General features: G+C 44.0%; 4 protein-coding genes across 4 annotated transcripts in view; 2 read left to right on the top strand and 2 right to left on the bottom strand.

Moving 5' to 3' along the window:
* LOC136521362 (acid phosphatase 1-like) overlaps nucleotides 1-5448 on the top strand; it is an 8307-nt gene extending 2859 nt beyond the window's left edge. The window contains exons 2-3 of the mRNA XM_066515095.1: nucleotides 2540-2749; nucleotides 4800-5448. Of these exons, the coding sequence (XP_066371192.1) occupies nucleotides 2540-2749; nucleotides 4800-4977 (388 nt within the window). The 3' untranslated portion in view covers nucleotides 4978-5448. The remainder of the gene's footprint in view (nucleotides 1-2539; nucleotides 2750-4799) is intronic.
* A 26245-nt stretch (nucleotides 5449-31693) lies between these two features.
* Nucleotides 31694-32219, bottom strand: LOC136519469 (U-box domain-containing protein 28-like). The gene has a single exon (XM_066512870.1). The coding sequence runs from the start codon at nucleotides 32217-32219 to the stop codon at nucleotides 31959-31961; it is 261 nt and encodes an 86-aa protein (XP_066368967.1). The 3' UTR covers nucleotides 31694-31958.
* Nucleotides 32220-33260: 1041 nt separating this feature from the next.
* On the top strand, nucleotides 33261-39653 carry LOC136524869 (nuclear poly(A) polymerase 4-like). The gene is made up of 10 exons (XM_066518115.1): nucleotides 33261-34098; nucleotides 34247-34324; nucleotides 34407-34514; nucleotides 36100-36162; nucleotides 36247-36408; nucleotides 37897-38010; nucleotides 38105-38167; nucleotides 38244-38573; nucleotides 38649-38813; nucleotides 39113-39653. Exons 1-10 carry the CDS (start codon nucleotides 33994-33996, stop codon nucleotides 39413-39415), a joined length of 1491 nt encoding a protein of 496 aa, XP_066374212.1. The 5' UTR covers nucleotides 33261-33993; the 3' UTR covers nucleotides 39416-39653.
* Nucleotides 39654-39778: 125 nt separating this feature from the next.
* On the bottom strand, nucleotides 39779-40771 carry LOC136524870 (uncharacterized). The gene is made up of 2 exons (XM_066518116.1): nucleotides 40197-40771; nucleotides 39779-40098 (listed from the first exon to the last, which is right to left on the bottom strand). Exons 1-2 carry the CDS (start codon nucleotides 40471-40473, stop codon nucleotides 39923-39925), a joined length of 453 nt encoding a protein of 150 aa, XP_066374213.1. The 5' UTR covers nucleotides 40474-40771; the 3' UTR covers nucleotides 39779-39922.
* Nucleotides 40772-71755: the final 30984 nt, after the last annotated feature.

The raw sequence follows: 71755 nt of genomic DNA on the forward strand, positions 1-71755 counted from the left end.
TCCCATGCTTGTACATGAATCTGGTCACCTTCTGTGCCATGTTGATGCAAGTGTGGAATTCCTTGATCTTCCCAATATCCTCCAACAACAAATCCAAGCAATGGGCTGCACATGGTGTCCAAAATAGATGTGGGATCCTCTCCATTAAAAGCCTCCCTGCTGCCTTGAAGTTGGCTCCATTGTCAGTGACAATCTGCACCACGTGTTCCTTCCCAACCTTATCAATTTGCTTCTCCAACAAGTCAGCCAACATATTCGCATTTGCTATCTCACTTGAAGCATCAACAGACCCTAGAAAGAAAGTCCCTGCTGGACTGTTAGCAAGGAAATTGATGAGATGGCGGTGGCTTGTGTCAGTCCACCCATCGGACATTATGGTGCAACCATATTCCTTCCAAGCCTCCTCATGCTTCTTCCTCAACTCCGCTGTTCTGTTCACAGCTCTTTCAAGCAGCGGAGTCCTAACATCATGATATGATGGTGAGCGGTACCCAGGACCATATTGTCCAATTGACTCAAGCAAAACTTCCCAGCTTCTTGAATTAATGACGTTCAATGGAATGCGATTCTCATAAAAGAAATCGGCAACATGATCATCAACAATTACTTTGGCCTCCTTATTTTTCTTTGTGCACTGCTCAAGTGTAGGTTGACTTTGCTTGGATTTGTGCCTCTCTGCAACTACTTCTTCTGGTGACTTGCAAAGCATGGAACTCACTGACCTGGACTGTTTTTGAGTTGCTGGTTTTGCTGCAGCAGATATAGTGAAAGAAGTGATGGCAGCCTGCAGCAATCTTCTTCTTGGCTTGCTTAACTTTTGTTCCAGAACTTGGTACTGGTACAGCTGCAGGTTCTTCTGCACCAGCAGCATCTTGTTCATCTTCATCTTCTGCAGGTACCTCCACAAGAACAGTCCTTGAACTCTTTTTCAGGTAAACAGCTATCTCCTTCCTAACTATTGCTGGAGTATTAGGACATTTTATTGCATCTCCATACCCCCCAGCAAGGTGCTGCTTGAATCTGCATATTCCGGCTGGGACTACCTTCCTGCAAAATATGCACTGCACAAAGTCCTTCTTGGAAGGATCTGGCCACCACCCATACTTCCATCCTGGGTCTTGAGATCTTGCCTTTCTCTTTTTGTCAACAGCTTGGGCAGCAAGATCTAGAGGTAGTTTTGCTATAGCCCTCTCAATTAGGGAAGGAATATCTTCCAGAGTAGATGAGGAAGCCGTGGCAGCAGGATCTGACCCAACTGATGAATCTGGAACACCTCCTTCAAGGTCAGGCGGAGTCATGTACACTTCCACATTTGCACATCGTCGGTCCACATCTGCAGAAGAACAACTTCTTAGAATGGACGATGGAGAGCCAGAGAATAGCAGAGGGACAACAGTACATCACAGCAAGTAACCTAGCAGTTTAGCAGAGAGCCAGAGAGGCTACAGAGTGAGGGATGGGGGAGGAGGGAAGAAGATGGAGAGGGGAAAGGCACATACCGTCGTCGGAGCAGCTCATCACGAAGAACGGCGACTGGAGGCGCACCGGGAAGACTGGAGGCGCGTGGAGCAGCAGCCGTCACGCACAGGAGAGGAGAAGAGAGAAAGAGCAGAGCAGCAGCAGCCGTCACGCACAGGAGAGGAGAAGAGAGAAAGAGCAGAGCAGCAGCAGCCATCACGCACAGGAGAGGAGAAGAGAGAAAGAGCAGAGTAGCAGCCTCCTGTATATATATTACAGACCCTAGTGGGCCAAATTGGCAGCCCAACTACTCACCTGGAAGCCCAGTCAGGCAAGCCCAAAGAAGGCAGTGCCTAGCCTGGTCGTGCAGCCCCCTGGTCGGACGACTAATCATGATTAGTCGTCGACTAGTCGGACGACCAAGTTTCTAGTCGAGCTAATCGAGTCGAAGTCTCTAATCGAGGTCATGGTACCGACCAGACCGACTAATCGCGATTAATCGGACGACTTGTAAACATTGGTTACTTCAATTTATCCGTTCTCTTTATTTTGTGATAACTATTTGAGAAAAAAATAACTGCAATGTGGGTTTCAGAACTTTCAAGTAGATTATGCTTTGGTAGGATTCTGGGACTGTAGATTAACTAAGAAAGGGAGTAGAACCAGCTAACTGTATCATGTATAAAGCTGTTCTGGGGTCCAAATTAATTGGCATCCTCTGTATACCTTACGGGCTTATGGTAAGCTTGTTTCTTGTGTTGGGGTCCAAATTAATTGGCATCCTCTGTATACTTTATGGGCTTATGGTAAGCTTGTGTCTTGTATCGAATTTTTGTTTGTAACTTGGGGGATAACCCTCAATATTTATTCAGCAAAAGAAAAGAAAGGTGCTAGATCTTTTCTCTCCGGGACATCTCTGGTATCGTTGAACTTTTTTTAGTTGAGGTATACCAGATTTTTTTTTTTTTGGGTTGCTCTTAAAAAAGGAATGCATAAACTGGCTCTATTTGACTGCATAATCATGTGTCCAGTTTTGTTGTAAAGTATTGCTATTGTTTTGACATTTCCCCTGATTTTCTAGATCACAGGAATTCAATGAGACCTCATTTGATGAATGGGTAGATGTTGCAAAGGCACCAGCATTACCATCAAGCTTGAATCTGTACAATCAACTTCAGGGGCTTGGTTTCCATGTTATCCTCTTGACTGGCCGGAGTGAATTCCAACGTAATGCCACAGAATCGAATCTTTTGTCTGCTGGCTACAGTTCATGGCAAAAACTCATACTGAGGTATTTCCTACAATTCTGGTTATGAAAATGATATATTGTCGATGTTTATTGAATTATATCAAAAAACAAGGAAGAAGTCCATTTTTTACCCTTAAACTATCACCTGAATTCGATTTTGGCTATCAAACTCCAAAATCAGACAACTTCATTGAACTATCAATATCTTGCGCTTCAGGCCTAAGATCTCATTCTACACCATTTTGCACCACATCACCATGGTTTTTGCCCATATCTAGAGATGAAAGTTTAGTTTTCTATGGGCAATTGGTTCGACCCAAAACACATCAAAATGAACTAGTCTAGATTTCAAAGCCAGAAAAGGGAAAGGAAATACCCATTGGGCACCCACATGTATCCCTATGGCATATCACCAGCCACGTCAAGTCCATGACAGTGTCTTCTTCCCCATCTCTTTTTCCACCCTCTTCGGTGAGCGACACTGCTCTCCTACTCCCAGGCACCCAACAGTGGTATGCTGCTATCATCATCATTGCAGAAGTGTACGCATGAAGGGCCATGGACACTAATGCCATGCCCATGCTGCTGACAGCGGTCTGGCGGAGGACTAGACCGAGACATGAGGATTCTGTCCTGGCATCCAGGCAGCACATATCCACAGCAAGTGCTTACAAAACTGAAAATCAGATGTGAACCAATTCCATCTAAGCACGAAGCAAGCAATAATTCAGGGAGCAAATATTTCTTGACCAGATCTGTCCAGAATCTTGAGCAGTGAGCTCTGCTCCTCCTAAAATCAGTAGTCAAATCATGTTCTTTTTGTATTCACTTTACCATAAGTGCCCTCCACATTTCTGAACTACTGCTTTAGCTGCTGGAATCATCAGTATTTTTTGTCTGCCATGCACTCAGTGTCGCCCTGCTCGATCTCTTCCTCTGACGTGCCTCTGATTTTTCACCACATCAGAAGCTCTGCCTCGCTGCCTTGTACCTCCCTAGCCTGCCCTTGAGCTATTCCAGTCACCAGTGTGTCGTCAAGTCACTCACCACTTTGCACTGCCCTACCGCTGCTGTCCACCTTCTGTGTTACCCAGACCCAGTAACGACTAATGAGGAAGCCCGCAAGCTAGTTCCCCATGACATCGCCTCTATTGGGGTTAGATTCCCATCGATGGCACTATGCCTCGAAGCCAAGGCTTGTGACTCAGTGAGGAAGAGGGGGTGGGGGGGGTGGGGGGGGTGTTGAAAAAAATTGAAAGAGGGGGAAACCAGAATGGAAAAGGGCTGAAAAGTTTGCCATATGACCTTTTTGACTATGTCATGTGCATGGCTGCATGCAGGGGTGCTCCCAAGGCAGTGCATGGCCTGGCACAGCCCGAGGAGGCTGGTGGCTGAAAGGGCCAATGTCATTAAGGCTATTAATAGTAATTAAGGAGCAGCTGAAGGGGCCTCAAGTATGAAAGGGCCAGAGTCTGTGCGCCTAGCAGGGAGCTTAGCTCCTATATATTGTAACCAGCATCAATGGAATGGATTAAGCAATGAAGAAACAAGTGATCTCCTACCTCTCATCTACTTTGTCTTCAGTCTCACCTCTGCTGCGGTAGCCAGGCAAAAACCCTGGCACCATTACCTGGCCTTGGGAAACCCCCAAATACTCTAGTCTCCCTCCACGCCGACTTTGCCCGGCCTTCCTCTTGGCAATGGTTATCCACCCTATCCCTCGTATGAACTAAGGTTCACAACAGACTAGGCTAGAGGTCTAAAGATGTCTAGTTTGAATTGTTTGAGAGCTGAAGCTGTCTGGTATTTGAGTTCTAGGGTCAAAATCAGATTGTCGTGAATCATGATATTTCTATGGGTAAGAGTAGATTTCTTCCTAAAGGATATTGGTATGTTGCTCAGATACAAGGGCAAACCATTAAGAATCTCTGCTTCGCCACCAATTACTATGTTTCCTTTTCACATTTTGTAGTTTTGTTACTGCAGATTTTCCTGAGGACATCTGCACTTAGAAGTTGTTATTACGTAATCACTAGCTCAATGTATATCAATCGCCAGCTGAGTTATTAATCTAAGCATATTCTTGCTGCAGGCAATCATCTGATATTGGCAAGACTGCTGTGCAGTACAAATCAGAGAGAAGAGCAGCAATGGAAGCGGAAGGTTTCAAGATACTTGGGAACTCAGGGGATCAGTGGAGTGATTTGATAGGATCGCCAATGGCAACGAGATCCTTCAAGCTCCCAAACCCAATGTACTTCATCAGCTGATTTTATTGTTAGAGCAGTGGAGGAAGGACCAGGTTTTCATAGGGCGTTCATAGCATCGTTATGGTCTCGCTCTGAAACTGCTTTTGTTAGACATCACTCTGGACATAAATTTGGATTTTCTTCAAGCATGTTGAAATTCAACTGAAGGGCGGGCCTGGTGCAAGCGGTAGAGTCTTACCGCCTGTGACCGGAAGGTCCCGGGTTCGAGTCGCGGTCTCCTCATATTGCACAAGCGAGGGTAAGGCTTGCCAGTGACATCCTTCCCCAGACCCCACATAGAGCGGGAGCTCTCTGCACTGGGTACGCCCTTTTTTCTATGTTGAAATTCAACTGGGGCTTGGGGCCATTGAATCTGCCCTTTGATGATTTGTAATTAAACATCTTTTCCCACACTATTGGAAGCATTTGTGGTAATGCAAATTGTAAAGAATCTTGGTTCAAATCTGAAACAGATGAAATATCAGTTATATTTCAAAATTTGTGTCCATTCAGATATAAATGTTTGTCCTTTTGGCGATTTTTGTATCTTTTTTCTGTAAGATTTACAGGGGAACCAAATGATAGATATTGTATTGTTGTTGAACCAGATTATGCCTTTAGTTCAGCCATATCAGTTCACCTTAGACCAGTCAAGCGGAGACACAGGATTTATCACTATTGACATGAGAAGTAAACAGAATAACTGAAAATTTCAATCGCAGAAAGCTCTACTGACGAAGGAAGATAGGAGGCCACCAATCGATGGTACTATAACTCATGCACAAGTAGAATTAAAAAAAAAAAACTCATGCACAAGTACTTATTACATTTGCGTGAGCGTGACCTAGCATCTGTACAGCTCTCTCTTGCCCTGGAATTCAGATGCAGCTGGTTTCCTCCCCCTCGGCTCTTTCTTTGCTACTGTCTTTGACAACCTGTTCTTCACACCCAGCGCCGCAGCGTGACGTCTGGACGCCTTCGGCCTCCTGATTGTTACCGGACTAGGTAGTAGTGAAGCTAACTAGCACGGGGATAGCTTGAACCTCGAGACTCCGGCGATTGCCGAGCTCGCCGCCGACGCCAACCGGCTCGGTTCCGATACAAGTTCGAGTTCGAGTTCTCCTCTCAGATTGGGGATCGATTACATAGGAGCCAGAGCTACGGTCTCCCTTTGCCCGTTACATGGGCCTGCGGAAACGAAAACGTAAATGCATTACATGGGCTCTCACACCCAGTCTGGCCCAGTGATGCGAGTGTTGGGCTTCCTGCTCCTTCTTCCCGCTCTTGGCGCATCTGAAGCTTCTGTTTCTTCTTGATCACCAGCGTCTTCAGATTGTTCAGGTTCAGGGACAGCATCAGATGTGTTTGCGTTGGTGACATCCCTCCCTCCATGAAGAACGGCTTGACCCAAGCCGGCGCTCTTGGGAATTCTTGACGAAGCGCCATCTCGTCCTCCCAGGTGGACAGCTCCACTGGCAGATGGGACCATTTGACAAGAACTTGCGCCACACTGGTGGTGTTGTGGTGATGAAGACGTCTATCCAGAACAGCTTGAGGTACCTGAAAGTGAATAGTAGGATCGGGTAGTTCTTGACTAACCACCGTGTTAGGAGCAATTGCTTGCTTTAGCTGAGAAACATGAAAGACTGAGTGGATGAGGCAGTCTTCTGGAAGTTGAAGTTGATATGCAACATCACCAATCTTCGCCACAATCTTGTAAGGGCCGAAGAACCTGAAGGAGAGCTTGTTTGAAGAACGATTAGCCAACGATGTCTGAACATAAGGCTGAATCTTGACATACACAGTATCTCCAATCTGGAAACTGCGGAAAGAACGTTTCTTGTGAGCCTGAAGTTTCATTTTGCGCTGAGCCCTCAAGAGGTGTTGCTGGACCAATTGCTGTGCTAGCTCCCTGTCTTGCAGCCAACTGTTCAGATCTGAGTTCTGACTGACACTAGGAGCTTCAATTCCCAGCGGCTGAGGATGATGACCATACAACACAAAGAAAGGTGTATTCCGTAGAGAAGTGTGATATGATGTGTTGTACCAGAATTCAGCCAATGCAAGCAGGACAAGAGTGCACAAAACACCTTAAGTAGGTTTCCAGACATTGGTTCACCCTTTCGGTCTGGCCATCAGACTGGGGGTGATAGGCGCTGCTCATATGTAATGCAGTTCCAAGTAACTTAAATAATTCCTTCCACAGTTTACTGGTGAATATCTTGTCTCTATCTGATAGTATTGCTTGAGGTAAACCATGGAGTTTGAATATGTTGTTCATAAACAGCACAACAACTTGTAATGCAGAAAATGGGTGAGACAGAGGGAGGAAGTGAGCATACTTCGAGTACCTATCAACAACCACCAGTATGCAGTTGTACGAGCCTGACCTCGGTAAACCTTCAATAAAATCCATGCTGTGTGACCTCCAGGCTCCCTCAGGTATGGGTAATGGTGAGAGTAACCCAGGAGATGCCACCCTCTCAGTCTTAGCCTGTTGACATGTAGTGCATTGAGCAACATAATCTTTGACAGTTTGCTTCAGGTGGGGCCAGGCAAACAACCTCTTCACCCTGTGGCAAGTGGCTTCATATCCAGAATGACCTCCCACCGCACTAGAGTGTAGTGCAAACAAGATTTGCTGCTGGATTTCCATAGCATTGCCAACCCAAATTCTGCCGTTGAAATAAATTAATACCTTTACCAGAGAATAATGACCAGAAGGAGATTTTACTGATAGTTCTTGCAGTAGCTTAGCCGTTTCAGGATCCTGAAGATAGCCGTCTTGTAAGGTCTGAACCTAGGGGGAAACCGTCACAGTCACTGCAGCCAACTCATGATCTTCAGCATGACTGGTTCTGGACAATGCATCTGCTACCCGATTTTCCTTGCCTTGCTTGTAGATTATCTTGTAATCGAGACCAAGCAATTTAGTCAGAGCCTTATGTTGCCACGGAGTGGTCAACCTTTGATCATCGAGATGAACCAAACTTCTTTGATCTGTTCTTATGATAAACTCTGAATGAAGCAAGTATGGGCGCCAATGATCCACGGCTAAGAGTATAGCGAAGCGTTCCTTTTCGTAAGTCGACAGACCCTGAGCCTTGTGTAAAGTAATCTGTTGCTCCCTCGCCTATACGTGCGGCAGGAGCAGGCGCCGAAAGGGCTCCCCTGCTGTTGCACTATAGCCGCGGCAGGGGCAGGCGCCGAAAGGCTCCCCTGCCGCGCTGTAGCCACAGCAGGGGCAGGTGCCAAAGTCAGTCCTGCTGTCACATCTAGTCACTGTAGCAGTATGGCAGTCTGGCATGTCTGTGTACTAGGATTAGATGGGTATAGTTGTATATATTGCTTCCCACTGCAACTCAGTAAAGTTGAACGAGTTCAGTTTTGCCATCTCCTCTGCAGAGCTCCGGCCAACGCTGGTGCTTGTGCTGTGTGTGTACGCTCTGTTCTCCCTCCCTTCTTCTACCTCTAGCCGTAGTGTGTGTGGCTCACCGGTGCCGGAGATCTCGTGACCAACAAGTGGTATCAAAGCCGTACAAGCGTCGTCGCCGGACTAACCACTAGCGATGACGGACGGTTTGGAGATGGGCAACAGCAGCGGCGCTACTGTGGCTATCCAGCCACGAAAGGAGGTCATCGTGCGCACGGTGCGGAAGGTCAGCGGCCCCAGTTAGCCGACGCTGACTCGCACCAACTATGGCGAGTGGGCGGTGACCATGAAGGTCAAGCTCAGAGCCCGACGGCTCTGAAATGCTATTGACAAGGACACCGACAACGAAGAAGACGATATGTCAGCGTTGGAGGCTATCCTCGCTGCTGTGCCAGCGAAGTACAGGGAGCCGTTAGGGGCGAAGAACTCTGCTAAGGAGGTGTGGGAGGCCATTGCAGCGATGCGCGTCGGCTCCGACCGCGCAAAGAAGGCAACGGCCCAGCTGCTAAAGCAAGAGTACGCCACCCCCAAGTTCAAGGATGGTGAGTCGGTGGAGGACTTCTCCCTCTGCCTGCAGTTGCTCATCAGTGGTCGGCGGTACTTCCTTCTGCTCGTTTATGATTGCAGTCGCCATATGTGGCTGCAACTCCTGACGAGCAAGGACGAGGCAGCGGAGGTGATCAAGAAGTTCAAGGCGTGCGCGGAGGCGGAGAGCGGCAAGAAGCTACGTGTGCTGTGGACTGATCGCGGCGATGAATTCACTTCGGTGGAGTTCGCTGCATACTGCTTAGATTAGGGTGTGGTGCGACACCACACCGCGCCGTACTCGCCACAGCAGAATGACGTGGTGGAGCGGTGGAACTAGATGGTGGTCGACATGGCTCAATCCATGATGAAGGTCAAGAGCATGCCGGCAAGGTTCTAGGGTGAGGCGGTGACCGTACCACAGCGGTGTTCATCCTCAACCGCGTGCCCACCAAGGCCCTAAAGGGCAAGACGCCATTCGAAGCTTGGTATGGGCGCAAGCCGAGTGTGTCCTTCCTCCGGACATTCGGCTGCATCGGACACGTTAAGAAGACGAAGCCGGTCCTCACCAAGCTAGAGGACAGGAGCACACCGATGGTGCTCCTAAGCTACGAGGAAGGTATCAAGGCGTGCTGGCTCTATGACACATGTGGAGGCAAGGTGGTTGTCTCACGCAACGTCGTGTTCGACAAGAAGGCGGCCTAGGACTAGGACAGTCCAGGCACGGGGGAAGCTAGCGGCTTCACCAGCACCTTCGTCGTCGAGCACTTGGTCATCCACGGTGGTGGAGACGCTGGAGAGGAGGTGTCGACCACTCCAGCAACAGAGCCGAGCACTTGGTCATCCATGGTGCCGAGCACTCTGGGAGGGGTGCCGAGCACTCTAGGACAGGTGCCGAGCACTCCCATAGCAGAGCTAAGAGGTCATGCAGTGGTGCCGACCACTCTAAGACTAGTGCCGAGCACTCCTGCAGTGTGCCAACCACTCCAAGAGTGGTGACGAGCGATCTAGGAGTAGTACCGAGCACTGCAGCCGGGGTGCCGAGCACTCCAGGTGCTGTGCCGACCACTCCGATGGAACAGGGGGCTCCATCGACGCCGATCGAGTTTGCTTCACCTCCAAGCGACATCACTGAGTTCATGGATGCCTTCCACGATGGTGAGGAGGTGCGGTTCCGTAGGCTGGACGACATCATCGGCGGCACAGGGTCCTCGGGCCTGGTGGGTCGGCTGCTCAATGACCCAAAGCTCCTTCTCATCAGTGCAGAGGAACCACCCACATTCGCGCTGGCCGAGCACGATGCAAATTGGTGACGGGTGATGCTGGAGGAGATGAAGGCGATCGAGGAAAATGAGACTTGGGAGCTCGTCGATCCACCTCTAGGATGTCGTTCGATTGGCGTGAAGTGGGTGTACAAGGTCAAGCGGGACGAGCGCAGCGCCATTGTCAAGCACAAGGCGCGCCTCGTCGCTCGAGGCTTTGTCCAGCGTGAGGGCATCAACTTTGAGGAAGTCTTTGCGCCAGTAGCACACATGGAGTCTATCCGACTGCTGCTGGCTTTGGCAGTAGCGAAGGACTAGCGCGTCCATCACCTGGACGTAAAATCGGCCTTCCTCAACGGTGAGCTAGCGGAGATAGTCTTCGTCAGGCAACCTCTGGGTTTCGCCATCAAGGGAGTGGAGCATAGGGTGCTCCGACTACGCAAGGCACTCTACGGGTTGCGGCAGGCCCCGCGAGCGTGGAACGCCAAGCTTGATGCCGCGCTGGGCGAGCTTGGGTTCACGTAGTGAGCAACCAAACATGTGCTCTACACGTGACGATAGGGGAAGGAGGAGCTCGTCATCAGCGTGTATGTGGACGACTTGATCATCACCGGCGTGCGTGCGGAGGACATCGATAGCTTCAAGCACGAGATGGCAGCTTGTTTTTGAATGAGCGATCTCGGTGCACTCTCCTACTACCTCGGCATCGAGGTGAGACAGGGGAAGGAGGTGCTCATGCTCGATCAGAGTGCGTATGCCTCAAAGCTGTTGGAGTGGAGCGGCATGGCTGAGTGCAAGCCATGCGTGACTTCGATGGAGGAGCGGTTGAAGCTGACGAAGGCCAGTACCGCGGTGAAGGTAGATACAACACTCTACCGGAGTATCGGTGGCGGTCTGCGCTACCTAGTCCACACCAGACCAGACATTGTAACACCCTAGGTGTTAGTCACAAGTTAAGCAGTAGATTTGGACTTAAGTAGGATTTGTCAAGCAATGATTATGATCTCTAGTTCATAATTTTGAAGTGATGATGAAGGTGTTGTGGTCCAATCTATGAAATTGAGTCCCAACTTGAACTTAGACAACACACCTTTGCTTACATGTGGACCCTTGTTAAAATTTCACAAGAGTAATGTTAAACATGCTTGTTTCATGTACATTACATCAACATGCATCTATCTTGAACAATGGAAAAGTTTCATGAAGTTTGGAACCAAAAAGTCACATGAAATGATAAGTTACATTTTTGCTTAAATTGCTTCATCAGGTGAATGGGAACATGGTATGTTGACCAAACCTTGCTACCTTGCCCAACTGACTCTAATTGAACTCTACAACAAAAGTCATGAAGGGTTCGTGTTGAGCAAATGTCAAGAAAATGCTTCTAAGTGTGGGAATAGCTAAAATTGTCATTTTCATGATATGGTTTTGACCTATGTTGACCAACTGTCTGGAGTGCTTGCATGGAGTTGGACCTTAAATAAAAGTTGAAGTTTGAGTAGAGTAGAACAAACTTTATTTTTGGACCATGCCCTGATCAACTCCTAAGTGGCTCCAACATGGGCTTCAAGTCTGAATGCAATGCTGTTTTGGCCTCTCAGAAAATTTTGTCCCTGATTGACAACAGCAAGTTGACATGTTGTGACATTTTTATCTTCGAAATTGATATGGTAACTCAACTGGATTCCTTAATATGAGTTGAAGTACACTTTGTGCTGGAAACAATGAAGCAAGTCTCATCAAGTTTGGAGTTCATTTGGATCTTCGAAGTTAGTTTCAAAATCAGCAAAGACTAACTGTTTCCAGGAGTTAACTGAGTCTCGGTTTTAGTTTTGTGTACCCCACTTTAGAGAATTGTATCTTCCTAACCAAGCTGAACCAGTCCATGATCCTTTAAGCAAAGTTGCAGACCAAGAGGTGTACAACAAACTTTGTTTAAGGGTCAAGAGTTAGTTTGGTCCCTAACTTAGTCAAACTGAGACCTCAAAATTGAACCTAGTGTTGTTTTGGATCTTGAAATTTTGGCTAAGTCTGAGATTTACAATGTTGATGATGGTTGGCATTTTGTGTTCTTGGATTTTTGTTAAACAACTCAAGTTGAGCCAAATATAAAAGTTGGAGTTTGGTGAATCCATCTAGAAGATGGAAGGACTAAGCAAGTGCCAAGATGGGAGATGCTTGCCAAGCGAGTGTCATCTAACAAACACTGACCTAGTGTTGGATCCCAGGCAAGCCCCGGAGCATTCTAAGCCTCCTATGTTTTTACAAATATTACTTGTGTCATTTATGTTTGATGCATTAGGTTATAAGAGTTGGTTGGAAACACTTGATGCATAGAACTACCTTGTCCAGAAATATACCTTGAACCCTATGTAGGTCCAGGATCGAATATATGCTTAGCCATGCTTAGATCGGTAGAAGTCAGGTGATTTCCTATCACCTATGAGATATAGGTGGATACCGAAGCACGGTTGGCTATATTTGCTATCGTGGAACAAAACCATGGGGTAATGTAACTTGAGGTCGAATGGAGTCTATGCGTAGGTTGGCTCATGTGATTCCGTCTGTGCCGATTAAGGACCGTACCGTTGTTGGAACTTCTGTTGAGATTGAACGCATGCCTCTCACTTAGCAGGCCGGATAACTCGTTCTGACCGTGAAGCTGAGTAGCTCAATCAAGCCGGGCCCCGTTCTGTTAGAGTGCGCACTCTGGATGGTAGTAAAGTTGTGTGTGGAGCTAGACGTGAGCCCAAGGGCAGGGTAGTCCTGATCGTCCTGGCAGCTGGTTGTCCCTGATTGTGCGGCGCTGATCAAACCCACGAAATGTGGACCTGAGTTGTACCAAAGGTGACCTAAGACTACCTTGGCGCATGTATGTTTGGGTTTATGTTAGGAATAAATTCCTAGCTGGTTGAAATCGATTCGAATCGCCGTCTCTCCCGGATAGTGAGAAACTTGGCTAACTTCAACATCGTAGTAACTGGATTATGGAGTGATAGTTATGGTGAACTTGGAACTTTTACACCAGCTATGGTTACTATTGTTATGCTACTAAATGCTATACCACATGTTTGGCACAGGTTAGTTGCTAATCTAGAGATGAATAGCTATAATTAACTTGATGATAGAATTATAAAATGTATAGCTGAATTAGTGGCTTTTTATGCAAAATATTACCATGCTAACTCCACTTATAAAGCCTTGCATAATTCTTGGTGTCACTTTATTTCTGGTTTATGACGGGTAAGTCTAGCTGAGTATATTCGAGTACTCAGGGTTTATCCCACCATGTTGCAGGTGAAATTCTCAGCCTGAGGAAGATGGTGGCTAACTGCCGGTGGGCTGGGTGACTCTATATTTATTTCTCATCTATATGCTTTTGTCGGAGGATGTCACTTATGCTAGCTATGTATTTGGAACTTATATTAATGTAATCATTTGAAAGCTATGTTGTTTTCCCTTAACCGGTTTTGAAAGCCAAACTTGTACTATTATTTGTGAACCCATTTGTAATATTATTTCCGCTGTAACTCTGCGTATATGATGTGTATTTGCTTAATCATGCGATCTTGGTTATGATGTTGATTTATCGAGGTCCTTTGTGACACACGACGGACTACCGGGTTTATATAAGTGAAAGTATGCGCGCGTCAACGTTTTAAATGGGGACAACCGTACATGATCTTGTATAAATTGGGTGGTTCTGTCATAGACATTGCGTTCGCCATGGGCTATGTTAGCCGCTTTATGGAGGATCCCCGAGAGGATCACTGGGCCATGGTGAAACGGCTGCTGCGCTACATCAAGGGGACGGTGGATCAGGTAATCGTCTTCCCCAAGACGAGCGGAAGTGGGCTGCAGCTCACTGTATTTAGCTATGCAAACATGGCAGGGGACATTGACGGATAGTGGAGCACCTCTGGCGTGCTCGTCTTCCTTGGGTTGGCTCCAATCTCATGGATGTCGCTGAAACAGAAGGTGGTGGCGCTGTCCACGTGCGAGGCAGAGTACGTGGCGGCGGCCACAGCAGCGTGCCAAGCTATGTGGCTGCACCGGCTGCTGGGTGAGCTGACCGCTGTGGAAGCTCACCCACCAGCACTGATGGTGGACAACCAGCCCGCCATTGCCCTCGTGAAAAATCCGATTCTCCATGACCAGAGCAAGCACATCGACATCAAGTTCCACTTCCTTAGGGACTGTATCGATGGAGGGCAGATCATCATCGAGTTCGTTGAAACTGGTCAACAACTCATGAATGTCCTCACCAAGCCACTCGGACATCTTCGGTTCATGGAGCTAAAGAAGATGATCGGCATGGTGGAGGTTCTAGGGTTAGCAGCAAGATTAAGGAAAGAATTGTAAAGTAATCTGCTGCTCCCTCGCCTGTACACGCGGTAGGGGCAGGCACCGAAAGGGCTCCCCTGCTGCTGCACTATAGCCACGGTAGGGGCAAGCACCGAAGGCTCCCCTACCTCACTATAGCCACAGTAGGGGTAGGCACCAAAGTTAGCCCTACTGTCACATCTAGTCACTGTAGCAGCATGGCAGTCTGGCATGCCTATGTACTAGGATTAGATGGGTAGAGTTGTATATATAGCTTCCCACTTTAACTCAGTAAAGTGGAGCGAGTTTAGTTTTGCCATCTCCTCTGCAGAGCTCTGGTCAACGCTCGTGCTTGTGTTGCGTGTGTGTGCGCTCTGTTCTCCCTTTCTTCTTCTACCTCCAGCCATAGTGTGTGTGGTCGGCAAGGACGATGAGCGGTTGGCTCACCCATGCCGGAGATCTCGGGACCAACACCTTGGGCCCCAATGCCTTACTCACATAGGCCAGCGGATGCCCATCTTGTAACAGTACAGCACATATCCCCTTATCAAAAGCGTTCGTTTCTAGGACAAACGTCTTGGAGAAATTCGGCTGGGCAAGCACGGGGGCAGTCATCAATGCCGTTTTTAGAGTTTGAAGAGAGGCTTCTGTCTCCGAAGTCCAAACATAAACTACCCCTTTTTCAGTAAATTGGTCAATGGCTTGGCCAATAGTCCAAAATTTCTAACGTACTTTCGGTAGTATCCAACCATCCCTAGAAAGCTTCTAAACACCTTGAACAACTTAGGGACAGGCCAATCTGCTATTATCTGTATCTTCTTAGGGTCTGTGGACACTCTTGTCAGGCTGATAACATGGCCGAGATAGCTGAGCTCTTGTTTCACGAATGAACATTTTGAAAGCTTCACATAGAGCTGATTTTGTTGTAGAATCTTGAATACCGCTTCCAGGTGCTGCAAATGTTCTTACCAGCTAGAATTGTAGATAAGCACATCATCAATGAACACGACAACAAACTTCCTAAGGACCGGGGCCAATATAGTGTTCATAACTTCTTGAAAGGTGGCTAGGCCACCAGTAACCCCATAAGGCATCACTTGATATTCGTAGTGTCCATTGTGCGTTTGAAAAGCAGTCTTATGTTCATGCCCTTTGGCCATTCTGATCTGATGAAACCCTGAACACAGATCCAAAGAGGAAAACCAGGCTGCCCCACTTAGTTCATCAAGCAACTCAAGCAATGGATATTTATTCTTAACTGTTAATGCGTTCAGACGTCTGTAGTCAACACAAAGACGCCAATCCCTGGTTTTCTTTCTGACCAAAAGAGCTGGAGATGAAAACGGGCTAGAATTATGCTTGATAAGCCCCTTTTCCAACATCTCCTTGATTTGCTTCTCTATTTCGCCCTTCTGAAAAGGGTTATAATGGTATGGTCTGAGCCTAAATGGTGCTACACCGGGTTGTAGCAGTATAGTATGATCACCTTCCCTCTTAGGTGGCAATCTAGGTACCGGTTGAAACAGCTCTAAGTATTTCTAGATTAAGACTTGAATCTCGGTTGGGATAACAGTTTTAGCAGAATGGGCTTCAACCACTGGATTGAGTTGCACACAACATAGCACAGAGTTCTGCCGCACCATAGAATCCAGTTGACTTGGTGAAATCAGAGGACCCAATTGCGCTAAAGAAGAGATACCTTGGATTGTGATAGGATTGCCCTTATACTCAAACTGCAACCATTTCTCGGCCCAGTGAACTTGCATGGGACTATTTCCTTCTAGCCAATCCATTCCTAGAACAGCATCATAAGTACTAAGAGGTATGATCTTGAAGGTGCTCTTGAAAGGAACACCCTGCAACATCCAGACTTGATCTGGTAATTCATGAGTGCAATTCAGAATGTTTCCATTTGCAACCTTAACGTGTATAGGAACTGTCAAAGCTCTCTTGTTAGGAATCTCGGCAGCTGCAACTTCACTGATAAAACAATGAGTACTCCATGAATCAACTAGCATGAATGCCTCCTGATCAGAGATAAAACCTCTCAGCCAAATTGAAGTGTTACTTTCAGTTCCCTTCAGTGCTTGCACAGATATTGACATCAAGTCATCCCCTGAGTCTAATTCCTCCTCTATAGAAGATTGAGGTTCAATATGGTCATCAGACAAGAAATCCCACACTTCTTCCATAGCGTGCAGAGAGACATTTTGACATTTATGTCTAGGATTCCATTTTTCACCACATTTGAAACATAGCCCTTTTGCCTTCCAGTACTGTTTGAGAGTTGAAAGTCTGTCATCACCAGTTCTTCCCTTGCTTGATTCAACCCCCTTCTTCTCCTCTCCTGGGCTAGGAGAGTACCTTGGAGAATAACCAGCTGGATATGTATTTCCTTTTACATTATCTGGCGAAAACTTCTTGAAACTTGAATTTGCTTCATTCCTCATGCTACTTTTGGTAGGGCCCAACAGAGCTCCTTCCTGCAATAAAGCCAAGGAACTCGCAAAGTCTAGATCTTGAGGTCTATGCATCAAAACAACAGACTTGATTTCTTTCTTAAACCCATCTACAAATCTATTTGTTATGGTAGCTGTGGCAAATGTAGGATCATGGGCAAGAAGCTGGTGAACAAGATCACAAAACTGTTCTATATATTCATGCACAAAATGGTTTTGGCGAATGTGGAAGAAATGCCTGAGTAGGTGGATATGCTCATCCCTGTCAAATTTGGCACAAACTGTAGCACAAAAATCATCCCAATTCATGGCTAGGAGAGCGAATTAGACTGTTTGGTACCACAGGGCAGCAGAGCCAGTAAGATGCATAGTGGAATAATGGATCCATAGGCGTGGGTGATTATATAATCTGAGAAGAAGAAAGGATCTGGATTTTATCAAAGAAGTTCAAGTCCACCTTTGGTTAGTTAAGTTTTAGGGTTCACGATGATCGATTTCTCACCCTCGTGTTTTTGGATCTGTTGGACATACGCCATATTTTGGTTGATCATTATCTTGTTGTTTCTCCATTGTTCTCGTCTAGCTCGACTTCTGGAGTAAACTTTTGGTTGTACTAGGTTTGTTCTTAATTGTGTATCTCTAAATTCCTGAGCAGTTTAGTATTCGAAGTCGTGTGATCTGCTGTGTAATTTCAGATCTATGAAGTGTAATCGCATTTTCCCTTTCTGACTACTGCTTCGAATCTCAGGACGAGATTCTTTTAAGGGGGAAGGTTGTAACACCTATGGTGTTACGAGCTTGCTTAGCACCTAGGTTAAGGCATAAGAGAAATTAGTAAAACAAGTTCTCGAGTTTTAAAAATTTAAAACACACATGAAATGATAAACAAACCATGTGCGACTCACTTTTATGGTTGAGAGAAATCAAACAAATATCTAAGTTAATTTACTCAGTGCTTAAATGTGCTAATGAAAATCCTAACAAGAAGAATAAAATAAGTAGTTTTAATTGTTTGGTACGAAAAATAATTTCTATAAACAAAAATAAAATGTAACTTGTGTATAGTGCTTATGTAAAGATGATGAGCAAGTGGTGTAGGTGAAAATGCAACTTTAATTTTTGGAAAATAAACATGTTAACTAATGTTCTTGGGAGCTCCAAAAGTCAAATTGGGAATTAAAATCAACCTTCTCGTTAAGTCGGCAAAGATCTGAACTTATGTTAAAGTACTATTTTTGACGAGTTATATTGAGCAAAGTAATTAAATAATGCTTAAATATTTTGTTCCTATGGGTTAGTATAAAGTATGGACTATTGCATGGAGTACTTGTTGGTTGAAGTTAATCAAGATTAGGCCTTTTAAAAATTGTGGCAAAAGTGTTCATGGTTGTTAAGTTCAAACTGAACTCTTGTCTTTTCTAAGTTTGAAAGAGTAGTAGACAATGCCATTTTGGTGTTTAAATTCTAACTAAAATGTTTAAACACTAGTTTCATATTCTTGTATTATTGGTTGCATCTAAGTAAGCTCTTGGGCATGGGGTAGGTCGTAGTTGCGTTGGGTGTCGCGTTGCTCCCTTAAAAATTCCCCAAACTTCGTTGGAACGTGTTGTAACCATGTTGTTGACGCTCTGTTCGTGAACTGGCGTTCAGCACGACGAGCTCATGTTGGCATCCTTCTATCCCCCTCTCTGGTTGCTCTCTGGCCATGGTGATGGCTTTGCTAGGACGCTGGTAATGTTTACTTTAGGATAGGAGATTAGTTGGGCCTCAATTGTGATCCTTAGTAGCTTTCGCTTCGCTTTAAAATATGTGCACATCACCAATAGCGGTCGCTCGGTCTGAGTTCACGGTCACCGTGGGCACAACGCTATTGTCGCCGGGCTCACATCATGACCGAGCTGATATAGATGGCTAGCTCGTGCGCCAGGCCGATGCCGCGCTGTGCCCTGGCCTTGTGTTGGCCAACCCGGCTGGCTGCATCTGGTCCCACTACCGCGGTGTGCGCGCGCCAACTTCCAGCCACCGAGCTACGCATGTGGTCGAGACAGAGCTGCTGCTGTCAATGCCTTTCCATCGTGGCGCTCGCCTCGCCCTTCATTTTACCTACCGCGTCAAGTCTCTGAGCATGTGCCGCTGCCCGCTGCGTCTAGGTCGATGACCCCGGTCACAACGGCGATGGGATACCGCCCTGCCTCACTTGCCCTCGCTAGCCGACGCTGGGGAGCTGAAAGCTCTAGTTTGGTTTTGGTTAATTGATGAAACCCTAAGTGCTAACCTAGTTTATCAAGATGAGCATGAAATAGGTAGCACTACTTCAAGTGATGAAGCAATGACGAAGATCATGACAATGGTGATGATATAATGCTTGAACTTGGAAAAGAAGAAAGAGAAAAACAAAAGGCTCAAGGCAAAGGTATAAAATGTAGGAGCCATTTTGTTTTAGTGATCAAGACACTTAGTGAGTGTGATCACATTTAGGATCGATAGTCGTACTATTAAGAGGAGTGAAACTCGTATCGAAATGCGGTTGTCAAAGTGCCACTAGATGTTCTATCTTATTGCATATGCATTTAGGATCTAGTGGATCACTAACACCCTTGAAAATGTCTGTGAAAATATGCTAACACACGTGCATAAGGTGATACACTTGGTGGTTAGCACATTTAAGCAAGGGTGAAGAAGACAGAGGTGATGCCACCATCGATCAAGTGACCGGACGCTGGATCCGAATGCACCGGACGCTGTCTGCCTGCGTCCGGTCGCGCTGACCTGGCAGTACAGTAGCTAGGGTACACCACCGGATGCTGGGCTGTGTCCGGTTGAGGTAGACCGGACGCGTCCGGTCGAGAAAAAATGGATTTGGACCCTTACTGTACTCAACCAGACGCTGAGGCTCCAGCGTCCGGTCAGTAATACCGGAGCGTCCGGTCGGCACTTAGCCGTTGAGATCTGGCGGTTCAGTTTTAACTCGAAGTGACACATGACAAAGATCAGTGGACCGGACGCTGAGTCTAGGGTCCGGTCAGTATGACCGGAGCGTCCGGTCAGAGCGCGTTATGCCCAGTGAAGGGGTATAATGGCTCTATTTCGTGGGGGCTTCTATTTAAGCCCCATGGCCAGCCAAAGCTCATTCTCTTGCACATTTTCATTGACATAGCAACCTTGTGAGCTTAGCCAAACACCTCCCACTCATCTCCATCATTGATTCATCATCATTGTGAGATTGGGAGAGAATCCAAGTGCATTACTTGAGTGATTGCATCTAGAGGCACTTGGTATTCGTGTTGCGCTGTGGATTTCGCTTGTTACTCTTGGTGGTTGCCACCACCTAGACGGTTGGAGCAACGGTGGAGAATTGGCACGAGTCGGTGATTGTTCGTGGCCATCTCTGGTGATTGTAAGGGGAGTTTTACCTTTCCCGGCGGAGTGCCAAAAGGTAACTCTAGTAAATTACTCGTGTTATTGAGTTACCTCACTTGTGGGTCGGTTCTTGCGGTGTCCTATCGTGTGGACGAGGTTTGTGAAACACCTCTTAGCCGTCGAACCACCAAGTGTTGGTCAACACAACGGGGACGTAGCGTGTTGGCAAGCACGTGAACCTCGGGAGAAAATTAATTGTCTCTTGTCTTTGGCATTCTCCCGGTGATTGGCTATATATTCATCTTGTGATTGGTTCATCCCCTACATGGCGGTATAATCACCCTACTTACTTATTTACATTCTTGTAAACTAGTTAATACAAGCTCTTTAGTGTAATTAGATTTGAGAGCTTGCTTTATTATTTACATTCATCTAGTTGAGCTCTTTAGAGTAGCAAGATTGAGAGCTCTTAGTGAGTAGTTACATAGCAAGCTTGTGTGACTAAGTAATCATTGCAACTAGAATTGTTGGATAGGTGGCTTGCAACCCTTGTAGAGCTAGAGCAAGTTTGCATTACGCTATTTGTCATACTAATCAAATTGCTCTAGTTGATTTGTAGATTTTTAAATAGGCTATTCACCCCCCCCCCTCTAGCCATATTAGGACCTTTCAAGTGATATCAGAGCCGTGGTCACCGTTTGTGTAAAGGCTTAACAACCTCGGTGTCAAATTATGGCTCAAGTTGTGTTCAACCATGTGGGGGACAAACCACCGTTCTTTGATGGCACAAGCTATGACTATTGGAAAAGAAAGATGAAAATGTATCTTGGTTCAATCAATGATCAAGTATGGGAAGTGACCGAAAATGATTATGCCATCATTGATCCCGACAATCCCACCAACCAAGATAGAACCAACAAGTAATGCAATACAATGGCTCTCAACACAATATACAATGCCATTGATTCTAAGGTGTTTGAGCAAATCAAGGATTGTGAGAGAGCTAATGAGGTGTGGACCAGATTGGAGGAAACATATGAGGGCACACCGGAGGTGAAGAGTGCCAAGTTGTATATTCTCAAGGACAAGTTGACAAGCTTCAAGATGAAGGAAGATGAGAGCATTCCAGAGATGTTCCATCGATTACAAGTGATTGTCAATGACTTAAAGGCTTTGGGAGAGAAGATCAAGGATGATGATGTCTCTCATCAATTCTTGATGTGCCTACCTCCAAGATTTGAGATGTTGAGATTGCTTATCATAAGAGGAGGATTAAAGGATATCACCCCTAACCAATAACTAGGTGATGTCATGACACAAGAGACATACCGTGTGGAAAGGGTAGGGGATGACAAGGATGATAAGAAGGAAGAAGAAGACAAGAAGAAGAAAAGCATAGCATTCAAGGCTAGTTCATCATCATACAAAAACAAGGGCAAGTCCAAGAAAGAATCAAGTGATGATGATGATCTAAGTGATATTGATGATGAGGCTATGACTCTCTTTGTGCGCAAGATGGGAAAATTCATGAAGAAGAAGGGCTATGGTGCAAGAAAGAGAAGAGATCACACCAAGAAGAAAGAGTATGTAAGAAGATGCTACAATTGCAAGAGCCCCGATCATGTAGTAGCAAATTGTCCATATAATAGTGACAATGATGAGGATGAAAAGAAGAAGCACAAGGAGGATAAGAAAGAAAAGAAGGAGAAGAAGGAGAAGAGAATGACCTTCCAAAAGAAGAAGAAGGGTGGAGGCTATGTTGTCACTTGGGATAGTGATGGCTCTTCGGATAGTGATAGCTCTAGTGATGATGACAAGAAATCTATCAAGAGAGCACTAGCAAGCATCGCCATCAACAACAAGCCCTCCATCTTCGACACTCCATCGACATGCCTCATGGTAAAACCTACCAAGGTAAAATATGATGTGAGTGATGATGATGAATGTGAAAGTGATGCTTGTAGGAGTGATGATGATGCTGATGAGGAATACTCCAAGGAGGAGCTCATGGACATGTGTGAGCAAGTATATACTTGCTTTGAGATGAAAAGAAAGAAGTGCAAGGAATTGAACAAAAAAAGTCAAATTTCTTGAGCAATCCCTTGATGAGCTCAATGCCACTCATGAGAGGCTAATGGAAGCCCATGAGAAGCTTGGCAAAGCTCACTCTAAGCTTGAAAAGGCTCACTCCTTTCTCATTGAGCAAGTCAAAGTGGAGGAAGCCAACAAGGAGCAAGTGATCATAACATGTGATGTGGGACTTTGTCACTCCCAAAGCTAGCTTTGTGAAGGGCAATGGTCGGTTTTGCAATAGATGCAAGCAAGTTGGGCATATAGAGCAAAATTGCAAGACTAACAAGAACAAGCTACCTAATGTATCCTCAATCAAATTTAATTCTTGTTACATGCTTTATAAGGGTACCAATTGTGTGAAAGCTAAGTTCATTGGTACACCAATTGTGGGCCCAAAGAAGAAGGCCATTTGGGTACCAAAGTCCTTGGTGACTAACCTACAAGGACCCAAGCAAGTTTGGGTACCTAAAAAGAATTGATCTTCTTTTGTAGGTGAATTATAAAGCCGGAGGAAGGCATTGTGTGCTTGATAGTGGGTGCACACAACACATGACCGGTGATTCAAGAATGTTCAATTCAATCAATGAAAGCAAGAGCAATGGGATTGATAGTATCATATTTGGTGACAATGACAAAGGCAAGGTCAAAGGGCTTGGTAAGATTGCAATATCCAATGATTTGAGCATCTCCAATGTGCTACTAGTAGAGAGCTTGAACTTCAACCTATTGTCGGTAGCTCAATTGTGTGATCTTGGTTTCAAGTGCATATTTGGTGTAGATGATGTAGAGATCATAAGTGTAGATGACTCTAATTTGATATTCAAGGGATTTAGATATGAGAATCTATACTTAGTTGATTTCAATGCTACAGAAGCTCAATTGTCAACATGTTTGATCACTAAGTCTAGCATGGGTTGGTTATGGCATAGAAGGCTTGGTCATGTTAGAATGAAACAATTGAACAAGTTGATTAAGCATGACTTAGTTAGAGGCTTGAAAGATGTCATATTTGAGAAGTATAAGCTATGTAGTGCATGTAGCCAGAAAGCAAGTTGGTAACACACACCCTAAGAAGAGCATGATGAGCACATCTAAGGCATTTGAGTTGATACACATGGACTTGTTTGGACCAACCACATACACTAGCATTGGTGGAAACAAATATGGATTTGTGATTGTGGATGATTTCACTAGATACACATGGGTATTCTTTATTGTTGACAAGAGTGATGTGTTTGCAACATTCAAATCATTTGTCAAAGGCATTCACAATGAGTTTGAAACAACAATCAAGAAAGTTAGAAGTGACAATGGAAGTGCTTTCAAGAACACTAGAATTAATGAGTTATGTGATGAATTTGGAATTAGACATTAATTCTCGGCCAAGTATACTCCTCAATCAAATGGGCTAGTTGAAAGAAAGAATAGAACCTTGATTGATATGGCAAGATCAATGTTGAGTGAGTACAATGTGAGTCATTCATTTTGGGCCGAAGCAATCAACACGGCTTGCTACTATAGCAACCGACTCTATTGTTACCCCATGATGGAGAAAACACCTTATGACCTATTGAATGGAAGAAAGCCCAACATAGCATACTTTTGGGTTTTTGGTTGTAAATGCTATATATTGAAGAAAGGCACTAGATTAAGCAAATTTGAAAAGAAATGTGATGAAGGTTTCTTGCTTGGTTACTCCACTACTAGCAAGGCTTATAGAGTTTGGAATTTGGCTAGTGGTACTCTTGAGGAGGTTCATGATATAGAATTTGATGAAACCAATGGTTTCTAAGAGGAAGATGAGAATCTAGATGGTGTAAGAGGCACTCAATTGGTCAATGTAATGAAGAACATGAACATTAGTGAGTTAAGGCCTAGAGTGGTGATTGATGTTGAAGATGACAAGAATCAAGTACTCTCTAACTCAAATATGCAAGCTAGAGGTTCTCATGATCAAATCCAAGCAAGCACTAGTGATGGCAATGTGCAAGATCAACAAATGGCTAGTTCATCATCTCAACCAAGTGATCAATCAAATGATAGCAATCAAGTGCAAGTGCTTCAACCAACCAATGTTGCAAGAGATCATCCATTGGATACTATCATTGGTGATATTTCAAGAGGTGTGCAAACAAGATCAAGATTGGCTTCATTTTGTGAGCATTTCTCATTTGTGTCATCCATTGAACCTAAGAAGATAGATGAAGCTTTGAGGGATGTTGATGGGATCAATGCTATGCATGAAGAGCTAAACAACTTCACAAGAAACCAAGTATGGGATTTAGTTGAGAGGCCTAGGGATCATAATGTGATTGGAACTAAGTGGGTCTTTCGGAACAAGCAAGATCAAGATGGGATAGTAATAAGGAACAAAGCAAGATTATTGTCTCAAGGTTACACTCAAGTTGAAGGTCTTGACTTTGGAGAAACATATGCCCCGGTTGCAAGATTGGAAGCAATTAGGATCTTGTTAGCCTATGCTTGTGCCCACAACATCAAGTTGTACCAAATGGATGTGAAAAGTGTATTTCTCAATGGGTACATCAATGAGCTTGTGTATGTTGAGCAACCTCCTGGTTTTAAAGATGAGAAGAAACCCAACCATGTCTACAAGTTGAGAAAGGCTTTGTATGGATTGAAGCAAGCACCTAGAGCATGGTATGAGAGATTGGGGGATTTCCTACTCTCTAAAGGATTCAAGATAGGAAAGGTTGACACCACTCTTTTTACCAAGAAGCTTGGAAATGACTTGTTTGTCATGCAAATCTATGTTGATGATATCATCTTTGGATCAACAAATCAAGAATTTTGTGAGGAGTTTGGCAAGATGATGGCAAGTGAGTTTGAGATGTCTATGATTGGAGAACTTAGTTACTTCCTTGGTCTTCAAATCAAGCAAATGAAGAATGGCACATTTATGAGTCAAGGCAAGTATATCAAGGACATGCTCAAGAAGTTTGAAATGAATGAGAGTAAAGCTATTAGTACACTAATGGGGACAAGTGGAAGCTTAGATAGTGATGCTAGTGGCAACATGGTGGATCAAAAGATGTATCGGTCTATGATTGGAAGCTTACTCTATGTGACCGCATCAAGACCGGATGTGATGTTTAGTGTATGCATGTGTGCTAGATTTCAAGCCTCACCAAGAGAAAGTCATTTGAAGGCAACTAAGAGAATATTGAGGTACTTGAAGCATACATAACATGTTGGATTATGGTATCCTAAAGGAGCAAGATTTGAGTTGATTGGATATTCAGATTCCAATTATGCGGGATGCAAAGTTGAGAGAAAGAGCACATCGGGCACATGTCAACTATTGGGAAGATCACTTGTATCTTAGTCATTAAAGAAGCAAAATAGTGTAGCACTTTCAACCGCCGAAGCAGAGTACATTTCGGCCGGTAGTTGTTGTGCTCAATTACTTTGGATGAAGGCTACTTTGAGTGACTTTGGAATCAAGTTCAAGCAAGTGCCATTGCTATGTGACAATGAAAGTGCCGTAAAGCTCACCAACAACCCGGTTCAACACTCAAGAACAAAGCATATTGATGTCCGCCATCATTTCATAAGAGATCACCAACAAAAAGGGGATATTTGCATAGAGAGTGTGGGCACCGAAGATCAACTTGCCGACATATTCACCAAGCCACTTGATGAGAAGAGGTTTTGCAAGCTACGGAATGAATTGAACATACTTGACTTCTCCAATATGTGTTGATGCACCCCCATTATATAACATGCCTCTCCTTCGAGCAAAGCATGGTAAAGTTGATTGACATGTCATCCATCCATTGCTAAGGACTTGTTTAGTGCATCTAGTCATTCCTATCATGTCCTAGGCTCATTCATGAAAATCAAATGAATTTGATACTTGCATGGTACCACTATTGCTTGTATGTTTGAAATGATCTAGTGGTAGCACATGACATATTTGTGGGCTTGTAAACCTAGTGTTTGATTTAGAAAATGAGCTATAAGTGTTTAACTCAACATGGTACAAGATAACCCTTATTTGGAGGTGTGAAGAAGCTTGTTCTTAGATCAAACCGAGTTAAATATCTTTTGCAAGTAATCTAGATTGAACCAAATTGGGAGAATAATCCTCATTTCACATGGTTTCACCCCAACCTATCTATAATTTGAGCTCACCTTTTGTGCTAATTATTGACAAAGGGGGAGAGAAACAAAGATATGAGTGATAGGGGAGTATTTGACATAAGAGGAGAGATATGATAAAGGAAAGGGATCAATTAAAATTTTGATCACACAAGTAGGGGGAGCAAGCTCATAAACTTGTATGATGCATTTGAATGAACATTTCATATATTTGCTTGCATGTTACAAGTTCTTAATTTCAATATCCATGCTTGTGTGGTGTATGCTAGTTATAGGTTTGAATGATGAAATGAAAAACTAGCATACATAGGCTAAAGTAACTAGACTTATATTCATTCTATGGAAACTAGACCCTTGCATGTAAGGTTGATCTCACGGGGTACTCTAGTTTTTTGTTTATGTCTAGTTACTAATGGTGCTAAGGATGGTATATTGGTGCACTCCGGTTGGTATCACGCTTCAAAAGTCCATCTCTTATACCTTAGCATCATTTGGTAGAAATTGACTCCTATATTTCCTATCTAAGCATATGTGTAAGCTACAATCCAAACTCTTAGCACATATGTAGGGGGAGCAATTACTACCATTTGGAGTTCATGAAACTTGTCCATATTCTTTTACACATGGTAAATATGCTTAGGCAAGCAACATGGATTCAAATGAACTTTAATTCATATCTTTGTATAAGGGTTGTCATCAATTACCAAAAAGGGGGAGATTGAAAGCTCTAGTTTAGTTTTGGTTAATTGATGAAACCCTAAGTGCTAACCTAGTTTATCAAGATGAGCATGAAATAGGTAGCACTACTTCAAGTGATGAAGCAATGACGAAGATCATGACAATGGTGATGATATAATGCTTGAACTTGGAAAAGAAGAAAGAGAAAAACAAAAGGCTCAAGGCAAAGGTATAAAATGTAGGAGCCATTTTGTTTTAGTAATCAAGACACTTAGTGAGTGTGATCACATTTAGGATCGATAGTCGTACTATTAAGAGGAGTGAAACTCATATTGAAATGCGGTTGTCAAAGTGCCACTAGATGTTCTATCTCATTGCATATGCATTTAGGATCTAGTGGATCACTAACACCCTTGAAAATGTCTGTGAAAATATGCTAACACACGTGCACAAGGTGATACACTTGGTGGTTAGCACATTTGAGCAAGGGTGAAGAAGACAGAGGTAATGCCAGCGTCGATCAAGTGACCGGACGCTGGATCCGAATGCACCGGACGCTGTCTGCCTGCGTCCGGTCGCGCTGACCTGGCGGTACAGTAGCTAGGGTACACCACCGGACGCTGGGCTGGGTCCGGTCGAGAAAAAATAGATTTGGACCCATACTGTACTCGACCGGACGCTAAGGCTCCAGCGTCCGGTCAGTAATACCGGAGCGTCCGGTCGGCACTTAGCCGTTGAGATCTGGCAGTTTAGTTTTAACTCGAAGTGACACGTGGCAAAGATCAGTGGACCGGACGCTGAGTCCAGGGTCCGGTCAGTATGACCGGAGCATCCGGTCAGAGCGCGTTATGCCCAGTGAAGGGGTATAACGGCTCTATTTCGTGGGGGCTTCTATTTAAGCCCCATGGCCGGCCAAAGCTCATTCTTTTGCACATTTTCATTGACATAGCAACCTTGTGAGCTTAGCCAAACACCTCCCACTCATTTCCATCATTGATTCATCATCATTGTGAGATTGGGAGAGAATCCAAGTGCATTACTTAAGTGATTGCATCTAGAGGCACTTGGTATTCGTGTTGTGCTGTGGATTTTGCTTATTACTCTTGGTGGTTGCCACCACCTAGACGGTTGGAGTAGCGGTGGAGGATTGGCACGAGTCGGTGATTGTTCATGGCCATCTTCGGTGATTGTAAGAGGAGTTTTACCTTCCCCAGCGGAGTGCCGAAAGGTAACTCTAGTAAATTGCTCGTGTCATTGAGTTACCTCACTTGTGGGTCAGTTCTTGCGGTGTCCTATCGTGTGGACGAGGTTTGTGAAACACCTCTTAGCCGCCGAACCACCAAGTGTTGGTCGACACAACGGGAACGTAGCGTGTTGGCAAGCACGTGAACCTCGGAAGAAAATCAATTGTCTCTTGTCTTTGGTATTCTCCCGGTGATTGGCTATATATTCATCTTGTGATTGGTTCATCCCATACACGGCGGTATAATCACCCTACTTACTTATTTACATTCTTGCAAACTAGTTGATACAAGCTTTTTAGTGTAATTAGATTTGAGAGCTTGCTTTATTATTTACATTCATCTAGTTGAGCTCTTTAGAGTAGCAAGATTGAGAGCTCTTAGTGAGTAGTTACATAGCAAGCTTGTGTGACTAAGTAATCATTGCAACTAGAATTGTTGGATAGGTGGCCGCCCAGTGCCGCCGCTCGCCACGCCGCCGTGCACGGGGTGGCCGAAGGTGCGTGCGGGGGAATTTGGAAAAATCTAGGGGGTTAAGTGAATTCGTCAGAGAAAGGAAGAAATGGTATTAGGACTTAGTCGTGGTTCGGGAAAAGTCCGAGGGCTCATTTGCTAAAGTGCCAGCACGCGGGCTCCCCACGTGGGCTGCGGGGTTGCCGGGTCGAATTGGTTGCCACCAGCCCTTTTTCTTTTCTAAGCATTTTCCAATTTAGTTTCTAAGGTAAACTCATAAATTCAATATAAATTTGTGTAGTTGACCAAAAAATTATGAAACTAATTTTGTTAGGTTCCTAAAATCATGATTTATCTGCTAGTATATCTTGTTCACATAGTTTCATAGTATTTTCAGGAGTTATCTAATTAAATTGAGATGCTTAATATTGTTAAGATATAAACTTGTAGGAATTTTTGTAATAAAATGGTGATAGTGTTGGCTCTAAAAATTTCACAGTACATTCCTAATATTATTAGGTGCTCACTGTAATTTTTGTAGCTCCATAATAATTAGTTTGCTAAGATAGCTAATAAGCCCTAGTTCGAATATATATATTAAATCAATGAAATGCTGAAACACCTCGGGATGGTGGAACGGAAACATTTATTGGGAAATAACGTCTTATTCGGCAACATGGATATGTAGCCTAGTGTGTTAGCCGTTAAAGCTAGCTCGTTAGCATGAGAGGTGTAATCGTATTCTTAGAGTTGTGGTTGTCGTTGGTTAATTACGTTTTCTGCGTTGCATCTACGTATATCATAATAGGGACAACGATGGATCGTGGAGTCGACCGAAAAAGCAGAAAAATGGAGCCTTGGTGATCGTGTCGCCCTGATGGAATGCTAATCCTTGGTTATATCTTGCCCAGGCAAGTCCCGGTGCATAACCCATATTGTTCTGCACTTTATTTTATGCTTGTGCATTAAGTTTTAATGAGTTGAATAAAAACCACTTGCATATAAATATCCTTATCCTATGAGTTCTACTAGTATGTCAGGATCGTGTAGATTACTATGCTAAAGAATTCCGATAGAAGTCGAGTGATTACCTATCACTCGCGAGAGATAGGAAAGATATTATTATTTTTATTATCATATAACTATCACATGGAATGTATATGGATGATAATTGGAGACCGGGTAGGACTGTGCTTTGGATTTGGATTTGGATTTTGATATGGTTAGGCAACCGAGCGAGGCTCTGGTTGTATTTGTTCCGCCTGTGTCAATTGAGGACCGTCCGTTGCTGTGGATGGTAGCCAGGTCACAGACTTATTATCCTGAGCACATACTTGCTTATGGCAGCGGGAAGGCTCGTTACGCTCTTGACATGGGTTCTGGCTCTTTCCGGACTGACTTTTAGGGGTGGATATTGAGTGTTTTATATCTATATACCAGGAAAGTTTTTTTTATACATGTTTAATATTCTGGCGAATTTACGGGTATGTCTATGGATATTTTTAGAGCATCTACGGGTGATGGGTGTTGATATAGTTTTCGAGCACAGGCGGATTGTGGCTCTGTGTTTGAGATTTTATAGCTAGCGTCTGACGGATGTGCTTTTTACATAGAGTCTTTTACCTGTGTGCCATTTTAAAAGTTCGTAATTACTCATTGATCGTCATCCATGTATCATTCTCCGATGCATTTAATTTATCCCTTTTAGGTTTCCAAATTATGCGGCTTATCATCACTTGTTTGACTGTTTAGCTGTCAGAATGCTTAGACATACATGTATGTGTGTCTTTTTTCCCTTTCCTACTGGCTACTACGGTGTAACTGATCCAAAATAAATTATGGCATAAATAGAGGAAGTAATTAATAAATTAAAGACCCTTCTCAAGTTAATTTGTTGGAAAAAATCAATTATATAACGCTATAGTATAATTGCTTCATTTAAAAGTATATATGTGGACCCTATAAGTAGCTGATTTTTTCTTTTAAATTAAACCATTATACCGTCACTACATCACTACTGAGATGATGATGCTCGATCTAATGAAGTCTCGTGGATTTATGCTATGTAATCATGTTTGATTTTCCATCACAATTGTCATATTACTATACATCCTCCAATCTCAATTTTTTTCTTACATTAATAAGTTATCAATTATTTTCACAATTATAGATACGTGTGTGTCACACGTGCATGTCAACTAATTGAGTTCTATAGGATCTCATTTATATTCTATCATATCACATCACAATGTGTGATTTGTGATGTAGATAATATCATATGTAATATTGAGTTTGAGTGTTTTATATCTATATACCAGGAAACTTTTTTTTTATACATGTTTAATATTCTGGCGAATTTGCGGGTATGTCTATGGATATTTTTGGAGCATCTACGGGTGATGGGTGTTGATATAGTTTTCGAGCACAGGCGGATTGTGGCTGTGTGTTTGAGATTTTATAGCTGGCGCCTGGCGGATGTGCTTTTTACATAGAGTCTTTTACCTGTGTGCCATTTTAAAAGTTCGTAATTACTCATGAGTCGTTAAAAGGTTTGAATAGTCATAGGTGCCACTGGTCGAAACTTTTTTGCCCTCCACGCCGTTCCATCCACATTCGCGGCTAACGGTGGCTAACGGAGCTGCGAAAAGACATAACAGCCCCCAGGCCAGAGAAACGAGTTGAAGTTTCGTTTTACTCCTGTGCCACTCTCTGGCTGACTGGCTCAGGCACTAGGATATTAACACTGGGATCGCAGCACTATTTGCTTGAATATTGAAAACATTCAGCAAGACAGATTCCACGTGCTAGGCGTATTCAGAGGTTCAGTACTCACTAATAACTCATAGAACATGTGTACTTGAATCAACATAAGAAACAAACAGCTTTTGCAGGCATTCTAGAACAAGTTGTGGGCGTCAGGAGCGATTCCCTCACTGCTAGAGCTATGGGCTGCCATGGGCGCCGGCGCTGTAGACTGTTCCATGCAATTTAATTGATGCATCGAATCCATTTGATCAGCTATTCAGCAGCCCAGGATCGCAGCAGCCGGCAAGCCATTCTCGTCCGCTTCGCTTCCTCAGAACGGCATGATGTGGGTGGTCTTGGAGTCGTAGCCGGCGAGGCAGCACTTGGCGTTCACCCTGTATATCTTGAGCAGCTCCAGCGCCATCTGCCTCGCCGCCGCCGAGCACCCGCTCTGCATCAGCAGGAGCAGCCTCGTGAGCCCGCCCTCGGCCGCCGCAGCCGCGTCCGCCGCCCGGCGGTCCCAGTACCGGTGGCAGACCGCCCAGAGCACGGCCACGGCGGCCTCGGTGCTGTCGCGCCCGGCCTTCATCATCTTGCCCACCACCGCGGGAATGGCGTCCTCCGCGTCGCCGCACAGCGCGGCGCGGCCCTCGGCTCAGCCCACGGCGGACTCGAGGACGCGGAGCACCTTCGCGGACGCACCGGGAGCAGCCGTCCTGGGACGCTGTGGCGCGCATGGACCAGGAGCGCACGACGTTCCTCTCCTCGCACGCACGACGCGGCGCGCCGTTCCTGCTCGTGTCCTACACCGGCAGCGACCTCTCCTGGATCAAGTGCCGCCACCACGACGCCGCGGCAGTGTCGACCTCGGCGTCGACGAGGCACGCGTGAAGGAGGCGGCCTCGTCCCTAGCGGCGGCGGCGCGGGCGAGGAGGCGGCGCTCGGCCTCCAGCCAAGTGGCGCGGTGGCCCGCGAAAGATCTCGGCGGCGTGGGAGTTGCCGCAAGTGGTCCTCGGGAGACCGGCCACCACAGGCGAGCTCGGCCCCGGATTGCGCGGTGCAGAACACATATGATAGATCAGGGGGTGAAGGGCATTTTGGATATTTTGATCCCACATGTCAAGGCTTCGAATTTGTTAAAACCAAACAGAATGTAAATGAAAAGAAGTTACGAGTAGCGGCACCTATAAGCGCTTGAACTTTTAAAATGACTCATATCTCTATGGATATTTTTGGGGCATGTACGGGCGATGGGTGTGGATATAGTTTTCGAGCACAGGCGAACTGTGACGGTTTGAGATTTTATAGCCGGCGCGGATGTGCTTTTTTTACATACCCTGCCACGGTGCCACACCAGTCTCGCCAGCCCCGCCGATTCCTGTGCGTTTCTCAGTTTCTCTCCACCGCCGCGTGGCCTACGCCGCGGCGCCAACGAATACAACACGGGCCGGCCCCCCCCCCCCCCCCCCCCCCCCCCGATGCCATTAGCTATTATCTTAATTAATTAATTAATAAAATAATTATATACACCAACCACCCGTCCAGTCGGCCACCCCGTTGAATTCAACGCGACCAAATATCCGATTAACCCCTCTCCTCCCGGTGAAAGGAAAAAATCTGCGTCCACCGCCCCCCGGAAGGAATTAGGCGGACGGATAGCCCACAGAACGCACGCGCTCCCCTTTCTCTCTCTATACTCCCTTCACCCTCCCCCTACCTATTCGCCGCCCCTCTCTCTCCTGCCCCTCCCCCCGCCGCCGCCGCCTCACGGCCCACCCCGCCGACGCGCCACCTCCGTCTCTCTCTCTCTTCCCCGCCGACGCGGGGCGGCGGATCGCCGGATCCGCGCGGGGAAGGGAGATCTGGATTGGATGGTCCTCTCCGGCCGCGCCTAGGCCGGCCTGATCTGATCCGACCCGACCCGTCCCGTCCCGTCCCGGCGGTGCAGTCCGGGAAGGTCCTGTGGGGGGATTTCGGACTCGGGCGCTCGAGTCTCTCCGCGGCGAGGGGGGTTTCGGGCCCGGGCAGTGTCCGGATCCGTGTGGCAGGCGGTTGGTTACCTTTGCGTAATCCTTGTCGGAGTCACCGTGCTCAGCAGCAGATATAAGGGATCGGTCGGGCGCTCCAGATTGAGCCCGGGGAGTGGTCGTGTCGGGCCCGTTCTCAGCGTGAAAGTCCGTGATTTTGTGGCGGCGCGGCTGCGAGTTGCCGTGATTTCTCGGGCTTTCCGGCGGCCGATCCGCTCTAGTTACCCTATCCTGTTCATTCAGGGCGGCGGCCTCGTGTTGGGGGCTCGTTGTTTGTTTGCCGTGCCGCGTCTTCCGAGGAGGATTTGGTTTAGTGTGTGTTCTCGTGCCGTTGGTTCCATGGCCAGCGGCTCTGATCCCCCGAAACAGTACGGAATAACCAAGCCCGTGTCGTTGCTCGGGCCGGTGGAGGCCGACCTCCAGAGGACGGCGGATCTAGAGAAGGTTTTTAATTGACTTATAGTTTCATGTTACCAGTATTGTCTCAATTCTTTGCCTGACTGATATTGTACTATCTAATTGCAGCTTTTCTGTTCCTTGCCGGACTGATATTGTACTGTGTAATTACAGTTTTTCTGTTGTTGATTTGCAGTTTTTGGTCGAGGCGGGTCTCTATGAGAGCCCTGACGAATCTGCTAGGCGGGAGGAGGTGCTGGGCAAGCTTGACCAGGTAGCTACTCTTGTTGCCACACGTGTTCTTATGCTCAACACAGCATTATCCTTCCCTAAGCATGCTCTTTTGGCATTTGCAGATTGTAAAAGACTGGGTTAAGCAATTGACTAGTCAGAGAGGATATACTGATCAAATGGTTGAAGAGGCAAATGCTGTACTCTTCACCTTTGGCTCATACCGTCTTGGGGTAATTTCTACGGCTTCCCTTTTACTAGTTGCGCCTGTTTTGCTCTGCCACCCGTCTTTTATTCATTCATTAGTGGACTCGTGATGTACTGATGTGTACAGTTTAGATAGTCTTTGTACTTGTGTGTGTGTGTGTGTGTATATATATATATATATATATATATATATATATATATATATATATATATAGTTTTGATGCTCATTTAACTGTGTTCGTGTCCTATTAAAATACAACAATGGAATTTCTTGTGCTTGAGGACTAGTTGCAAAGTTACAACTGATATGGAAACAGTCTAAAATATTGGGAAGGTGGATCTATGTGGCGCAGGAGTGGTTGCATTTATCCAGACCTGCTTTTTTGAGAACACAATTTAACGAGATAAGAGTCACAGTTTTTTTAAAGTAAATTTGCTGACCAGTATACAACTTAACATGAAGTTCTGCAACTTGCCATGCTACCTTGTGATCTTAAGCATGTGCTGGTTGAGAATAATTTTGAGTTTCTGTCTTTCTGAAGACCTTCACATTGTCCTTGTTAAGCCAACATATAAATTTCAAATAGGCCATAGTGAATGGCTACTATGCATCTGCAGTCTCATGCAAGTATATCTTATATGGCTGCTTGAATTTATTGCCCTTGTATCATCTTTACCAAACACCTGCCTTGCCTTTTTGACCTGTTCTATTAGACTATTACTCTAGGGACCCACTTAACAACATAAGTTTTGAATAATAACATGAGTCTAGAAATAAATGAATGTTTAATTGAGTTGTACAAGCAACATTTTCAATCCATGAATTGATGATCAACAGCATCATACAAGATGCACTTTGTTTTTGTGAAACTTGGAACATTACTGGATTACTGGAATATAAGTAGCAACAACAATGGTTTTGGAATATGCATTCCATAGGGAAATGTGGGTGAGATGAGGCATTTTTGGTTCTTGCACAACAATGTTCCACATTCATCGTTGGCCATAGTTCGAGTTTAATGGTCATGCTCACACATGGTGGCCGCTAGGCTGGTTTGTATAGATACCTTGATGACCATATGTCATATCACTTTGTTGTGTAACGTTGCTGTCAGTTAGAATCTGGATCCAAGCTGAATCTTTTGGAGGTAGTCATGCTGCTGTCAGAGACATAATAATAAGTGGTAACAGGCCATTAATTGCTGGTGTCTGCTTCTAGTGGCTGGTAGGTACCATACCAGCCAGTAATAGGTGATTTAAAGTTCTGGTGTAACCTTGTGATTCTAACAAGTATTAGGCCACACAAACACAATCTTGTGGGATTTTATAGGTGTGTAATGTAAAGAACAAACCACCAAACGAAATGAACCAGAAACACAGGATTATCAAGCTGATAACTACATGATTAGGCCATCGGCCTAGTTCTGGTTAAAATCAGGCTTGTAGTTTGATGTTTGTCTCGTCATGATGCTTCTGATCACAAGGCTGTCTGTAGAAAATATATAAATTACGTGGAGCTGAATGTCTTTCTGTAATCCTTCTCTGTAAAAATTTCTTATACTTTATTTTTCACATAGTAATTTGTTTTTGCTTTTTATTTCACCTTTGTAGGTTCATGGACCTGGAGCTGATATTGATACACTCTGTGTTGGACCTTCATATGTGAACCGTGAGGTGATTTTTTTTTGTTCTGTTACACATTTGGTGTGGTTTATATATTAGAGACAGGATTTTATTAACATATGATTCTGTTGTCAGGAAGATTTTTTTATTGTACTGCATGGGATATTAGCACAAACAGAGGATGTGACCGAGCTGCAGCCTGTACCTGATGCACATGTCCCTGTTATGAAATTTAAGTTCCATGGAATATCTATTGACCTTCTTTATGCCAGTGTCTCCCTCTTAGTTGTACCAGCTGTAAGTTTCTTACTAGATGTTGCCCCTAGTTAATCAATTGTTTATCTGTTCAACTTAGACATAGCTTATTTCATGAGGTGTTTGAACTTGTATACAACAACAACAACAACATAGCCTTTCAGTGTCCCAAGCAAGTTGGGGTAGGCTAGAGTTGAAACCCATCAAGAGCCCCAAGTCACGGATCAGGCACTTAAATAGCTGCTTTCCAAGTACTACTATTCAAACATAGATCTCTAGGTATATCCCAAGCTTTCAAATCTCTTTTTATTGCCTCCCCCCATGTCAATTTCGGTTTTCCTCTACCTCTCCTCATATTATTAGCTTGGCTTAGGACTCCACAATGCACTGGTGCCTCTGGAGGTCTCCTTTGGACATGGCCAAACCACCTCAACCGATGTTGGACAAGTTTTTCTTCAATTGGTGCTACCTCTAGGCGATCACGCATATCATCGTTCCGAACTCGGTCCATTCTTGTGTGACCGCAAATCCATTGCAACATACGCATTTCTGCAACACTCAGTTGTTGAACATGTCGAATCTTTGTAGGCCAACATTTTGCTCCATACAACATAGCCGGTCTAATCGCCGTTCTATAGAACTTGCCTTTTAGCTTTTGTGGTACCCTCTTGTCACAGAGAATGCCATAAGCTTGTCGCCACTTGATCCACCCTGCTTTGATTCTATGGCTAACGTCCGCATCAATATCTCCATCCCTCTGTAGCATCGATCCCAGATACCGAAAGGTATCCTTCTTAGGCACTACTTGACCTGTGTTTGAACTTGTATCATAAAGATTTTTTATTTTCAGCTGTTCTTTTAGTGTGACACAGAATACAACCTTTTGTATTAAACATGGTACATGGCAGTGTTTTGTTTATGTCTACAGGTGTCGTTCCTGCTTTAGGTTAATATACATTTGATGAGGAATTCCTATGACTCACTTGGTGTCTTAGTTGTGTCAGAGGTTCTATCTTACGGGCCTGTGCTTGCAATACAAAGTCAGTCTTTTGCTTCAGTTTTAAGTTGCAGATTACTTGTATTTTGGTAAAAATCTGACTGTTGCTACCAAAACTTTTAGAATTTGTTAGAATGCCTTCCATCTATATATTTTGTAGTCATCCTGGTAAATTTTATCGTTTTGTTACCCCTGGTTGCACTGCTTTCTGTTTCTCTGCTGTAGTGAGGTATCTAGTGTGAACATTTTATTCTCGATATTCCTGAACTTTGTTTTTTTGCAATGCTATTTTTGTGACTTTGAGATGCATTTATTTACAAGTTCTTCACTATCAGCCTTGGTTCATTGGGACAAACGGGTTAATTTTACAGACATCAATGCAGAATTCCCTCTGCTGTTGATTTCACCAAATCTTTAGTTTCTTTGTCGTGTCCTTAAATTTATGCATGAAGGTTTACATGTGGGTCCTGCATCACGCTGTATTATGCCATTTTGTTCCAAGAGATACATATCTAGTTAACATGCTACTGCAGGACTTGGATATCTCTCAAGGATCAGTCCTTTATGACGTCGATGAAGCTACTGTCCGTAGTCTTAATGGGTGCAGAGTAGTGGACCAAATCATTAGACTTGTTCCAAATATTGAGGTTGACTTGAGGAGTCAGATACGCATGTTTCGTTTTCTCAACTGTCACCTCTACAATATCTGAACGTTCTAATTCTATGCGTCTTTTCTTACAGAATTTTCGCACGACATTAAGATGTTTGAAGTACTGGGCAAAAAGAAGAGGTGTTTATTCTAAAGTAAGTTTTTGTCACAAGTACGCTTGGCTAACTTCCTCTTCAACTTGCTATGATATCCAATCATTCGTTTTGCCAGGTTACTGGTTTTCTTGGTGGTGTCAACTGGGCTTTACTGGTTGCACGTGTCTGCCAGCTCTATCCCAATGCTGTGCCAAGTATGCTGGTCTCACGGTTTTTTAGAGTTTTTACACAATGGCAGTGGCCAAATCCGGTTATGCTTTGTTCCATAGAAGAGGATGAAGTTGGTTTCCCCGTTTGGGATCCACGCAAAAATCCTCGAGATAGATGTCATCATATGCCCATTATAACCCCTGCATACCCGTGCATGAACTTGAGCTATAATGTTTCCACAAGCACGCTGAGGGTTATGATGGAACAATTCCAGTTTGGTAATAAAATTTGCCAGGTAATCTTTGCACCATTGAAGTTACTATTTCATAAATATTTACCCTGACCATGTGTTGTATGCCCTCTGGTTCAGGAAATTGAAATGAATAAGGCCAGCTGGTCTGCTCTTTTTGAGCCTTTTCAATTTTTCGAAGCATACAAGAATTATCTACAGGTTGACATCATCGCCGAGGATGATGAAGACCTTAGACTTTGGAAAGGATGGGTTGAATCTCGATTGCGGCAACTTACTTTGAAGGTAATGTGCTCGTATGTTATATCGGTTGCATCATACAAGCTTAGTCAACTTGCTAGCTTGCTGCTTGTTTTGTGCCAGAGGTGGTGGTAGGAAACATGTTGGCAAAATGGCAAGCCACTGTTATTTTTTCACTGTTCGATTCAGTTGCTATTTTGATTGTTAGGGGTAAGATAGTTTTTTATCAAGGTGGTGTCATTGTTTCTGTCAATCAGTCCCATGATTTTATGTCTAAATTTAATGCTGTTGCTGTTAATTTGTCATGTGCTGAACTAAGATAATTTCTTGTCGGTTGTAAACAGATTGAACGTGATACATACGGAATGCTACAGTGTCATCCGTACCCACATGAGTATGCAGACCCTTCTAGGCAGTGTGCTCATTGTGCTTTCTTCATGGGATTATCAAGGAAAGGTGTGAAAATACAGGAAGGACAACAGTTCGATATTCGTGGAACGGTGGATGAGTTTAGGCATGACATCAATTTGTATATGTTCTGGAAGCCCGGGATGGAGTTAGCTGTTTCTCATGTTCGGAGGAAGCAGATCCCAGCTTATGTGTTTCCAGAGGGGGTTATAAAAGACCTCGCCCTTCAAGACATGTGAACCATCAGTCTGATAAAAATGACACTGAAGATGGCACAGCGACCAGGTCTCCGGACAGTCAGCTGAAGAGAATAAGCCTTTTGCTACTGCTATAATTATATATCCTGTAATATAAAGGAGTAAGCCTTTTGGTACTGCTGTAATTATATATCCTGTAATATAAAGGAGTAAGCCTTTTGGTACTGCTGTAATTATATAAAGTTTTGAACTTTAAATGGTTTGTGGCAACTGTTTCCTATGTTGGTGGTGTTTTAATTTCAGAAACTTCTCTAGGCCTAAAAGTTCAGCTCATGATATATAGTAAATAGTAAATACGAGTAGATAAGTTCGGTTCAGTTTACATGCAAAGAATGGAATGTATAAACTGCAGAACATATAAATGGGAATGTAAAAATTATTTGGCCATGATGTTGTACTGTTATACGAGTAATAACCTCATTATATCATATCAGAGAGTCGAAAACATTGTGAATTTACCTATACAGATTTATAAGAACACCAGTTTCATTATGTAGGATAATTCTTATTTACCAAAAGCAGCATTTCATCATCATGCATATACAACAGTTCATCATTTTGGAGACCTAAATAGCAGTTTATCGCAGCAACTAGCAACCTGTCGGGCATGTTCTGGTTGCTGCCCCGTAGGATTTCCTCGGCCGCATTCACATTCTTGCAGACATCTGCAGCGCAGCACGTACCGGCAAGCGTATTAGCCATGCACGCATATGGGCATCTGCATCTGCATGCGTACGAGTGGCTGTTGGATGGATCGGCTTACCCGACTTGGCCGAAATGTTGTTGACGAGGTCCGCGAGCTCGCCGCTGCCATCGCCGCTCTCCTTGTTGGCCTTCCTCTTCTTCCTCCAGAACGTCCTGTTCCTCCACCTTTTCTTCTTGCTATCTGGCGTGGAAGCCGGCGCAGACGTCGACGCCTCTTCCTTGCCGCGCACACCACCAGGGGCGGAGGCGGACGGCGAACAGCAGCACGCGTCCGCACTGCAGAGGAACTTCTTGCCGTTGCTGCATCTCTTAGCGGCCGATGCGAACAGGCCCATCGTGGGACCGACGCGAGATGGGCAGTGCACCCTCGGGTTGATCCGCGCGAGGAGGGTGGCCGGATTTCTTGGGGATACTTCTACACTGACGAGGGCACCCTCGGGTCGATCCGGCAGGCCGACGGCACCTGCCGCCGCCTCGAGACATGCGCGCGTCGAGGATGAGGAGCTACTAGAGGAGAGGAACGGGGAAAGGAGATCTGCAGGGATGGAGTTCGATTTGAGCGTGAATTTGGGTTCTGGATCAGGATTGTGGATGGATGGGGAAGGAGCTCTGAGGTGGTGCGGGAGCGCTCGGCAGCGGAGGATACGGAGTAGGATGTGGGGAGTCTCGGATGGGGGAGATGAAACGAGTGGCTGAGGGCGTTCGCGTGAGGTTTGGCTGTCGGTCGTGTTTTTTTTTTAGCGTTCAAGAGACTTCCGTGACCTGAGAGCAGATGGCGTATGGTCTTTACGTGGGTCCCACTTGATGTGATAGCCTGTCATGATACTACTCTAGGATTGTAAAATTTGTGGGACAAATTTGAACTCTAAAATTGCAAAATTTACTAGACGGAGGGAGTATAGTGCTTATGTAAAGATGATGAGCAAGTGGTGTAGGTAAAAATGCAACTTTAATTTTTAAAAAATAAACATGTTAACTAATGTTCTTGGGAGCTCAAAAATCAAATTGGGAATTAAAATCAACCTTCTCGTTAAGTCGGCAAAGATCTGAACTTATGTTAAAGTACTATTTTTGGCGAGTTATATTGAGCAAAGAAATTAAATAGTGCTTAAATATTTTGTTCCTATGATTTAGTATAAAGTATGGACTATTGTATGGAGTACTTGTTGTTTGAAGTTAATCAAGATTAGGCCTTTTAAAAATTATGGCAAAAGTGTTCATGGTTGTTAAGTTCAAACTGAACTCTTGTCTTTTCTAAGTTTGAAAGAGTAGTAGACAATGCCATTTTGGTGTTTAAATTCTAACTAAAATGTTTAAACACTAGTTTCATATTCTTGTATCGTTGGTTGTATCTAAGTAAGCTCTTGGGCATGGGGTAGGTCGTAGTTGCGTTGGGTGTCGCGTTGCTCCCTTAAAAATTCCCCAAACTTCGTTGGAACGTGTTGTAACCATGTTGTTGACGCTCTATTCGTGAACTGACGTTCAGCACGATGAGCTCATGTTGGCATCCTTCTGTCCCCCTCTCTGGTTGCTCTCTGGCCATGGCGATGGCTTTGCTAGGATGCTGGTAATGTTTACTTTAGGATAGGGGATTAGTTGGGCCTCAATTGTGATCCTTAGTAGCTTTCGCTTCGCTTTAAAATACGTGCACATCACCAATAGCGGTCGCTCGGTCTGAGTTCATGGTCACCGTGGGCACAACACTATTGTCGCCGGGCTCACGTCATGACCGAGCTGCGATAGCTGGCTAGCTCGTGCGCCAGGCCGATGCCGCGATGTGCCCTGGCCTTGTGTTGACCGACCCGGCTGGCTGCGTCTGGTCCCACTACCGCGGTGTGCATGCGCCAACTTCCAGCCATCGAGTTGCGCGCGTGGTCGAGACAGAGTTGCGGCTGTCAACGCCTTTCTGTTGTGGCGCTCGCCTCGCCCTTCATTTTACCTACCGCGTCGAGTCTCTGAGCATGTGCCACTGCCCACTGCGTCTAGGTCGACGACCCCGGTCACAGCGGCGATGGGATACCTCCCTGCCTCACTTGCCCTCGCTAGCCGATGCTGGGGAGCCCTGCTCGAGTCTGGCCATGCCATTCCGAGCGCTTCATGCCAAGCCTTGAGGTCTCGTCGTACGTACGCATAGGCTCGTACTGCTGCCACCATCGAGCGGAGCCACACATCTTAACTTGCTCGGGTTCGCTCATGTGCCCTCTCCATGACCGCACGGTGTGCTGAGCCACCGCTCCTCCTTTCCTCCTAGCGCCAGCGGCTTCGCCGTATAATTCCTCACTCTAGAGGGTAGCTTAGGAAGTAGGCTAGCCGTCTCTTCGCCCTCAAGCTCGGTCATGCCCTACCGACCAGCAATTTGGCCTTTTGCTCGTCGCCAATCATGGGCACCGCCGAATTGGTAGGTTGGGAGGTAAGGCATGTAGGAGTGGTAGCAGTTCAATTATTCATAACCCTGAGCTTGCCTTGACTCCCTCCATCTGGTGCTCGTGCTATTTTGGCTAGGATGCTCGTCGATGGTGTGGTGACGCGTCAGTGTCCATCGCAGAGCGCCGTCGTCCCGCTCGGTAGTACGTGGCCAGCACCGCACGAGGTCTCTCCCACTTCATGGATGCGTTGGCTGTATTTGTGGTATGTCACTGGTGCTCGCACACCACTTTTCCTCCCCCTTTGTCCTCCTCTCTCATCGGAACGATCACGCCGCCGCTGCGGATAGTCGCTCGCCGCTGCAGCTCGCACTGGTGTGCCTCCGAGCCCTAACCATCACTCATCTTGGCACGTTTAGCCATAGATGGCGACCGACCCACTAAATGGGTCCGCGCAGGCCCCTGGTGGTCGGCATGGACGCCCAGTGCCGCCGCTCGCCACGCCGCCGTGCACGGGGTGGCCCGGGGTGCGTGCGGGGGAATTTGGAAAAATCTAGGGGGTTAAGAGAATTCGCCAGAGAAAGGAAGAAATGGTATTAGGACTTAGTCGTGGTTCGGGAAAAGAACGAGGGCTCATTTGCTAAAGTGCCAGCACGCGGGCTCCCCACGTGGGCCGCGCCCCGCGCTGGGCCGTGGGGTTGCCGGGTCGAATTGGTTGCTACCAGCCCTTTTCCTTTTCTAAGCATTTTCCAATTTAGTTTCTAAGGTAAACTTGTAAATTCAATATAAATTTGTGTAGTTGACCAAAAAATTGTGAAACTAATTTTGTTAGGTTCCTAAAATCATGATCTATCTGCTAGTATATCTTGTTCACATAGTTTCATAGTATTTTCAGGAGTTATCTAATTAAATTGAGATTCTTAATATTGTTAAGATATAAACTTGTAGGAATTTTTATAATAAAATGGTGACAGTGTTGGCTCTAAAAATTTCACAGTAAATTCTTAATATTATTAGGTGCTCACTGTAATTTTTGTAGCTCTATAATAATTAGTTTGCTAAGATAGCTAATGAGCCCTAGTTCGAATATATATATTAAATCAATGAAATGCCGAAACACCTCGGGATGGTGGAACGGAAACATTTGTTGGGAAATAACGCCATATTCGGCAACATGGATACGTAGCCTCGTGCGTTAGCCGTTAAAGCTAGCTCGTTAGCATGAGAGGTGTAATCGTATTCTTAGAGTTACGGTTGTTGTTGGTTAATTACGTTTTCTGCATTGTATCTACGTATATCATAATAGGGACAACGATGGATCATGGAGTCGACCGAAAAAGCAAAAAAAAATGGAGCCTTGGTGATCGTGTTGCCCCGATGGAATACTAATCCTTGGTTATTTCTTGCCCAGGCAAGTCCCGGTGCATAACTCCTATTATTCTGCACTTTATTTTATGCTTGTGCATTAAGTTTTAAGGAGTTGAATGAAAGCCACTTGCATATAAATATCCTTATCCTATGAGTTCTACTAGTATGTCAGGATCGTGTAGATTACTATGCTAAAGGATTCCGATAGAAGTCGAGTGATTACCTATCACTCGCGAGAGATAGAAAAGATATTATTGTTCTTATTATCATATAACTATCACATGGAATGTATATGGATGATAATTGGAGACCGGGCAGGACTGTGCTTTGGATTTAGATTTGGATTTGGTTAGGCAACCGAGCGAGGCTCTGGTTGTATTTGTTCCGCCTGTGTCAATTGAGGACTGTTCGTTGATGTGGATGGTAGTCAGGTCACAGACTTATTATCCTGAGCACATACTTGCTTATGGCAGCGGGAAGGCTCGTTACGCTCTTGACATGGGTTCTGGCTCTTTCCGGACCGACTTTTAGGGGTGGATATTAGGTGGAGGTCTAAGCACCCTACTGAGACCGGGTCTCAGGTGTTAGGGGCTTAGAGTCCAAGTTTGGATGGGGACCTGGACCCCTTGACAGGAGTGGAATGGGTTGGTCTTGTTTGTGCCAGGGGTACAAGCGAGGCGTGTGTTTCGAGATACCTAGCTGGGATACATTGATTCGCGAATCACCATTTCTGTGAGACGGTACGACTTGGCTCTAGTCTAGCACCGTAGTAAGAACTGGAATATGAAAGATGGTAACATGGTTCTGATTGCTTACCACCTACTTGAAAGTAGCATAGGTGCTTATATAGAATGGTAAGTTAATAAACTAATGATGACTCTAATAAAAATTGAATATAAGGACGCACGTTTAGTAATGCTTCCGCAGATGCAATAACCCACAAGCCAAATAAGCGATGCATATCCTTGGAGTCTTTTATTTTTCTCCTGTCGGGTAAGTCTTGCTGAGTACAATCGAGTACTTAGGGTTTTTCCCCTGTTGCAGGTGACCGATGGATGGTAGACAACTTTTGTGTGTGGAAACCTCCTGGTGGGCTCAGTGAGGATTTCCTTACATTGCTGACATAGAGTTTATTCCAAACTTTTCACAAAATGTTTTTGCAAAGGAAAAGACTTACAATCTGTTATCATTCCATGTATATAAATGTTCCTCAGGTTAGCGCTTAAACTTGTCGTTATATACATTTCCGCTGAAAACTCTGATAACATTATTATATTTTGCTATTATAATCAGTTGAGGTAATATTCTGCTATTATAATAAAGTGATGTAAGAAATGGCTAAAGATGTTGTAAGCTTTACATTCTCATTTTTTATCCTGACGAAAAATATGAATTTTTGAGTTCTCCCTTGGGGTGTGCTTGATAGAACTGCGTAGTTTAGTGTCCTCGCTTGGGTACTCAGTGTCTAATAGAAGACAAGTTCCCTTGAGAGACATTAGATTAGGCGGTTTTGCCACAGTGGGCTAACTTCATAAACATCAAAGAAGGTTTAACAGATTTTGATCCATAGCTTGGGGTTGGTGCCATCAAATTTTGGGAAGGGTAAATCAGGCATATCAGGGGTATGCAAGGGCCTCATGTGCTGGTCATCAGATGCAGAGTCATCACAACGAAACTTAAGTAGAAATTATTTAGTGTGATTCATCGCACCTGTGACCGGAGGCAGATTCAGGGTGGTGTACACCACCCCAAATCTAGCACTCCGGTGTTGGGGTTCTTCACGGTGGCCACTTGGCCCTGATGTCACCTTGGACAGGGACAGTTCTAGATGGGCGGAACCTGACACCATTGTCACCCCGACCTTGGATGAGGCAGGCACGGGGTGCGTAGAGGGACCGACGACCTACTCAGTGAGCGACTAAAAGCTCTAAGTTTGGTTTTGGTTAATTGATGAAACCCTAAGTGCTAAACTAGTTTATCTAAGTGATTATGAGATAGGTAGCACTACTCCAAGAGATGAAGCAATGATGAAGATCATGACAATGGTGATGGCATGGTGATGATCAAGTGCTTAATCTTGGAAAAGAAGAAAGAGAAAAACAAAAGGCTCAAGGCAAAGGTATAAAGTGTAGGAGCCACTTTGTTTTGGTGATCAAGACACTTAGAGAGTGTGATCACATTCAGGATAGATAACCGTACTATTAAGAGGAGTGAAACTCGTATCAAAATACAGTTGTCAAAGTGCCTCTAGATGTTCTAACTCTTTGCATATGCATTTAGGATCTAGTGGATCACTAACACCCTTGAAAATGTTTGTGAAAACATGCTAACACACGAACACAAGGTGATACACTTGGTGGTTAGCACATTTGTACAAGGGTAAAGAAGATAGAGGTTAGTGGAGTCAGTCCTGCTAATCATCCACTGACCGGACGCTGGTCTCGGTCTAACCGGACGCTGGAAGGCTGCGTTCGGTCGAGCTAACTTAGCAACACAGTGCTTAGGGTACTGCACCGAACGCTGCTCTGTGTCCGGTCGAGGTGGACCGGACACGTCCGGTCGAAGAAAACCGGATTTCGACCCTTACTGTAAACGACCGGACGCTGGGGGTTCAGCGTCCGGTCAGTCTTGCCGGAGCGTCTGGTCAGCTTCATAGCCGTTGAAATCTGACGAACCGTGTTTGAAGTTGGTGACGCGTGGCATCCATCGGGCGACCAGACGCTAAGGGCCAGCGTCCGGTCAATATGACCGGAGCGTCCGATCACCCCGCGTCGTGCCCAGTGAAGGGGTACAACGGCTCTATTTCGTGGGGACTTCTATTTAAACCCCATGGCCGGCTCAAGCTCACTCTCTTGGCCATTTTCATTGATATAGCAACCTTGTGAGCTTAGCCAATGCCCTCCCACTCATCTCCATCATTGATCCATCATCATTGTGAGATTGGGAGAGAATCCAAGTGCATTGCTTGAGTGATTACATCTAGAGGCACTTGGCATTCGTGTCACGCTGCGGATTTCACTTGTTTCTCTTGTTGGTTGCCACCACCTAGACGGTTGGAGCAGCGATGGAGGATTGGCATGAGTTGGTGATTGTTCGTGACCATCTCCGGTGATTGTAAGAGGAGTTGTGCCTTTCCCGGCGGAGTGCCAAAAGGTAACTCTAGTAAATTACTCGTGTCATTGAGTTACCTCACTTGTGGGTCGGTTCTTGTGGTGTCCTATCGTGTGGATGAGGTTTGTGAAACACCTCTTAGCTGCCGAATCACCAAGTGTTGGTCAACACAACGGGGATGTAGCGTGTTGGCAAGCACGTGAACCTTGGGAGAAAATCAATTGTCTCTTGTCTTTGGCATTCTCCCGGTGATTGGCTATATATATACATCTTGTGATTGGTTCATCCTCTACACAGTGGTATAATCACCTGAAAGGTCCTAATATGGCTAGAGGGGGGTGAATAGCCTATTTAAAAATCTACAAATCAACTAGAGCAATTTGATTAGTATGACAAATAGCGTAATGCAAACTTGCTCTAGCTCTACAAGGGTTGCAAGCCACCTATCCAACAATTCTAGTTGCAATGATTACTTAGGCACTCAAACTTGCTATGTAGCTACTCACTAAGAGCTCTCAATCTTGCTACTCTAAAGAGCTCAACTAGATGAATGTAAATACTAAAGCAAGCTCTCAATTCTAATTACACTAAAGAGCTTGTATCAACTAGTTTGCAAGAATGTAAATAAGTGAGTAGCTATTCACCCCCCCCTCTAGCCATATTAGGACCTTTCAAGTGGTATCAGAGCCATGGTCACTGTTTGTGTAAAGGTTTAACAACCTCGGTGTCAAATTATGGCTCAAGTTGTGTTCAACCATGTGGGGGGCAAACCACCGTTCTTTGATGGCACAAGCTATGACTATTGGAAGAGAAAGATGAAAATGTATCTTGGTTCAATCAATGATCAAGTATGGGAAGTGACCGAAAATGATTATGCCATTATTGATCCCGACAATCCCACCAACCAAGATAGAACCAACAAGCAATGCAATACAATGGCTCTCAACACCATATACAGTGCCATTGATTCTAAAGTGTTTGAGCAAATCAAGGATTGTGAGAGAGCTAATGAGGTGTGGACAAGATTGGAGGAAACATATGAGGGCACATCGGCGGTGAAGAGTGCCAAGTTGTACATCCTCAAGGATAAGTTGACAAGTTTTAAGATGAAGGATGATGAGAGCATTCTAGAGATGTTCCATCGGTTGCAAGTAATTGTCAATGACTTGAAGGATTTGAGAGAGAAGATCAAGGATGACCATGTCTCTCATCATTTCTTGATGTGCCTACCTCCAAGATTTGAGATGTTGAGATTGCTCATCATAAGAGGAGGATTGAAGGAGATTACCCCCAACCAAGTACTAGGTGATGTCATGACCCAAGAGACATACCGTGTGGAAAGGGAATGGGATGACAAGGATGACAAGAAGGAAGAAGAAGAAAAGAAGAAGAAGAATATAGCATTCAAGGCTAGCTCATCATTTTCCAAGAACAAGGGCAAGTCCAAGAAAGAATCAAGTGATGATGATGATCTTAGTGATATTGATGATGAAGCTATGGCCCTCTTTGTCCGCAAGATGGGAAAATTCATGAAGAAGAAGGGCTATGGTGCAAGAAAGAGAAGAGATCACACCAAAAGCAAAGAATATGTGAGAAGATGCTACAATTGCAAGAGCCTCGATCATGTTGTAGCAAATTGTCCCTACAATAGTGACAATGATGAGGATGAGAAGAAGAAGCTCAAAAAGGATAAGAAAGAAAAGAAGGAGAAGAAGGAGAAGAGAATGACCTTCCAAAAGAAGAAGAAAGGTGGAGGCTATGTGGTCACATGGGATAGTGATGGCTCTAGTGATGATGATAAGAAAACTATCAAGAGAGCACTAGCAAGCATCGCCATCAATGACAAGCTCTCCATATTCGACACTCCATCGACATGCCTCATGGCAAAGCCTACCAAGGTAAAATATGATGAGAGTGATGATGATAATGAATGTGAAAGTAATTCATGTAGGGATGATGACAATAATGATGATGATGATGAGGAGTACTCCAAGGAGGAACTCTTGGACATGTGTGAGCAAGTGCACGCTTGCAATGAGATGAAGAGGAAGGAGTGCAAAGAATTGCGCAAGAGAGTAAAATTTCTTGAGCAATCCTTTGATGAGCTCAATGCCACTCATGAGGGGCTAGTGGATGCCCATGAGAAGCTTAGCAAAGCTCACTCTAAGCTTGAAAAGGCTCACTCCTCTCTCATTGAGCAAGTCAAGAAGGAGGAAGCCAAGAAGGAGCAAGTGATAGTTTCTTGTGATGTGGGACTAACATGTGATTTTATTGATGAGTCTATTCATGAACCCATTATTGTTGCTCCTACTAACTCTTCTTGTAGCACTACGACTTCCACTTCACCTTTGAGTGATGGTCTCTCTTGTGATGCCTCTCTAATGGTGGAAAATGAGACCCTCAAGAAGGAGGTGAATGAGCTCACTCGTGCCTTAGGTAATGCCTATGGTGGAGATGCCCGCTTGCTAAAGTGCTTGGGTAGACAAAGGTTTTCTCTGAACAAAGAGGGATTAGACTATACCCCCAAGAAAGGCAAGGCGACCTTTGTCACTCCCAAAGCTAGCTTTGTGAAGGGCAATGGTTGTTTTTGCAATAGATGCAAGCAAGTTGGGCATATAGAGCAATATTGCAAGATTAACAAGATACCTAATGTATCCTCAATTAAATTTGATTCTTGTTACATGCTTTTTAAGGGTGCCAATGGTGTGAAGGCTAAGTTCATTGGTACACCAATTGTGGGTCCAAAGAAGAAGGCCATTTGGGTACCAAAGACCTTGGTAACTAACCTTCAAGGACCCAAACAAGTTTGGGTACCTAAAAAGAATTGATCTTCTTTTATAGGTCAATTATAAAGCCAGAGGAAGGCATTGGGTGCTTGATAGTGGGTGCACACAACACTTGAAGTAGTGCTACCTATTTCATGCTCATCTTGATAAACTAGGTTAGCACTTAGGGTTTCATCAATTAACCAAAACCAAACTAGAGCTTTCAATCTCCCTCTTTTTGGTAATTGATGACAACCCTTATACAAAGATATAAATTAAAGTTCATTTGAATCCATGTTGCTTGCCCAAGCATATTTACCATGTGTAAAAGAATATGGACAAGTTTCATGAACTCCAAATGGTAGTAATTGCTCCCCCTACATATGTGCTAAGAGTTTGGATTGTAGCTTGCACATATGCTTAGATAGGAAATATAGGAGACAATTTCTACCAAATGATGCTAAGGTATAAGAGATGGACCTTTTAAGCGTGATACCAATCGGAGTGCACCAATATACCATCCTTAGCACCATTAGTAACTAGCCACACACAAAAACTAGAATACCCCATGAGGTCAATATTACAAATAAGGGCCTAGTTTCCATTGAATGAACATAGGTCTAGTTACTTTAGCCTATGCATGCTAGTTTTTTATTTCAACATTCAAACCTGTAACTAGCATACACCACACAAGCATGGATATTGAAATTTAGAACTTGTATTATGCAAGCAAATATATGAAATGCACATTCAAATGCATCATACAAGTTTATGAGCTTGCTCCCCCTACTTGTGTGCTCAGTGTGCTCAAAATTTTAATTGATCCTCTTTCTTTTATCATATCTCTCCCCCTATGTCAAATACTCCCCTATCACTCATATCTTTGTTTCTCTCCCCCTTTGTCAACAATTAGCACAAAAATGTGAGCTCAAATTATAGATAGGTTGGGGTGAAACCATGTGAAATAAGGATCATTTTCTCAATTTGGTTCAATCTAGATTACTTGCAAAAGATATTTAACTCGGTTTGATCCAAGGACAAGCTTCTTCACACCTCCAAATAAGGGTTATCTTGTACCATGTTGAGTTAAACACTTATAGCTCATTTTCTAAATCAAACATTAGGTTTACAAGCCCACAAACATGTCATATGCTACCACTAGATCATTTCAAACATACAAGCAATAGTGGTACCATACAAGCATCAAATTCATTTGATTTTCATGAATGAGCCTAGGACATGATAGGAATGACTAGATGCACTAAACAAGTCCTTAGCAATGGATGGATGACATGTCAATCAACTTTACCTTGCTTTGCTCGAAGGAGAGGCATGTCATATAATGGGGTGCATCAACACATATTTGAGAAGTCAAGTATGTTCAATTCATTCCTTAGCTTGCAAAACCTCTTCTCATCAAGTGGCTTGGTGAATATGTCGGCAAGTTGATCTTCGGTGCCCACACTCTCTATATAAATGTCCCCTTTTTGTTGGTGATCTCTTATGAAATGATGGCGGACATCAATATGCTTTGTTCTTGAGTGTTGAACCGGGTTGTTGGTGAGCTTTACGGCACTTTCATTGTCACATAGCAATGGCACTTGCTTAAACTTGATTCCAAAGTCACTCAAGGTAGCCTTTATCCAAAGTAATTGAGCACAACAACTACCGGCCGAAATGTACTCCGCTTCGGTGGTTGAAAGTGCTACACTATTTTGCTTCTTTGATGACCAAGATACAAGTGATCTTCCCAATAGTTGACATGTGCCTGATGTGCTCTTTCTCTCAACTTTGCATCCCGCATAATCAGAATCCAAATATCCAATCAACTCAAATCTTGCTCCTTTGGGATACCATAATCCAACATGTTGTGTATGCTTCAAGTACCTCAATATTCTCTTAGTTGCCTTCAAATGACTTTCTCTTGGTGAGGCTTGAAATCTAGCACACATGCACACACTAAACATCACATCCGGTCTTGATGCGGTCACATAGAGTAGGCTTCCAATCATAGACCGATACATCTTTTGATCCACCATGTTGCCACTAGCATCACTATCTAAGCTTCCACTTGTCCCCATTGGTGTACTAATAGCTTTACTCTCATCCATTTCAAACTTCTTGAGCATGTCCTTGATATACTTGCCTTGACTCATAAATGTGCCATTCTTCATTTGCTTGATTTGAAGACCAAGGAAGTAACTAAGCTCTCCAATCATAGACATCTCAAACTCACTTGCCATCATCTTGCCAAACTCCTCACAAAATTCTTGATTTGTTGATCCAAAGATGATATCATCAACATAGATTTGCATGACAAACAAGTCATTTCCAAGCTTCTTGGTAAAAAGAGTGGTGTCAACCTTTCCTATCTTGAATCCTTTAGAGAGTAGGAAATCCCTCAATCTCTCATACCATGCTCTAGGTGCTTGCTTCAATCCATACAAAGCCTTTCTCAACTTGTAGACATGGTTGGGTTTCTTCTCATCTTTAAAACCAGGAGGTTGCTCAACATACACAAGCTCATTGATGTACCCATTGAGAAATACACTTTTCACATCCATTTGGTACAACTTGATGTTGTGGGCACAAGCATAGGCTAACAAGATCCTAATTGCTTCCAATCTTGCAACCGGGGCATATGTTTCTCCAAAGTCAAGACCTTCAACTTGAGTGTAACCTTGAGACAATAATCTTGCTTTGTTCCTTATTACTATCCCATCTTGATCTTGCTTGTTCCGAAAGACCCACTTAGTTCCAATCACATTATGATCCCTAGGCCTCTCAACTAAATCCCATACTTGGTTTCTTGTGAAGTTGTTTAGCTCTTCATGCATAGCATTGATCCAATCAACATCCCTCAAAGCTTCATCTATCTTCTTAGGTTCAATGGATGACACAAATGAGAAATGCTCACAAAATGAAGCCAATCTTGATCTTGTTTGCACACCTCTTGAAATATCACCAATGATAGTGTCCAATGGATGATCTCTTACAACATTAGTTGGTTGAAGCACTTGCACTTCATTGTTAGCATTTGATTGATCACTTGGTTGAGATGATGAACTAACCATTTGTTGATCTTGCACATTGCCATCACTAGTGCTTGCTTGGATTTGATAATGAGAACCACTAGCTTGCATTTTTGAGTTAGAGAGTACTTGATTCTTGTCATCTTCAACATCTATCACCTCTCTAGGCCTTATATTACCAATGTCCATGTGCTTCATTGCATTGATCAATGGAGTGCCTCTCACATCATCTAAATTCTCATCTTCCTCTTAGAAACCATTGGTTTCATCAAATTCTACATCATGAACCTCCTCAAGAGTACCACTAGCCAAATTCCAAACTCTATAAGCCTTGCTAGTAGTGGAGTAACCAAGCAAGAAACCTTCATCACATTTCTTTTCAAACTTGTTTAATCTAGTGCCTTTCTTCAATATATAGCATTTACAACCAAAAACCCAAAAGTATGCTATGTTGGGCTTTCTTCCATTCAATAGCTCATAAGGTGTTTTCTCCATCATGGGGTGATAATAGAGTCGGTTGCTATGGTAGCAAGCCGTGTTGATTGCTTCGGCCCAAAATGAATGACTCACATTGTACTCACTCAACATTGATCTTGCCATATCAATTAAGGTTCTATTCTTCCTTTCAACTAGCCCATTTGATTGAGGAGTATACTTGGCCGAGAATTGATGTCTAATTCCAAATTCATCACATAACTCATCAATTCTAGTGTTCTTGAACTCACTTCCATTGTCACTTCTAACTTTCTTGATGGTTGTTTTAAACTCATTGTGAATGCCCTTGACAAAAGATTTGAATGTTGCAAACACATCACTCTTGTCAACAAGAAAGACCACCCATGTGTATCTAGTGAAATCATCCACAATCACAAATCTATATTTGTTTCCACCAATGCTAGTGTATGTGGTTGGTCCAAACAAGTCCATATGCATCAACTCAAATGCCTTGGATGTACTCATCATGCTCTTCTTAGGATGTGTATTACCAACTTGCTTTCCGGCTTGACATGCACTACATAGCTTATCCTTCTCAAATGTGACATCTTTCAAGCCTCTAACTAAGTCATGCTTAATCAATTTGTTCAATTGTTTCATTCCAACATGACCAAGCCTTCTATGCCATAACCAACCCATGCTAGACTTAGTGATCAAACAAGTTGACAATTGAGCTTCTCTAGCATTGAAATCAACTAAGTATAGATTCTCATATCTAAACCCTTTGAATATCAAGTTAGAGCCATCTACACTTATGATCTCTACATCATCCACACCAAATATGCACTTGAAACCAAGATCACACAATTGAGGTACCGACAATAAGTTGAAGTTCAAGCTCTCTACTAGTAGCACATTGGAAATGCTTAAGTCATTGGATATTGCAATCTTACCAAGCCCTTTGACCTTGCCTTTGCCATTGTCACCAAATGTGATACTATCAATCCCATTGCTCTTGCTTTCATTGATTGAATTGAACATCCTTGGATCACCGGTCATGTGTTGTGTGCACCCACTATCAAGCACCCAATGCCTTCCTCCGGCTTTATAATTTACCTACAAAAGAAGATCAATTCTTTTTAGGTACCCAAACTTGCTTGGGTCCTTGTAGGTTAGTCACCAAGGACTTTGGTACCCAAATGGCCTTCTTCTTTGGGCCCACAATTGGTGTACCAATGAACTTAGCCTTCACACCATTGGCACCCTTAAAAAGCATGTAACAAGAATCAAATTTGATTGAGGATACATTAGGTAGCTTGTTCTTGTTAGTCTTGCAATTTTGCTCTATATGCCCAACTTGCTTGCATCTATTGCAAAACCGACCATTGTCCTTCACAAAGCTAGCTTTGGGAGTGACAAAGGCCGCCTTGCCTTTCTTGGGGGTATAGCCTAATCCCTCTTTGTTGAGAGAAAATCTTTGGCTACCCAAGCACTTTAGCAAGTGGGCTTCTCCACCATAGGCATTGCCTAAGGCACGAGTAAGCTCATTCACCTCCTTCTTGAGGTTCTCATTTTCTACCATAAGTGATGCATCATTTATAGATGGAGTGGAAGTGATAGTGCTACAAGAAGTGTTAGTAGGAGCAACAATAATGGGTCCATGAATAGATTCATCCATAAGATCACATGTTAGTCCCACATCACATGTTACTATCACTTGCTCCTTCTTGGCTTCCTCCTTCTTGACTTGCTCAATGAGAGAGGAGTGAGCCTTTTCAAGCTTAGAGTGAGTTTTGCCAAGCTTCTCATGGGCTTCCATTAGCCTCTCATGAGTGGCATTGAGCTCATCAAAGGATTGCTCAAGAGATTTTAATTTCTTGCGCAATTCTTTGCACTCCTTTCTTTTCATCTCATTGCAAGCGTGCACTTGCTCACACATGTCCAAGAGCTCCTCCTTGGTGTACTCCTCCTCATCATCATCATTCCTACAAGAATCACTTTCACATTCATCATCACTCTCATCATATTTTACCTTGGTAGGCTTTGCCATGAGGCATGTCGATGGAGTGTCGAAGATGGAGAGCTTCTTGTTGATGGCGATGCTTGCTAATGCTCTCTTGAGATGTTTCTTGTCATCATCACTAGAGCTATCATCATCCGAAGAGCCATCACAATCCCATGTGACCACATAGCCTCCACCTTTCTTCTTCTTTTGGAAGGTCATCTTCTTTTCCTTCTTCTCCTTCTTTTCTTTCTTATCCTTGTTGTGCTTTTTCTTCTCATCCTCATCATTGTCACTATTGTAAGGACAATTTGCTACAACATGATCGGGGCTCTTGCAATTATAGCATCTTCTCACATACTCCTTGCTCTTGGTGTGATCTCTTCTCTTTCTTGCACCATAGCCCTTCTTCTTCATGAATTTGCCCATCTTGCGCACAAATAGAGCCATGGCTTCATCATCAATGTCACTAAGATCATCATCATCACTTGACTCTTTTTTGGACTTGCCCTTGTTCTTGTATGATGATGAGCTAGCCTTGAATGCTATGCTTTTCTTCTTCTTGTCTTCTTCTTCCTTCTTGTCATCCTTGTCATCCCCCTCCCTTTCCACACGATATGTCTCTTGGGTCATGACATCACCTAGTACTTGGTTGGGGGTAATGTCCTTCAATCCTCCTCTTATGATGAGTAATCTCAACATCTCAAATCTTGGAGGTAGGCATATCAAGAATCGATGAGAGACGTCATCATCCTTGATCTTCTCTCCCAATGCCTTCAAGTCATTGACAATTACTTGTAACCGATGGAACATCTCTAGAATGCTCTCATCGTCCTTCATCTTGAAGCTTGTCAATTTGTCCTTAAGAATATACAACTTGGCACTCTTCACCGCCAGTGTGCCCCCATATGTTTCCTCCAATCTTGTCCATACCTCATTAGCTCTCTCACAATCCTTGATTTGCTCAAACACCTTAGAGGCTCTGGTTGTATTTGTTCCGCCTGTGTCAATTGAGGACTGTTCGTTGATGTGGATGGTAGTCAGGTCACAGACTTATTATCCTGAGCACATACTTGCTTATGGCAGCGGGAAGGCTCGTTACGCTCTTGGATGAGGCAAGCACGGGGTGCGTAGAGGGACCGACGACCTACTCAGTGAGCGACTAAAAGCTCTAAGTTTGGTTTTGGTTAATTGATGAAACCCTAAGTGCTAAACTAGTTTATCTAAGTGATTATGAGATAGGTAGCACTACTCCAAGAGATGAAGCAATGATGAAGATCATGACAATGGTGATGGCATGGTGATGATCAAGTGCTTAATCTTGGAAAAGAAGAAAGAGAAAAACAAAAGGCTCAAGGCAAAGGTATAAAGTGTAGGAGCCACTTTGTTTTGGTGATCAAGACACTTAGAGAGTGTGATCACATTCAGGATAGATAACCGTACTATTAAGAGGAGTGAAACTTGTATCAAAATACAGTTGTCAAAGTGCCTCTAGATGTTCTAAATCTTTGCATATGCATTTAGGATCTAGTGGATCACTAACACCCTTGAAAATGTTTGTGAAAACATGCTAACACACGAACACAAGGTGATACACTTGGTGGTTAGCACATTTGTACAAGGGTAAAGAAGATAGAGGTTAGTGGAGTCAGTCCTGCTAATCATCCACTGACCGGACGCTGGTCTCGGTCTGACCGGACGCTGGAAGGCTGCGTTCGGTCGAGCTAACTTAGCAACACAGTGCTTAGGGTACTGCACCGAACGCTGCTCTGTGTCCGGTCGAGGTGGACCGGACGCGTCCGGTCGAAGAAAACCGGATTTCGACCCTTACTGTAAACGACCAGACGCTAGGGGTTCAGCGTCCGGTCAGTCTTGCCGGAGCGTCTGGTCAGCTTCATAGCCATTGAAATCTGACGAACCGCGTTTGAAGTTGGTGACGCGTGGCATCCATCGGGCGACCAGACGCTAAGGGCCAGCGTCCGGTCAATATGACCGGAGCGTCCGATCACCCCGCGTCGTGCCCAGTGAAGGGGTACAACGGCTCTATTTCGTGGGGACTTCTATTTAAACCCCATGGCCGGCTCAAGCTCACTCTCTTGGCCATTTTCATTGACATAGCAACCTTGTGAGCTTAGCCAATGCCCTCCCACTCATCTCCATCATTGATCCATCATCATTGTGAGATTGGAAGAGAATCCAAGTGCATTGCTTGAGTGATTGCATCTAGAGGCACTTGGCATTCGTGTCACGCTGCGGATTTCACTTGTTTCTCTTGTTGGTTGCCACCACCTAGACGGTTGGAGCAGCGATGGAGGATTGGCATGAGTTGGTGATTGTTCGTGACCATCTCCGGTGATTGTAAGGGGAGTTGTGCCTTTCCCGGCGGAGTGCCAAAAGGTAACTCTAGTAAATTACTCGTGTCATTGAGTTACCTCACTTATGGGTCGGTTCTTGTGGTGTCCTATCATGTGGATGAGGTTTGTGAAACACCTCTTAGCCGCCGAACCACCAAGTGTTGGTCAACACAATGGGGATGTAGTGTGTTGGCAAGCACGTGAACCTTGGGAGAAAATCAATTGTCTCTTGTCTTTGGCATTCTCCCGGTGATTGGCTATATATATACATCTTGTGATTGGTTCATCCTCTACACGGCGGTATAATCACCTGAAAGGTCCTAATATGGCTAGAGGGGGGTGAATATCCTATTTAAAAATCTACAAATCAACTAGAGAAATTTGATTAGTATGACAAATAGCGTAATGCAAACTTGCTCTAGCTCTACAAGGGTTGCAAGCCACCTATCCAACAATTCTAGTTGCAATGATTACTTAGGCACTCAAACTTGCTATGTAGCTACTCACTAAGAGCTCTCAATCTTGCTACTCTAAAGAGCTCAACTAGATGAATGTAAATACTAAAGCAAGCTCTCAATTCTAATTACACTAAAGAGCTTGTATCAACTAGTTTGCAAGAATGTAAATAAGTGAGTAGCTATTCACCCCCCCCTCTAGCCATATTAGGACCTTTCAAGTGGTATCAGAGCCATGGTCACTGTTTGTGTAAAGGTTTAACAACCTCGGTGTCAAATTATGGCTCAAGTTGTGTTCAACCATGTGGGGGGCAAACCACCATTCTTTGATGGCACAAGCTATGACTATTGGAAGAGAAAGATGAAAATGTATCTTGGTTCAATCAATGATCAAGTATGGGAAGTGACCGAAAATGATTATGCCATTATTGATCCCGACAATCCCACCAACCAAGATAGAACCAACAAGCAATGCAATACAATGGCTCTCAACACCATATACAGTGCCATTGATTCTAAAGTGTTTGAGCAAATCAAGGATTGTGAGAGAGCTAATGAGGTGTGGACAAGATTGGAGGAAACATATGAGGGCACACCGGCGGTGAAGAGTGCCAAGTTGTACATCCTCAAGGATAAGTTGACAAGTTTTAAGATGAAGGATGATGAGAGCATTCCAGAGATGTTCCATCGGTTGCAAGTAATTGTCAATGACTTGAAGGATTTGGGAGAGAAGATCAAGGATGATGATGTCTCTCATCGTTTCTTGATGTGCCTACCTCCAAGATTTGAGATGTTGAGATTGCTCATCATAAGAGGAGGATTGAAGGAGATTACCCCCAACCAAGTACTAGGTGATGTCATGACCCAAGAGACATACCGTGTGGAAAGGGAATGGGATGACAAGGATGACAAGAAGGAAGAAGAAGAAAAGAAGAAGAAGAATATAGCATTCAAGGCTAGCTCATCATTTTCCAAGAACAAGGGCAAGTCTAAGAAAGAATCAAGTGATGATGATGATCTTAGTGATATTGATGATGAAGCTATGGCCCTCTTTGTCCACAAAATGGGAAAATTCATGAAGAAGAAGGGCTATGGTGAAAGAAAGAGAAGAGATCACACCAAAAGCAAAGAATATGTGAGAAGATGCTACAATTGCAAGAGCCTCAATCATGTTGTAGCAAATTGTCCCTACAATAGTGACAATGATGAGGATGAGAAGAAGAAGCTCAAAAAGGATAAGAAAGAAAAGAAGGAGAAGAAGGAGAAGAGAATGACCTTCCAAAAGAAGAAGAAAGGTGGAGGCTATGTGGTCACATGGGATAGTGATGGCTCTAGTGATGATGATAAGAAAACTATCAAGAGAGCACTAGCAAGCATCGCCATCAACGACAAGCTCTCCATATTCGACACTCCATCGACATGCCTCATGGCAAAGCCTACCAAGGTAAAATATGATGAGAGTGATGATGATAATGAATGTGAAAGTAATTCATGTAGGGATGATGACAATAATGATGATGAGGAGGAGGAGTACTCCAAGGAGGAACTCTTGGACATGTGTGAGCAAGTGCACGCTTGCAATGAGATGAAGAGGAAGGAGTGCAAAGAATTGCGCAAGAGAGTAAAATTTCTTGAGCAATCCTTTAATGAGCTCAATGCCACTCATGAGGGGCTAGTGGATGCCCATGAGAAGCTTAACAAAGCTCACTCTAAGCTTGAAAAGGCTCACTCCTCTCTCATTGAGCAAGTCAAGAAGGAGGAAGCCAAGAAGGAGCAAGTGATAGTTACTTGTGATGTGGGACTAACATGTGATCTTATTGATGAATCTATTCATGAACCCATTATTGTTGCTCCTACTAACTCTTCTTGTAGCACTACCACTTCCACTTCACCTTTGAGTGATGGTCTCTCTTGTGATGCCTCTCTAATGGTGGAAAATGAGACCCTCAAGAAGGAGGTGAATGAGCTCACTCGTGCCTTAGGCAATGCCTATGGTGGAGATGCCCGCTTGCTAAAGTGCTTGGGTAGCCAAAGGTTTTCTCTGAACAAAGAGGGATTAGGCTATACCCCCAAGAAAGGCAAGGCGACCTTTGTCACTCCCAAAGCTAGCTTTGTGAAGGGCAATGGTCGTTTTTGCAATAGATGCAAGCAAGTTGGGCATATAGAGCAATATTGCAAGATTAACAAGAACAAGTTACCTAATGTATCCTTAATTAAATTGGATTCTTGTTACATGCTTTTTAAGGGTGCCAATGGTGTGAAGGCTAAGTTCATTGATACACCAATTGTGGGTCCAAAGAAGAAGGCCATTTGGGTACCAAAGACCTTGGTAACTAACCTTCAAGGACCCAAACAAGTTTGGGTACCTAAAAAGAATTGATCTTCTTTTGTAGGTCAATTATAAAGCCAGAGGAAGGCATTGGGTGCTTGATAGTGGGTGCACACAACACATGACCGGTGATCCAAGGATGTTCAATTCAATCAATGAAAGCAAGAGCAATGGGATTGATAGTATCACATTTGGTGACAATGGCAAAGGCAAGGTCAAAGGGCTTGGTAAGATTGCAATATCCAATGACTTGAGCATTTCCAATGTGCTACTAGTAGAGAGCTTGAACTTCAACCTATTATCGGTAGCTCAATTGTGTGATCTTGGTTTCAAGTGCATATTTGGTGTGGATGATGTAGAAATCATAAGTGTAGATGGCTCTAACTTGATATTCAAAGGATTTAGATATGAGAATCTATACTTGGTTGATTTCAATTCTAGAGAAGCTCAATTGTCAACATGTTTGATCACTAAGTCTAGCATGGGTTGGTTATGGCATAGAAGGCTTGGTCATGTTGGAATGAAACAATTGAACAAGTTGATCAAGCATGACTTAGTTAGAGGCTTAAAAGATGTCACATTTGAGAAGGATAAACTATGTAGTGCATGTCAAGCCAGAAAGCAAGTTGGTAACACACATCCTAAGAAAAGCATGATGAGCACATCTAAGGCATTTGAGTTAATGCATATGGATTTATTTGGATCAACCACATACACTAGCATTGGTGGAAATAAGTATGGATTTGTGATTGTGGATGATCTCACTAGATATACATGGGTATTCTTTCTTGTTGATAAAAGTGATGTGTTTGCAACATTTAAATCTTTTGTCAAGAGCATTCACAATGAGTTTGAAACTACCATCAAGAAAGTGAGAAGTGACAATGGAAGTGAATTCAAGAACACAAGAATTGATGAGTTGTGTGATGAATTTGGAATTAGACATCAATTCTCGGCCAAGTATACTCCTCAATCCAATGGCTTAGTTGAAAGGAAGAATAAAACTTTGATTGACATGGCAAGATCAATGTTGAGTGAGTACAATGTGAGTCATTCATTTTGGGCCGAAGCAATCAACATGGCTTGCTACTATAGCAACCGACTCTATTGTCACCCCATGATGGAGAAGACACCATATGAGCTATTGAATGAAAGAAAGCCAAACATTGCATACTTTCAGGTCTTTGGTTGTAAATGCTATATATTGAAGAAAGGCACTAGATTGAGCAAGTTTGAAAAGAAATGTGATGAAGGTTTCTTGCTTGGTTACTCCACTACTAGCAAGGCTTATAGAGTTTGGAATTTGGCTAGTGGTACTCTTGAGGAGGTTCATGATGTAGAATTTGATGAAACCAATGGTTCCCAAGAGGAAGATGAGAATCTAGATGATGTGAGAGGCACTCCATTGATCAATGCAATGAAGCACATGGACATTGGTAATATAAGGCCTAGAGAGGTGATTGATGTTGAAGATGACAAGAATCAAGTGCTCTCTAACTCAAATATGCAAGCTAGTGGCTCTCATGATCAAAGTCAAGCAAGAACTAGTGATGACAATGTGCAAGATCAACAACAAGTGGCTAGTTCATCATCTCAACCAAGTGATCAATCAAATGCTAGCAATCAAGTGCAAGTACTTCAACCAATCAATGTTGCTAGAGATCGTCCATTGGACACTATCATTGGTGATATTACAAGAGGAGTGCAAACTAGATCAAGATTGGCATTATTTTGTGAGCACTTCTTATTTATGTCATCCATTGAACCTAAGAAGATAGATGAAGCTTTGAATGATGTTGATTGGGTCAATGCAATGCATGAAGAGCTAAACAACTTCACAAGAAACCAAGTATGGGAGTTAGTTGAGAGGCCTAATGATCATAATGTGATTGGAACAAAGTGAGTCTTTAGGAACAAGCAAGATCAAGATGGGATAGTTATAAGGAACAAAGCAAGACTAGTGGCTCAAGGTTACACTCAAGTTGAAGATCTTGACTTTGGAGAAACATATGCCCCGATTGCAAGATTGGAAGCAATTAGGATCTTGTTAGCCTATGCTTGTGCCCATAACATCAAGTTGTACCAAATGGATGTAAAGAGTGCATTTCTCAATGGGTACATCAATGAGCTTGTGTATGTTGAGCAACCTCCCGGTTTTGAAGATGACAAGAAGCCCAACCATGTTTACAAGTTAAGAAAGGCTTTGTATAGATTGAAACAAGCACCTAGAGCATGGTATGAGAGGTTGAGGGATTTCCTACTCTCTAAGGGATTCAAGATGGGAAAGGTTGACACCACTCTCTTCACCAAGAAGCTTGAAAGTGATTTGTTTGTGATGCAAATATATGTTGATGATATCATCTTTGGATCAACAAATCAAGAATTTTGTGAGGAGTTTGGAAAAATGATGGCAAGTGAGTTTGAGATGTCCTTGATTGGAGAACTTAGTTACTTCCTTGGACTTCAAATCAAGCAAATGAAGAATGACACATTTGTGAGTCAAGGCAAGTACATCAAGGACATGCTCAAGAAGTTTGAAATGGATGAGTCTAAAGCTATTAGTACACCAATGGGGACAAATGGAAGCTTGGATAGTGATGCAAGTGGCAACATGGTGGATCAAAAGATGTATCGGTCTATGATTGGAAGCTTACTCTATGTGACCGCATCAAGGCCGGATGTGATGTTTAGTGTATGCATGTGTGCTAGATTTTAAGCCTCACCAAGAGAAAGTCATTTGAAAGTAACCAAGAGAATATTGAGGTACTTGAAGCATACACAATATGTTGGATTGTGGTATCCCAAAGGAGCAAGATTTGAGTTGATTGGATATTCAGACTCTGATTATGCGGGATGCAAAGTTGAGAGAAAGAGCACATCGGGCACATGTCAACTATTGGGAAGATCACTTGTATCTTGGTCATCAAAGAAGTAAAATAGTGTAGCACTTTCAACCGCCGAAGCGGAATACATTTCGGCCGGTAGTTGTTGTGCTCAATTACTTTGGATAAAGGCTACTTTGAGTGATTTTGGAATCAAGTTCAAACAAGTGCCATTGCTATGTGACAATGAAAGTGCCGTGAAGCTCACCAACAACCCAATTCAACACTCAAGAACAAAGCATATAGATGTCCGCCATCACTTCATAAGAGATCACCAACAAAAAGGGGACATTTGCATTGAGAGTGTGGGCACCGAAGATCAACTTGCTGACATTTTCACCAAGCCACTTGATGAGAAGAGATTTTGCAAGCTAAGGAATAAATTGAACATACTTGACTTCTCCAATATGTGTTGATACACCCCCATTATATGACATGCCTCTCCTTCAAGCTATTTAAGGTAAAAGTTGATTGGCATGGCATACATCCTTGCTAAGGACATGATTAGTGCATCTAGACATCTTTCGCATTTAAATAGGCTCATTCATGAAAATCAAATGAATTTGATGCTTATATGGTACCACTATTGCTTGTATGTTTGAAATGGTCTAGTGGTAGCATATGACATGTTTGTGGGCTTGTAAACCTAGTGTTTGATCTAGAAAATGAGCTATAAGTGTTTAACTCAACATGGTACAAGATAACCCTTATTTGGAGGTGTGAAGAAGCTTGTCCTTGGATCAAACCAAGTTAAATATCTTTTACAAATACTTTAGATTGAACCAAAATTGGAAAGATGATCCTCACTTCATATGATTTCACCCCAACCTATCTATAATTTAAGCTCACCTTTGTGCTAATTGTTAACATAGATAATCCTTATGGTCATTGATGATAAAGGGGGAGAGAGTTCACAAAGATAGTAAGATAGGGGGAGAAAAGACAAAGGGGAGAGAAAAATATGACAAAGAAAGGGGATCAATTAAAATTTTGAGCACACAAGTAGGGGGAGCAAGCTCATGAACTTGTATGATGCATTTGAATGTGCATTTCATATATTTACTTGCATGACACAAGTATTTAATTTTCAAATATCCATGCTTGTATGGTGTATGCTAGTTATAAGCTTGAATGATGATATGAAAATCTAGCATGTATAGGCTACCTTGTGATTTCATTTCTAAAAGTAGCATTTCCAAGTAGTATCTAGCTAACCAATGGTGCTTTAAGTATTTCCTAGTGGTATCTAGCTAGCCACAGTGCTAAGGATGGTATAATGGTGCACTCCGATTGGTATCACGCTTCAAAGATCCATCTCTTACACCTTAGCATCACTTGGTAGAAATTGACTCCTACACTTCCTATCAAAGCATATGTGAAAGCTACAATCTAAACTCTTAGCACATATGTAGGGGGAGCAATTGCTACCATTTGGAATTCATGAAACTTGTCCATATTCTTTTACACATGGTAAATATGCTTGGACAAGCAACATGGATTCAATGAAAATTCAATTCATATCTTTGTGAAAGGGTTGTCATCAATTACCAAAAAGGGTAAGATTGAAAGCTCTAAGTTTGGTTTTGGTTAATTGATAAAACCCTAAGTGCTAACCTAGTTTATCTAAGTGATTATGAGATAGGTAGCACTACTCCAAGAGATGAAGCAATGATGAAGATCATGACAATGGTGATGGCATGGTGATGATCAAGTGCTTAATCTTGGAAAAGAAGAAAGAGAAAACAAAAGGCTCAAGGCAAAGGTATAAAGTGTAGAAGTCACTTTGTTTTGGTGATCAAGACACTTAGAGAGTGTGATCACATTTAGGATAGATAACCGTACTATTAAGAGGAGTGAAACTCGTATCAAAATACGGTTGTTAAAGTGCTACTAGATGTTCTAACTCTTTGCATATGCATTTAGGATCTAGTGGATCACTAACACCCTTGAAAATGTTTGTGAAAACATGCTAACACACGAACACAAGGTGATACACATGGTGGTTAGCACATTTGTACAAGGGTAAAAAAGATAGAGGTTAGTGGAGTCAGTCCTGCTAATCATCCACTGACTGAACGCTGGTCTCGGTCTGACCAGACGCTGGAAGGCTACGTCCGGTCGAGCTAACTTAGCGACATAGTGCTTAGGGTACTGCACCGGACGCTGCTCTGTGTCCGGTCGAGGTGGACCGAACGTGTCCGGTCGAAGAAAACTGGATTTCGACCCTTACTGTAAACGACCGGACGCTAGGGGTTCAGTGTCCGATCAGTCTTGCCGGAGCGTCCGGTCAGCTTCGTAGCCGTTGAAATCTGACGAACCACGTTTAAAACTAGTGACGCATGGCATCCATCAGGCGACTAGACGCTGAGGGCCAACGTCCAATCAATATGACTGGAGCGTCCGGTCACCCCGCGTCATGCTCGGTGAAGGGGTACAACAGCTCTATTTCGTGGGGACTTCTATTTAGACCCCATGGCCGGCTCAAGCTCACTCTCTTGGCCATTTTCATTGATATAGCAACCTTGTGAGCTTAGCCAAAGCCCTCCCACTCATCTCCATCATTGATCCATCATCATTGTGAGATTGGGAGAGAATCCAAGTGCATTGCTTGAGTGATTGCATCTAGAGGCACTTGGCATTCGTGTCACGCTGCGGATTTCGCTTGTTTCTCTTGGTGGTTGCCACCACCTAGATGGTTGGAGCAGCGGTGGAGGATTGGCACGAGTTGGTGATTGTTCGTGGCCATCTTCGGTGATTGTAAGGGGAGTTGTACCTTCCCCGGCGGAGTGCCGAAAGGTAACTCTAGTAAATTGCTCATGTCATTGAGTTACCTCACTTGTGGGTCGGTTCTTGCGGTGTCCTATCGTGTGGACGAGGTTTGTGAAACACCTCTTAGCCGCCGAACCACCAAGTGTTGGTTGACACAATGGGGACGTAGCGTGTTGGCAAGCACGTGAACCTCGAGAGAAAATCAATTGTCTCTTGTCTTTGGCATTCTCCCAGTGATTGGCTATATATATACATCTTGTGATTGGTTCATCCTCTACACGGCGGTATAATCACCCTACTCACTTATTTACATTCTTGCAAACTAGTTGATACAAGCTCTTTAGTGTAATTAGAATTGAGAGCTTGCTTTATTATTTATATTCATCTAGTGAAGCTCTTTAGAGTAGCAAGATTGAGAGCTCTTAGTGAGTAGTTACATAGCAAGTTTGTGTGCCTAAGTAATCATTGCAACTAGAATTGTTGGATAGGTGGCTTGCAACCCTTGTAGAGCTAGAGCAAGTTTGCATTACGCTATTTGTCGTACTAATCAAATTGCTCTAAGTTGATTTGTAGAGTTTTAAATAGGCTATTCACCCCCCCTCTAGCCATATTAGGACCTTTCAGCGACGACGACTTGCCATGGTCAGAGAAGAGCTTCTCGACCTGGTTGCTGAGGTGGTTCACTGCCTTCTCCAGATCAACAACGCGATGGTCAACCTCCGACTTCCATGCTTCGATCTTCTCCTTCGCCGATCGGATCTACGACATCGACAACTTCAACTCCAAGATTCCCTTGGAGTTCTCACTCAATAGGGCTATGATTTGCCCAAATTGTTCCTCAGGCGACAGCCGGGAGGCTTGCCGGGTGAGGTGCGGGTGGCTGGGGTAGGTTTGGTCGTCCACCGTCATTGGCGAGGTAGCGGTGGCAGGATCGACGCTCTGATACCAGTTGTTACCGGACTAGGTAGTGGTGAAGCTAACTAGCACAGGGATATGTAACACCTCGGGTGTTTTAAATTCTAAAACCTGCCATGTCATCATATGCATTGCAAATCATTTGGACTTAGTGAAAACTTGGATATGCATTCACTAAAACAAGTTTACTTTTATGGTTATATGTGTTGATTTGTGTGGAATGAATCAAGTTCAAATCTTTGTATTGCTTTGGAATTTCCAAAAACCCTAATTTCCAGTATTTAAATTCTACCCTGAAAACCTAATTCAAAATCTAAGCACATTTTGGGGTTGGGCCTAAAAGCAAAAGTGTAGAGCTTGGCAAGGTGTACAAAGTTGGTTTTTGGAGTTTTCAAAGGTGTTATATAAAATTTGAAGTAATTTGAAAAGGCGAAATGTAATTAAAGTGTCCCCTTTTGATTTTAAACTTGCAATTTAAAATGTAGACCGAATTTGGGTATAGTTATAAAAGCAATGTTGTAGAACTTTGAATTTGGAACAACTTTTATTTTTGGAGATTTTTGAGTTGCCACATAAATTTGGGAGTAATTTGGAATTTAAATCGAGTGGCAATTCTGTAAATATGGTGAACAGTAACCGCGGAAGCCACCTCACCGACGGCGAGCTTCTTTTGCGTTCCAGTCGCCGCCGTGGCCACCTTCGGCTCCGCGCTGGCATGGAGAAGGTCCCTACGTGGCTTCTCTTTGCTTCCTGGTCGCGTTTTAAACCCCGACGCAGCCGTCGTTCTCTTCTTTCTCTTCCTCTATTTTTTCCAGTCGCCACCGTCGCTGTTCCATCGAGCGTGCGCCATCGTCGTAGTGCCTTTACCATCTCGGAACCTTGGTGCCTGATTTCGTCGAGGAACGCCGCTTGCTGCCTTTCTTCCTCGCGGCCGGCCGAACCACCGTCGACCTCGCCTCACCGTGGCCAGCGCTCTACGGTCGGTCCCTGCTCTTGTTTAGCATTCTGTCAGCTTCGCCATGTTGCCGTGATGCTTTGTGTCCTGTTGCTTGATCATTTCGTCCACCGCAGCCACCGGAACATCACCGTCGACGTTGCTCGCGCCGCCGCGGCTGCTGTGATGGTCGACCCGCTTCTCCGTTGCTCCTCCGGTCCTGCTTTTTGCTCAATCGTGTTCGAGGTGAGCTGCTGAACCTTCCCATGCGTTTTGTTTAACCGCTACCAGCCTTGTTCCGCCGGCGTATCGCAGCCAAACTGCCGTGTCCGCCATGGCCGGCGTCGAGCTCGGATTGTACAGCGATCGATGCAAGTAGTGACCTCAGTAGATGCGCCTAGTCGTGGTGAACATGTTGGTGTCTTCGCCGTCGCCGTTGATCTCGTCGTCGGCGAGAAATCGCCGGTCAGCGCGGTCATCACCGGGGTCAGCGCGGGAGGTCGGGGATGACAGGTGGGGTTCGTCTGTCAGTGGCGGTTTGATTTGAAAATGGATTTTCTATTTTTCAGAAATGGATGAATAGTGTATGTTTTTGTTATTTTTGTATAGAATTAATTAGAGCTCCTAAAATTATGAAAATTTTTGTGTGACCTCTCTGTGATGTATAATATTTAGGAAAAATATGAACTGTTGTTTTTCAGTAATTTTTGAATGTGATAAAAATTGCTTAATTAATTAAAAAATGAGCTTCCATAATTTTTGTAGGTTGTTTTATTTATCCAAAAATTATGAAAATTGTTTTGCCACTTAGTTATCAAATGAGGAGTCTTCATAAAAATTTTGAGCTCAATTGGAAGAAGTTGATTTATTTCATAATTTTGAATTAAATGATTAATTCATAAAAGCAAATAGTAAACTTTAATAACTTAGGTTTTGTGTGAATTTTGGATTGAGTGATGACCTTGGGTCATTAGTATAAAATAATTCTTGGTACTTAAAGTAAGTGTTTGAGTTTACGAAATGGATTAAGTAGTTGTTGGCTTGTAACTATACCGCGAAGGAAAGTTGTATTCAAGTTTTTTACTTTTGCATACATCATCAAGCATCATATTTTATATCTCACATCATGTTAAACATGGCATTTTTACTACGTGTAGTGCACGAAAACGAGAACGTGGTAGTCAATCAAGTTGTGGAGGAAGTTAATCCGTCTGTTGAGGTCGGATTTGATACATGTGGAACGTCTCCGGAACCGGACTTTTCCGTTAACCAAGGCAAGCCCCGGATGCATTTAAACCTACCTTGTGTTTTGCAAATTTATATCACTTTTGCTTTCAAATACTGCATTAAGTGATTAGGAGTTGAGTGGAAACCTAATTGGTGCATTACCCACCTTGCTTTTACATATTAACATTGTTACCCGTTCAATCCGAGAATGCTTATTTATGCTTAGCCATGCTTAGAACGATAAAAGTCGGGTGATTACCTATCGCCCGCGAGATATAAATGGTTTTTGGATACGACTGGTTATTTATGTTATCATGAGGTATAATCTTGTGGAGTAATAAATCTAGACCGGGTGGACTCGGTGTGTGAGAGCCACAAGATATGGATGTCTGGTGAGCGGGTTCTTTCCGCCTGTGTCGATTAAGGCCCGTCCGTTGTTGAACTGTGTGAGATGAGACTTTGTAGTACTAACCACTGTCGATGTTTCACCACCGGCAACCCGTCACGGGGTACCCGGGACGGTGATTTGTTCGGAGGGGTGTCGGCGTTTGCAGGAACTCGATGGTAAACGCAGGGAGACAACGATTTATACTGGTTCGGCACGCCGGAAAATCACGGCGCCCTACGTCCAGTATGGGGTGGATAGTATATTGCGCCCTGCGCTATTTGCTGGGTTGTGAGGTATGTTGTGGTTATGTCTGTCGCCCATGTGTGTGTTAGCTGCCGATCTAGGGACCCCTGCCCTCCTTTATATAGTCTAGGAGAGGCGGGAGTCCTAGTCGGTTACAAAGTAGAGATCCTAGTAGGATTATGTGTAACTAGTTCTAGTAGGATTACATGTAGGGAATCCTAGTTGGACTAGGTCTTCTCTTCTCCGTGGGAAACCCCATGGGTCCCGTATCGACAAGCCCCCGAGCATCTCATGGATGAGCTTCGGAAGCCTTCTTGTTCTTCTTGGTCTTCATTGAGTTGTTGTAAATCCGTTCGAGGTTCTTCTTGAAGTGAAACCTTGAGATGGTCTTCTTTGTCTTTTCTTCGGCTGATGTGCACTTTTGGATAAAAGTGCACTCAGTGAGTGTAGCCCCCGAGCCTCTTGCTTGTTGGGACAAGAAGCCAGAGGGTCCCTTTAGTCTTCTTGGTTGCTCCGAGTTCTTTTTCGGTGGGTGCAATTTTTCGTAAAAATTGCACTCACTGAGTGTAGCCCCCGAGCCTCTTGCTTTTGCTTGCAAAAGTTGGAGGGTCCAGATTCTTGTCTTCAAAAATTTTTTGGGGTTATATATCCCGCAGCCCCCGAGCCTTCTCCGAGTACTTTTTTTAGAATAGAAATCGGATGAAGGGTCTTGATGTGTTGTCTTTGTTGTAGTCTTGAGTACTTGTATTCTTGGTCTTTCATCCTTGAATTCGAGCCCCCGAGCATAGTTGAAGCGAATGCCGAGCCCCCGAGCTTAGTTTTTTGACTAAGCCGTGATGCTCTTCCGAGTTGTTTTTTATTCAACGAGGTCGTTTCTAGACTTCTCTGGTTCTTGATGTCCCTCTTCCAGGTTGTTTGCACTTCATCCAGGTTCTTTCTGAATTTGTATGTACCTCATCTGGGTTGTTTTTTTTATCAATCCGGGTTCTTTCTGAAATGTTCTTCCAGGTTGTTTTTGATTCATCTGGGTTCTTTCTGATCTTGTCTTGGTTCTTGCCGCACCTCTTCCAGGTTGTTTTCTGATCAATCCGGGTTGTTTCTGGACTAGCTCTCAGGAGCGTGTTTTCCTGATCTCATGGTACCGATGTAGCTCCCCTGCATGTTAAACATAAAAATATGTTGTAAATGACATTCCGAATATGAAGTGGGGAGCATGTCCCATATTTGAATAATCAATCAGGGGCGGACCCCTGCATTATGAAATGCATATAAACTTTTTGCGCCTTGCTCTTGCTAGGCCATGCAAATTCCTCAGGTAGTGTCCTGTTACGTTTAAGCACTTGAATCTCTGGCGTATGGTTCAGAGGTTCATGACGTGACCATGTGAGCCTGGCACTCGGTTCGTGACCGTCCATGTGAGTAGACAAGCTTTACGGATTAAGGCGTGTTCTACCTGAGGAATTCGGCGACCGTTAAGAGAAGACCTAGAGCACTATGTTTGCTCGCATGATGATTTTTTGTGTCTTCCCTTGCTAGGTCGGTTAATTTTCTAGGTAGTAGCCTGTTACGTTTAAGCACTTGAATCTCGCGTATGGTTCAGAGGTCCATTGACGTGACCACCCGTATGGTTCAGAGGTTCTTTGACGTGACCATCCGTATGGTTCAGAGGTTCATTGACGTGACCATCCATTCGAAAAAACAAGCTTCACGAATTAAGGCTTACTATCCGAGAAAATTAACAGCCATTAAGGGAAAATGATATGGCCACAGTGGCATATGAATAATATTTGGAATATATAAAAAATGAGACGTGACTTAGCTCGTTCGTGGCCGTGTTGAGGAGTCGGTGAGTCGTGGAGGCACAGTCGGACGGCTTGATGCAGTCGGAGTTGGAGTCGGCACCAGCGTCGCCCGACTCGGCAGGAAGAAGTCGGAGTCGGTACCGGATTACTCGGACTCGACAGGAAGGAGTCAGAGTCGGTACTGGAGTAGTCGGGCTCGACAGAAAGAAGTCGGTCGGTGCCATAGTACTCGGTCTCGCCGAC

The sequence above is a fragment of the Miscanthus floridulus genome, chromosome 18 (genome assembly GCF_019320115.1).
Source record: "Miscanthus floridulus cultivar M001 chromosome 18, ASM1932011v1, whole genome shotgun sequence".
Lineage (NCBI taxonomy): Eukaryota > Viridiplantae > Streptophyta > Magnoliopsida > Poales > Poaceae > Miscanthus > Miscanthus floridulus.

Bases quoted from the DNA above. Each gene is read 5' to 3' on its own strand.
- LOC136519469 (XM_066512870.1), bottom strand. From the start codon at position 32,219: ATGATGAAGGCCGGGCGCGACAGCACCGAGGCCGCCGTGGCCGTGCTC.
- LOC136524869 (XM_066518115.1), top strand. From the start codon at position 33,994: ATGGCCAGCGGCTCTGATCCCCCGAAACAGTACGGAATAACCAAGCCC. The intron at 34,099-34,246 runs GTTTTTAATTGA...GTTGATTTGCAG, and splicing joins GGACGGCGGATCTAGAGAAG to TTTTTGGTCGAGGCGGGTCT. The intron at 34,325-34,406 runs GTAGCTACTCTT...TGGCATTTGCAG, and splicing joins TGCTGGGCAAGCTTGACCAG to ATTGTAAAAGACTGGGTTAA.
- LOC136524870 (XM_066518116.1), bottom strand. From the start codon at position 40,473: ATGGGCCTGTTCGCATCGGCCGCTAAGAGATGCAGCAACGGCAAGAAG. The intron at 40,099-40,196 runs GTAAGCCGATCC...GCTGCGCTGCAG, and splicing joins CAACATTTCGGCCAAGTCGG to ATGTCTGCAAGAATGTGAAT.